The sequence below is a fragment of the Protomyctophum parallelum genome (genome assembly GCF_964188405.1).
Source record: "Protomyctophum parallelum genome assembly, chromosome: 1".
NCBI lineage: Eukaryota > Metazoa > Chordata > Actinopteri > Myctophiformes > Myctophidae > Protomyctophum > Protomyctophum parallelum.
Window position 1 is genome coordinate 99,108,852 of NC_139697.1, and position 72,089 is coordinate 99,180,940.

The 72,089-nt window shown below is 44.6% G+C and overlaps 5 protein-coding genes across 6 annotated transcripts in view; 4 read left to right on the forward strand and 1 right to left on the reverse strand.

Annotated features, from left to right (window-relative positions):
• Positions 1–1,004: 1,004 nt before the first annotated feature.
• Positions 1,005–21,120, forward strand: LOC310855894 (choline-phosphate cytidylyltransferase B-like; the record flags this gene model as incomplete). Its single annotated transcript, XM_083761065.1, has 8 exons — positions 1,005–1,109; positions 4,822–4,921; positions 7,160–7,276; positions 11,646–11,797; positions 15,415–15,493; positions 17,874–18,016; positions 18,873–19,061; positions 20,692–21,120. 8 exons carry the CDS (start codon positions 1,005–1,007, stop codon positions 21,118–21,120), a joined length of 1,314 nt encoding a protein of 437 aa, XP_083617191.1.
• A 4,036-nt stretch (positions 21,121–25,156) lies between these two features.
• On the reverse strand, positions 25,157–27,296 carry LOC310855901 (uncharacterized protein; the record flags this gene model as incomplete). Its single annotated transcript, XM_083761078.1, is given in 2 exon segments — positions 25,157–26,215; positions 26,217–27,296. Coding segments are annotated over 2 exon segments (2,139 nt in total).
• A 5,511-nt stretch (positions 27,297–32,807) lies between these two features.
• Positions 32,808–46,981, forward strand: tiprl (TIP41, TOR signaling pathway regulator-like). Its single transcript, XM_083776585.1, has 9 exons — positions 32,808–32,826; positions 34,562–34,692; positions 38,385–38,564; positions 40,051–40,150; positions 41,320–41,451; positions 44,452–44,547; positions 45,966–46,028; positions 46,556–46,673; positions 46,789–46,981. Exons 2-9 carry the CDS (start codon positions 34,565–34,567, stop codon positions 46,818–46,820), a joined length of 849 nt encoding a protein of 282 aa, XP_083632711.1. The 5' UTR covers positions 32,808–32,826; positions 34,562–34,564; the 3' UTR covers positions 46,821–46,981.
• A 4,682-nt stretch (positions 46,982–51,663) lies between these two features.
• Positions 51,664–64,340, forward strand: ccdc15 (coiled-coil domain containing 15). Its single transcript, XM_083776526.1, has 10 exons — positions 51,664–52,001; positions 52,065–52,230; positions 54,211–54,465; positions 55,716–55,832; positions 56,577–56,759; positions 59,640–59,759; positions 60,727–60,833; positions 61,803–62,036; positions 62,461–62,612; positions 64,133–64,340. Exons 1-10 carry the CDS (start codon positions 51,943–51,945, stop codon positions 64,219–64,221), a joined length of 1,482 nt encoding a protein of 493 aa, XP_083632652.1. The 5' UTR covers positions 51,664–51,942; the 3' UTR covers positions 64,222–64,340.
• A 3,445-nt stretch (positions 64,341–67,785) lies between these two features.
• slc37a2 (solute carrier family 37 member 2) overlaps positions 67,786–72,089 on the forward strand; it is a 37,127-nt gene continuing 32,823 nt past the window's right edge. For both annotated transcript variants that reach the window (XM_083776508.1, XM_083776507.1), the window contains exons 1-3: positions 67,786–68,405; positions 71,205–71,286; positions 72,049–72,089. The exon at positions 72,049–72,089 is cut by the window's right edge and continues 50 nt beyond it. In XM_083776508.1, the coding sequence (XP_083632634.1) occupies positions 68,347–68,405; positions 71,205–71,286; positions 72,049–72,089 (182 nt within the window). In that variant the 5' untranslated portion in view covers positions 67,786–68,346. The remainder of the gene's footprint in view (positions 68,406–71,204; positions 71,287–72,048) is intronic.

Below are 72,089 nucleotides of genomic sequence, written 5' to 3' on the forward strand. Positions count from 1 at the left end.
GCAGCCTTGTGTTCATAAAACAGAAAGATTGGGTATTGGGAAATTACGTATCTTTCAGGACCCTTCACTGCTTTGTCTCAACCATTACTCAATGGCTCTGGTCTCCGCCACCGAGGTGGATATTAGACATTCCGTTTTTTTTTTTTTTTTTTATGTTGCCACTACTGTTGGAGCAGCCATAAACTACACAGGTTCATCTCGATGTTCTGGGCATTTTTGTAATGTTAGTGTTAGTAAAAAAGCAGGTAAAGGAGTAAAGTTTGAGGCAAACTAAAATCAGTCACTCTGCCGTTCACTGTAGTGGAAGAGGTGCGCCTGGTGAGGGTTTTACTCCCGCAGCTATGTCGAGTCCGCCTACAGGAAATACGTAGGCTGCGACCATGAGACCGGTACGGAATCGGTCTATAGCAGTGACATGCAGTGACACGTAGTTTGATCACATGACTCACTTGAGTCACTTCTCTATTCTCCAGTCCATGCGGTGTGGAAGTGCATGATCTCTCTCTCTCTCTCTCTCTCTCTCTCTCTCTCTCTCTCTCTCTCTCCCTCTCTCCCTCCCTCTCCCCCCTCTCTCCCCCTCTCTCTCTCCCCCCCTCTCTCTCCCTCCCTCTCTCTGGCTGTATGACTATGGCTTGAACTTTGCCCAGCCAGCTAGTTTCCCCCCGTCAGCAGCAGCACAGGGTCAGTCAGTCAGCCAGCATGGTGTGATGTGCACACTGACTGAAGACACACACACACACACACACACACACACACACACACACACACACACACACACACACACACACACACACACACACACACACACACACCCACACACACGCTGCACTGTGACACATTACAGACACAGACACGTTGTGCCCTGTGCAACAACAGGGCAGTGCGTTCACTTGGTTATAGTATAGGCTAGTTTAGTGTGGAGTCAAGTGGACAGGTGGACACACACAGTGAGTGAACAGCTTCATTGTAAACAAACAAGAAGACGATCAGATCATTCATCCATCATGGTCGGTAGGAGACGCGGTGGTCGCGGCCAACAAGGGGGTTCAAACAACGCGTCTGCACAGACAGGAGGAGCGGCTCAGACCAGCAGGAGAACACCGAGGAAGGTGAGAGAGAGAGAGAGAGCATGCTTTTAATTGTCCACAAACTTAATTCCCCAACATAACATCACACTTCAACTGTCAACACGCCTGTAGATCTGATCTGCTGAGTGAGTGTTGAGATGATAGTCTTGTTATATAACTGTCATTTTGTACATTTTGTGTTGTGTTTTCACTGAAAGTAGCCTATTGACTGACTGCATGGGACGACTATAGCTCTTTTACTGCTATGGACCAGAGCTAATCAAAGAAAACACAACATGATTGAACTACTGAATTTTATAATTATTGATTTATTGTTATGATTATTATTACACACACACACACACACACACACACACACACACACACACACACACACACACACACACACACACACACACACACACACACACACTGTTCTTATCTTGTTCAACTACCGGTAGTTATACAGTTTGATGTTCACAAACAATTTGATGTACAACAGGAGATAAACTAAGTGTGGGACCCATTGATTTAAACACGTTTATGTTGTCAACGGTGCTTCTCAAAGTGGGGTCCGGAGTGTGGACCCCCCAGGCGTCATTTCCAGTGGGACCCCAGCTAAATGATTGATTGTTTAGGAAAGAAATTAACCCTTCTTAGACCAATTCTCAACCCTTTCAGGCCATGACCCCCAAAATGATCATGTTTGATCTGGGGACCCTTTTTTTGTAACAACGTTTCGACCACCGTGGGTCTTCGTCAGGTAGCTGACGTAGACCCACCGTGGGTCTTCATCAGGTAGCTGACGTAGACCCACCGTGGGTCTTCGTCAGGTAGCTGACGTAGACCCACAGTGGCCCAAACGTTGGCCCAAACGTTGAAACGTTGTTACAAATAAAGAATCTTCCTGGGAGCTTCAATTCAGTGTGCGGACGTCCCTTCCTTTTTCATTGCACGTATTTTTGACCAGCAACCTGTAGAATTCCTGGAGATGTGCCTGCTTCCTGTCGTGAACTGGGAGTGGGGACCCCTCACACTGACAAGGATTTGGAATTCGGTTTGTAAATATTGTGGAAAATAGCAGATCTTCAAGCTCGCAACGCCTCGCAGTGTGAGCTTGTAGATCTGCTATTTTCACAATAGTATAGTTTGTTCATTACGCTACTTTTGATGCAGTAATGGACCATTACTAATGGTCTTTCTCTATTCTCAATTTTTTGGTCGAGGTATATGAAAAGCCCTTTAATTGCCACTTCACTGTTAATCTGAGGACCCCTCCAAAATCATGTGGGCATTGTGGGGGGGTCCCTGGGGGTCCCGACCCACAGGTTAAGAGTCTTAGACAGAGTGACTCTAACAGTGTAGAAGCACCAAATGGACCCATACAGGTCCATTTGGTCCTTGAAATGAAGAGAAGAACTGTACTAGAGGAATGACTGACTGTGGGAGGTTTTAACATGGTGGTGTGGTGATGTCATATCAGCATGGGTCTTTCCCAACATGTCTTTTACATAACCCTCATGTTTATGGTTATATGGACCTGTGTAATCTCCTCTGGGGAAAGGTCACGACACGTTAAGCAAACTAAACATAAATACATTTTATATATTCATTATTTACAATTCAAGGGGTTGGTTCTTGTTGGTTGGGGTTGGTTGGCAACCTCTTTGACATGATGTGCCATGTTTTTATTTTCTTGATGTGCCATGTCAACGTTACATTTCATTATATGACACAAATAATATATCTCCATATACATAACCGTAACTTTTCCTTTTAAATATTTTCTTCGGGACGTAATGGTCGACTCAAAAGCAATAACCCTCCCTATCTCCCAGACTCCCTCCCCAGTCAAGAGTTCAGAGTTTAAATGCATGTAGAATTATGTGCAGGTTGTAATTTGCATACAGAATGTAAATCGTGAAACTGAATCAAATTGACTAAATTATTTTGTTTAAACATATTTTATTTTCAAGGAAAAATCCTATCTCACACACTTACAGTATGCCTGTGTGCCAGACAGTGATCCCCTGTGCCAATGCTGGGGGTCGGTAGCGCTGTCGCTTCACAGCTAGAAAGAAGGTCCTGGGTTCGATTCCTGTTGTGGGCGCTGGGGGCGTGTTCTCTCCTCCACGTCATCAGTGCCCATACCCGAGGCGGGGTTGGCGAAAGACCCTTTTCTGTGTGGAGTTTGCATGTTCTCCCCGTGTGTCCTAGGTACCCTCACAAAAAGCATGCAGTAATCCTGGTCTCTATAAACTGCCTCCCCCTGGCCAGCCGGGGCGCCTGATGGAGGGGAAAGGCACTGGCTGGAATAACGTGTTCCTTCCACGCGCTACGTCCAACCCGGGGAAACTCCCCCCTGTCAGGTGAAAATAACTCCTTGGACTCCTCATGCATAGAAGGAAGCATGAGGTCAGTCCGCTGCTCTCCCCAGGTTGGCAGAGGAAGTGTATAGCGCCCAGGATTACATTAGATAATTGACACTGGGTGAAAAAAAGGGTTGCGAAATCGTTGGGATAAAAATGTATAAAAAGAAAAAGAAACACCTGTGCCTATCAAAGTCGTACGCTTAGTCACACACTGTGAAATTTGTTCTCTGCATTCGACCCATCTCTTGGAGCGGTGAGCCGCCCACAGTGTGCGACGCGCTCGGGAATCAGTCTTTGGTATGACCAGGATCGAACCCCCGACCTCCCAGTTTCAGGGCGGACACTCTAACCCACAAGGCCACTGTCTGGTTGCCGATACCTGATTTACATATTGGGAGAGTGGTGATTAATGGTGAAATCTGGAGTGTTGTCCTTGTCTTCTTAAATTGTAGGCTCACTATAGGCTGCTGTTTTCTACTTTACTGCTTTGGACACTGGCATCCCTGTTCTGGGGGCGAAATTTGACGATCTACAGTACAAGCTCACAGTTGCAATGCGTTGTACTACTGGGGGCCTGAGAGTCGGTGTACAAATGGAACCAAATGGACCGATTGGGGTTCCTTTGGTCTAAGGCTATGCTTATAGGAGAATTCCATGCTAGAATGCTTTCTTATCTTTCTTTGTAGTTGTTACGTCCCCACCAAAAAGGTCCAGGTGTTTTCTTGTGCAAAAACTCCTTATTGGCTATTTTCCCTACCATAAGCCCTCAATGAATTGCATTGCATTGAATGGGAATTGATGGGGTGTTATGCTAATTTGCTTATTTCCATCGAAAGAAGTAGTAAAGTGTGCCACTTGGGATATTATTTACATTATGAAGAGAGGATATATACAAAGAAATTATAATTTTGAGCGATGGAAATAACCGAATTAGCACAACACCCCATAGCCCCATTCAATTCAATGCAATTCATGTAGGGCTTATGGTAGGGGAAATAGCCAATAAGGAGCTTTTGCACAAAATAACACCTGAACCTCTTTGGTGGGGACGTAACAACTACAAAGAAAGGTAAGAAAGCCTTTTAGTATGGAATTCTCCTTTAAGCAATATTACACGAGAGGGTGTGGGTTAACGTGATTATTGCCACAACAGGGATGCGGTCAGGAACGAGACGAAGTCGAGTTCCGCAAGCATCACTAGTACCCAGGTCTGTACCCAGGGCTGTGTTATTTAGTGCTTTCATCACTAGTACCCAGGTCTGTACCCAGGTCTGTACCCAGGGCTGTTATTTAGTGCTTTCAGCCCTCAGATGTTTATGACTGTACATGACGCTTTCATTTCTTCTCCCCCCCCCCCCCCCCCCCACCCCATCTCCTCTCAGACTCTAAGCCAGCCAGCCGCCTTCGCGAAGGCTACGGGCTACGAGACAGATGTCCCGCACGACAAGCTGACCGTTGGCCAGGCACGTAGAGGCACGCCAGGTAGGGCAAAGCCTTCTCCATCTCTGTCTTCCACCATTATCTCTGAGAACTCATCTCTGATAAGATAAACGTCTATTATGCACAGTAAAGTTCTGTGTGTTCAAGTCGTACATTAATTTTTTTTTTACTCTTGAGAGTGTCGAAATGTAACCATTTCGTTGCAGTCCCTTTGCTTGTATTTGTGCACTCTCTCAGAGCTAAATGAACACTGGATTTTACAGTGAAAATACCCATAAATATACACGTATCGCCAATGACTCTGTGAATGGATATTCTTTATACAAACTATCAACAGTGAATATGTAAGTAAGTAGCATATCGTTGCTGTCGGGCAGAAACCCCCATATCTCCATCTTCAAACCTTTTGTGTTTTTTGCGTAAATGAATGCCCTACTGTATACTACTACACTAACTACAGACATTTAAACCATTCTGACCTGAGATCAGATTCATACGAGGTTTCCACTGGGACACACACTGGTCTGATTAACCCATTCTGACCTGAGATCAGATTCTAAAAAATGTCAGTCGTTCTTCGATTTAAAAAAAAATAGCAGACCTACAAGCTTGTATCGCGCCACTCGGTGGCGCGATATGAGCTTGTAGATCTGCTATTTTTCAATAGCTAAAGCATGACATGATGCTAACACCAAAATTGGTTCCCGTTCAGAATGGGTTAAACAATAATTATGCAAGACATCATCGACAGCTTTTGTACAGCAATTGTAGTAGACCTGCTACTTTTCCTGAAAAGTAACATTTCCACCCGACAGAGACAATATGAAGAACTTCACTGTTCTCTACCATTATCTTTAGTGTACACACCTTGTGTTCTTGTGCCATTATCTTTATACTCTGTAGTCAGTGTAGTGTACACTTGTGTTCTTATACTCTGTAGTACACACCTTGTGTTCTTATACTCTGTAGTGTACACACCTTGTGCTCTTATACTCTGTAGTGTACACACCTTGTGTTCTTATACTCTGTAGTGTACACACCTTGTGTTCTTATACTCTGTAGTACACACCTTGTGTTCTTATACTCTGTAGTGTACACACCTTGTGTTCTTATACTCTGTAGTGTACACACCTTGTGTTCTTATACTCTGTAGTGTACACACCTTGTGTTCTTATACTCTGTAGTGTACACACCTTGTGTTCTTATACTCTGTAGTGTACACACCTTGTGTTCTTATACTCTGTAGTGTACACACCTTGTGTTCTTATACTCTGTAGTGTACACACCTTGTGTTCTTATACTCTGTAGTGTACACACCTTGTGTTCTTATACTCTGTAGTGTACACACCTTGTGTTCTTATACTCTGTAGTGTACACACCTTGTGTTCTTATACTCTGTAGTGTACACACCTTGTGTTCTTATACTCTGTAGTGTACACACCTTGTGTTCTTATACTCTGTAGTGTACACACCTTGTGTTCTTATACTCTGTAGTGTACACACCTTGTGTTCTTATACTCTGTAGTGTACACACCTTGTGTTCTTGTGGAACATTTCCAGTCAAGTTCATCTGGAAAGACTGAAGTCTGAACACTATAAAACCGATAACTTTTGTTTCTGTGCCCTGTGTAAACTGTTTTATATAACCACACGCCCATTCGAACTTTGCACAGGGTTTGTAATGTATGTATTGAGGCACAATAATTGTGTCAAGGAAACGAAGAGATTCATTATCAATTTCTTTTATGTGTACTGTAGATTTTATGATTTGTTGATTGAGCCAAACTAACTGTTATATGTGACCAAAGTTGACTGAGGGACTGCCATTGGATTTGTGTGAATTTTCTCATGTCATGTGAAAGCAGGGAATCATAGCTTGAAATTGACATATTGGTTCAGTTTAGCCCACCAGTTTTGGAGATATGGCTTGCAGGAAACAGCGAGTTGAGAAAACAGGCTTTAAAGGTTCACTTCTGTGGTCTCTAACATTATACCTAGCTACATGTTTAAACATTTATTTCATATTTACATGTTGATTTCAGTTATTTCAGACACTTATTTCAGACATGCTCTAGTATGTGAACAGTCTGCCTGTGCTATTAACCCATTTTGAAAAAAGAAAAAAATAAAGTTAACTCCTCTGGTGAAAAGCTGGAATTTGCACACTGGTCTGGTCACATATTTATTGGCGACCAATCCCTTCATTTAGAACAGGACATTAATGTATCATGTCATTATTGTCCTATTTACGTACAGTATGTGGTCTCTTCTCTTGTATAGCTCACCGGCCGGTGCGGGTGTACGCGGATGGGATCTTCGACCTGTTCCACTCGGGACATGCCCTCGCTCTGATGCAGGCCAAGAACCTGTTCCCTAACACACACCTGATCGTAGGAGGTATGTAAAGTATGTCATTTCACCCATATCAACTATTAGCCCGGCAGCCGACAGGCTTGTTTTGTTTAACCCATTCTGACCTGAGATCAGATTCATACGAGGTTTCCACTGGACACACACTGGTCTGATTAACCCATTCTGACCTGAGATCAGATTCTAAAAATGTCAGTCGTTCTTCGATTAAAAAAAAAAATAGCAGACCTACAAGCTCGTATCGCGCCACTCGGTGGCGCGATATGAGCTTGTAGATCTGCTGTTTTTCAATAGCTAAAGCATAACATGATGCCGACACCAAAATGGGTGCCCGTTCAGAATGGGTTAAAGTGGGACATTCGGCATATAGTCTTTTTTTATTGGCGTAAAATGTGCGCGTGCCGTGCGCACGAACACGCGTCGGTTACAAACTACTGTCCCCCTGCGTGACTCCATTCAACAAGTCGCTGCCTGTATGCAATGCAACGCATGTGCTGCGTATAGTATACAGTACATACATGTGCATGTGCACGATGCATGGCCCGCGCGTCAGGGCCGAAAGTGGCCCGCGGACCATTACCGCCGTTCTCGCTACATCAAATATTATGTGGCGCCTCGCCGTGCTAAATGGCTTCAACAGGTCACAACGTTACAACAGGTCACAACGTTACAACAGGTCACAACGTTACAACAGGTCACAACGTCACAACAGGTCACAACGTTACAACAGGTCACAACGTTACAACAGGTCACAGCGTTACAACAGGTCACAGCGTTACAACAGGTCACAACGTTACAACAGGTCACAGCGTTACAACAGGTCACAACGTTACAACAGGTCACAGCGTTACAACAGGTCACAGCGTTACAACAGGTCACAACGTTACAACAGGTCACAGCGTTACAACAGGTCACAACGTTACAACAGGTCACAGCGTTACAACAGGTCACAGCGTTACAACAGGTCACAGCGTTACAACAGGTCACAGCGTTACAACAGGTCACAACGTTACAACAGGTCACAGCGTTACAACAGGTCACAACGTTACAACAGGTCACAGCGTTACAACAGGTCACAGCGTTACAACAGGTCACAACGTTACAACAGGTCACAACGTTACAACAGGTCACAACGTTACAACAGGTCACAGCGTTACAACAGGTCACAACGTTACAACAGGTCACAACGTTACAACAGGTCACAGCGTTACAACAGGTCACAGCGTTACAACAGGTCACAGCGTTACAACAGGTCACAACGTTACAACAGGTCACAACGTTACAACAGGTCACAGCGTTACAACAGGTCACAGCGTTACAACAGGTCACAACGTTACAACAGGTCACAACGTTACAACAGGTCACAGCGTTACAACAGGTCACAACGTTACAACAGGTCACAACGTTACAACAGGTCACAACGTTACAACAGGTCACAACGTTACAACAGGTCACAACGTTACAACAGGTCACAACGTTACAACAGGTCACAACGTTACAACAGGTCACAGCGTTACAACAGGTCACAGTGTTACAACAGGTCACAGCGTTACAACAGGTCACAGCGTTACAACAGGTCACAGCGTTACAACAGGTCACAGCGTTACAACAGGTCACAACGTTACAACAGGTCACAGCGTTACAACAGGTCACAACGTTACAACAGGTCACAACGTTACAACAGGTCACAGCGTTACAACAGGTCACAGCGTTACAACAGGTCACAGCGTTACAACAGGTCACAGCGTTACAACAGGTCACAGCGTTACAACAGGTCACAACGTTACAACAGGTCACAGCGTTACAACAGGTCACAGCGTTACAACAGGTCACAACGTTACAACAGGTCACAGCGTTACAACAGGTCACAACGTTACAACAGGTCACAGCGTTACAACAGGTCACAGCGTTACAACAGGTCACAGCGTTACAACAGGTCACAGCGTTACAACAGGTCACAACGTTACAACAGGTCACAGCGTTACAACAGGTCACAGCGTTACAACAGGTCACAACGTTACAACAGGTCACAACGTCACAACAGGTCACAACGTCACAACAGGTCACAACGTTACAACAGGTCACAACGTTACAACAGGTCACAGCGTTACAACAGGTCACAGCGTTACAACAGGTCACAACATTACAACAGGTCACAACGTTACAACAGGTCACAACGTTACAACAGGTCACAACGTTACAACAGGTCACAACGTTACAACAGGTCACAACGTTACAACAGGTCACAACGTTACAACAGGTCACAACGTTACAACAGGTCACAGCGTTACAACAGGTCACAGCGTTACAACAGGTCACAACGTTACAACAGGTCACAACGTTACAACAGGTCACAGCGTTACAACAGGTCACAACGTTACAACAGGTCACAACGTTACAACAGGTCACAACGTTACAACAGGTCACAACAGGTCACAACGTTACAACAGGTCACAACGTTACAACAGGTCACAACGTTACAACAGGTCACAGCGTTACAACAGGTCACAACGTTACAACAGGTCACAACGTTACAACAGGTCACAACGTTACAACAGGTCACAGCGTTACAACAGGTCACAACGTTACAACAGGTCACAACGTTACAACAGGTCACAACGTTACAACAGGTCACAACGTTACAACAGGTCACAACGTTACAACAGGTCACAACGTTACAACAGGTCACAGCGTTACAACAGGTCACAGCGTTACAACAGGTCACAGCGTTACAACAGGTCACAGCGTTACAACAGGTCACAGCGTTACAACAGGTCACAGCGTTACAACAGGTCACAACGTTACAACAGGTCACAACGTTACAACAGGTCACAGCGTTACAACAGGTCACAGCGTTACAACAGGTCACAACGTTACAACAGGTCACAACGTTACAACAGGTCACAACGTTACAACAGGTCACAACGTTACAACAGGTCACAGCGTTACAACAGGTCACAGCGTTACAACAGGTCACAACGTTACAACAGGTCACAACGTTACAACAGGTCACAGCGTTACAACAGGTCACAGCGTTACAACAGGTCACAACGTTACAACAGGTCACAACGTTACAACAGGTCACAACGTTACAACAGGTCACAGCGTTACAACAGGTCACAGCGTTACAACAGGTCACAACGTTACAACAGGTCACAACGTTACAACAGGTCACAACGTTACAACAGGTCACAACGTTACAACAGGTCACAACGTTACAACAGGTCACAGCGTTACAACAGGTCACAGCGTTACAACAGGTCACAACGTTACAACAGGTCACAACGTTACAACAGGTCACAACGTTACAACAGGTCACAACGTTACAACAGGTCACAACGTTACAACAGGTCACAGCGTTACAACAGGTCACAACGTTACAACAGGTCACAACGTTACAACAGGTCACAACGTTACAACAGGTCACAACGTTACAACAGGTCACAGCGTTACAACAGGTCACAGCGTTACAACAGGTCACAGCGTTACAACAGGTCACAGCGTTACAACAGGTCACAACGTTACAACAGGTCACAACGTTACAACAGGTCACAGCGTTACAACAGGTCACAGCGTTACAACAGGTCACAACGTTACAACAGGTCACAACGTTACAACAGGTCACAACGTTACAACAGGTCACAACGTTACAACAGGTCACAGCGTTACAACAGGTCACAACGTTACAACAGGTCACAACGTTACAACAGGTCACAACGTTACAACAGGTCACAGCGTTACAACAGGTCACAACGTTACAACAGGTCACAACGTTACAACAGGTCACAACGTTACAACAGGTCACAACGTTACAACAGGTCACAACGTTACAACAGGTCACAACGTTACAACAGGTCACAACGTTACAACAGGTCACAACGTTACAACAGGTCACAGCGTTACAACAGGTCACAACGTTACAACAGGTCACAGCGTTACAACAGGTCACAACGTTACAACAGGTCACAACGTTACAACAGGTCACAGCGTTACAACAGGTCACAGCGTTACAACAGGTCACAACGTTACAACAGTGTGGCGCTGACCTCTTATCGCCGCCAAGGGTGTTTTCCTTTCCCTCAAACATTCATTTCACCAGTATTTCTTTTCGCTTCTATATTTCATATACCGGTATGTACATTTACTTTACAAATGAGGGCCTAAATACATATACGGTAGCCTAATATCCCCGTAGTATAATTGTCATAATCGTGACAGCCCTGTTCTTCGCACGTCAACGCATCGTCTGTGTGTGTGTGTGTGTGTGTGTGTGTGTGTGTGTGTGTGTGTGTGTGTGTGTGTGTGTGTGTGTGTGTGTGTGTGTGTGTGTGTGTGTGTGTGTGTGTGTGTGTGTGTGTGCGTGTGCGCGTGTGCGTGTGTGTGCGTATCTCTCCAGTCTGCAGCGACGAACTCACCCACAAGTACAAAGGCTTCACGGTGATGACGGAAGACGAGCGCTACGAGGCTCTGAGACACTGCCGCTACGTGGACGAGGTGGTGCGGGACGCTCCCTGGACGCTCAGCCCCGACTTCCTCAAGAAGCACAAGGTAACGCTCCCTGACTTCCTCAAGAAGAACAAGGTAACGCTCCCTGACTTCCTCAAGAAACACAAGGTAACACTCCCCGACTTCCTCAAGAAGAACAAGGTAACGCTCCCTGACTTCCTCAAGAAGAACAAGGTAACGCTCCCCGACTTCCTCAAGAAGAACAAGGTAACGCTCCCCGACTTCCTCAAGAAGCACAAGGTAACGCTCCCCGTCTTCCTCAAGAAGCACAAGGTAACGCTCCCCGACTTCCTCAAGAAGCACAAGGTAACGCTCCCCGACTTCCTCAAGAAGAACAAGGTAACGCTCCCCGTCTTCCTCAAGAAGCACAAGGTAACGCTCCCCGACTTCCTCAAGAAGAACAAGGTAACGCTCCCCGACTTCCTCAAGAAGAACAAGGTAACGCTCCCTGACTTCCTCAAGAAGAACAAGGTAACGCTCCCTGACTTCCTCAAGAAACACAAGGTAACACTCCCCGACTTCCTCAAGAAGAACAAGGTAACGCTCCCTGACTTCCTCAAGAAGAACAAGGTAACGCTCCCCGACTTCCTCAAGAAGAACAAGGTAACGCTCCCCGACTTCCTCAAGAAGCACAAGGTAACGCTCCCCGTCTTCCTCAAGAAGCACAAGGTAACGCTCCCCGACTTCCTCAAGAAGAACAAGGTAACGCTCCCTGACTTCCTCAAGAAGAACAAGGTAACGCTCCCTGACTTCCTCAAGAAACACAAGGTAACACTCCCCGACTTCCTCAAGAAGAACAAGGTAACGCTCCCTGACTTCCTCAAGAAGAACAAGGTAACGCTCCCCGACTTCCTCAAGAAGAACAAGGTAACGCTCCCCGACTTCCTCAAGAAGCACAAGGTAACGCTCCCCGTCTTCCTCAAGAAGCACAAGGTAACGCTCCCCGACTTCCTCAAGAAGCACAAGGTAACGCTCCCCGACTTCCTCAAGAAGAACAAGGTAACGCTCCCCGTCTTCCTCAAGAAGCACAAGGTAACGCTCCCCGACTTCCTCAAGAAGAACAAGGTAACGCTCCCCGACTTCCTCAAGAAGAACAAGGTAACGCTCCCCGACTTCCTCAAGAAGCACAAGGTAACGCTCCCTGACTTCCTCAAGAAGAACAAGGTAACGCTCCCTGACTTCCTCAAGAAACACAAGGTAACACTCCCCGACTTCCTCAAGAAGAACAAGGTAACGCTCCCTGACTTCCTCAAGAAGAACAAGGTAACGCTCCCCGACTTCCTCAAGAAGAACAAGGTAACGCTCCCCGACTTCCTCAAGAAGCACAAGGTAACGCTCCCCGTCTTCCTCAAGAAGCACAAGGTAACGCTCCCCGACTTCCTCAAGAAGCACAAGGTAACGCTCCCCGACTTCCTCAAGAAGAACAAGGTAACGCTCCCCGTCTTCCTCAAGAAGCACAAGGTAACGCTCCCCGACTTCCTCAAGAAGAACAAGGTAACGCTCCCCGACTTCCTCAAGAAGAACAAGGTAACGCTCCCCGACTTCCTCAAGAAGAACAAGGTAACGCTCCCCGACTTCCTCAAGAAGAACAAGGTAACGCTCCCCGACTTCCTCAAGAAGAACAAGGTAACGCTCCCTGACTTCCTCAAGAAGCACAAGGTAACGCTCCCCGACTTCCTCAAGAAGAACAAGGTAACGCTCCCCGTCTTCCTCAAGAAGCACAAGGTAACGCTCCCCGACTTCCTCAAGAAGAACAAGGTAACGCTCCCCGACTTCCTCAAGAAGCACAAGGTAACGCTCCCCGACTTCCTCAAGAAGAACAAGGTAACGCTCCCCGTCTTCCTCAAGAAGCACAAGGTAACGCTCCCTGACTTCCTCAAGAAGAACAAGGTAACGCTCCCTGACTTCCTCAAGAAGAACAAGGTAACGCTCCCTGACTTCCTCAAGAAGAACAAGGTAACGCTCCCCGACTTCCTCAAGAAGCACAAGGTAACGCTCCCTGACTTCCTCAAGAAGAACAAGGTAACGCTCCCCGTCTTCCTCAAGAAGCACAAGGTAACGCTCCCCGACTTCCTCAAGAAGCACAAGGTAATGCTCCCTGACTTCCTCAAGAACATGATGCTAACACCAAAATGGGTTCCCGTTCAGAATGGGTTAAGAAGCACAAGGTAACGCTCCCCGGACCCCCAGTGTTGATTACGTCGCCTAAAACTAAATATACTGACAATTTCGTCGACAAATTAAAAACTAGACTGAGGTGTTAGGAAGGGACTAGTGGACAAGAGGTCCAGTATAAGTCATTTTACAATTAGTTGCATGCTGAAAATAGCCGATCTACAAGCCCACAACGCGTTGCGCTGCGATCTGACGCGTCTGTCAGATTAGATGTGGATGGGGAGAACTAATCATACATTAACAAGGTGGGAGCCCCACTCTGAAAAGCAATGGTAGGCATTGCATTTAGTGTGGTAGTTCCATAGATAAATATAGTGAAAATAGCCAAACTTTGTGAGCTTGTAGTTCGGCTATTTTCACAATGTTTGCCTCTTTCTTACGTACTATTTGACTATTTGGTCTTAAAGGTCTATAAATTGTAACTTTAGAAATGTGCAGAAACCTTGTACACTAAGGCTAAGTATACTGTATGCTGATACACTTTCCTTAATGATTATATCTGGTTTCAGTATTTATTTATGATGTGTTTTCTCTATTATTAAGGTTATTGTAGCGGTCAATTTGTATTGGTTGGTGGGGAGGGGGGTGGGGCGGGGGTCGCGAGACATGGCCGAAGCATTTCCGGGTGGTCCCCGGCCAGCCAAAGACGATGAGAACCCCTGGACTAGATGATACAAAAGCATGCATAAGTGTTTCAGCATCAGTCAGACAAGTTGCAGCCTCACTCCCAATCTTCCGCCGTACGTAGTCTGAAAACCCAGCTCTTCATCATAACTCCATCATGGCCCGTACCACTCACCCTAGCCCAGACGACCTTACAGGCATATGCAAAGGCTCAACTTATGTAATTTACTGTAGATAGCACTTTATGTAGACTTGATAGCATTTCCATGCAGACTTATAGCATTTTATGTAGACAGCACTACAATAGCAATTTATGTAGACATAGCACAATAAAGTATATATGCATAGTTTCATTATATAGATATTCCACTGTTACGTTCTTATCTTATATGCATGTTTCATGATAACTACTTTTTACGTATGTGATGTATTGCCATGCTTTTTGTTCTTGCTTAATGTAAATCGCTCTGGATTAAGAGCGTCTGCTAAATGCCTAAATTGTAATTGTACAAAATGTGGCAGATCGGATCTTAGATGGAAATATGCAGTCTTTATAATTGCGTTGATGCGGTTCTTAATGTAAATCGCTCTGGATTAAGAGCGTCTGCTAAATGCCTAAATTGTAATTGTACAAAATGTGGCAGATCGGATCTTAGATGGAAATATGCAGTCTTTATAATTGCGTTGATGCGGTTCTTAATGTAAATCGCTCTGGATTAAGAGCGTCTGCTAAATGCCTAAATTGTAATTGTACAAAATGTGGCAGATCAGATCTTACATGGAAATATGCAGTCTTTATAATTGCGTTGATGCGGTTCTTCAATTGTGAAATGTGTCATATGTATCTTCCCCTCACACAGATTGACTTTGTGGCTCATGATGACATTCCTTACACGTCTGCTGGATCAGAGGATGTTTACAAGCACATCAAGGAAGCAGGTGAACTCACGTCTCCTTACTGTATGTTAATAATTACATCAAGGAAGCAGGTGAACTCACGTCTCCTTACTGTACGTTAATAATTACATCAAGGAAGCAGGTGAACTCACGTCTCCTTACTGTACGTTAATAATTACATCAAGGAAGCAGGTGAACTCACGTCTCCTTATTGTACGTTAATAATTACATCAAGGAAGCAGGTGAACTCACGTCTCCTTATCGTACGTTAATAATGACATCAAGGAAGCAGGTGAACTCACGTCTCCTTATCATACGTTAATAATTACATCAAGGAAGCAGGTGAACTCACGTCTCCTTATCGTACGTTAATAATTACATCAAGGAAGCAGGTGAGCTCACGTCTCCTTACGTTAAATCTCATCTAAAGGTAGCTCAGCTCTGCACCTCGCCGATGACTGAAATCTGCCGTTAAGTTACGTTAACCCATTTAAACCCGAGACGATTCTACAAAATGTCTGTGACAGTTTTCTGCAAAAACCCTGTGTTTCTATGTCAGTGGTTCGCAAACATTTTCATGTCAAGGACCCCCAGAATGATCTGTATTTGGCCGCGGACCCTCATCTGAAAATATGTTGTTCCAGGGACCCTCCCAGAAGCAAATATATCAGTTAAAAAAAACGTTCGCTCTGAAAGAATACATACACATTTTCACGATAAAAAAAAAGCTACAAGCTCATAGCGCGGCACTTTCAATAGCTAAAGCATAACATGATGCTTAGAACTCCGAAAAGGGTTCCCGCCCAAAATGTGTTAAATGGGCGGTTTTTGGGAAGCTCAGTGGGCTTTCCACCGTAGGATAGCAGCAGGCCTTGTTATTGAAAAAACACATCAAGCCAGAGGCTATTTTTAGCACCATTGTAGCCGTCTGTCTGTGTCGGCTCTCTGGGGGCATTCAGAAACTTTCCCCCCTCCCCACCGTTCATCCCGACTTCATTCAAGGGCCAGTTTGTAGTAATCTGTTGGTGGAGAGCATGTCGCGCACAGAAAATAGCCCATCTACAAGCTCGTGAGATTGGCTATTTTCAGTTTGGGGCTATTTTAAATTGTTTTAAGATTAAAGAGCATTTGAATCGTTCAAACTAGCAATAGAATTCATGTATTGTATGTTCAGAAACATCTTCCATAAATGTGAATGCCTGGTCTCAGGTATTTCATTAAAGCAAAAGTTTAACTTAAAGCCTCACACAGCCCTCCAGCACAGCGGGAACATATGGATTTAGAATGATAATAACTGAATATAATTACATTTTCAGTAATGATATTTTATGTTTGATCATGTGATTGCTGTCATTTGTGCGTCATAGTGAAATGGCTGTGGCTCAGGAGGTAGAGCAATGATCCGTGGGTCGGCGGTTCGAATCCCGGCTCCTTCTGTCTACATGTCGAGGTGTCCTCGGGCAAGACACTGAACCCTACATTGCCTCCAGTGGTTGCCACCATTCGTGTGGGAAGTAGTTAGGGAATAATTAGCAAAAGTTGTGGCAAATCTGTAAAACAAAAGAAGCTTACCACTAGCTTTCTTCACAGATGTGTTCATAAAGGTGTCTACTATCACAGAAAGAAATGAGGGCCTATAGGCTAAAAGCAGGCCATTTTAAAATTGGCCAATATGAGCTTGTGAGATGTGTAAATAGTTGTTTTTTTCTGGGGTGCTGAATCCGTTCCAACCATTACCTTTCAGTGACAAATGACTCCTGGCCATGAATTCGGCCATGTCTGCTTTTGTAAGTCATGCGTTTATTAGGTTATTAGGACATGAATAATAACTAATAATCCATGTTATGCTCATCTCAATGGATGTCTATGGTGTTTTCTTGTTTTATTTTAATGTAATTTATTTATTTTATTTTATTAATATATCACAAATGCATCCTAATTGAAACTAACTGTTGAAACAGAAGTAGATGGACAATCTTTAATGGATTTAACTGATTTATTCTTTTCAGAATGAGTCTTTCTTTTCATTCTGAGAAGAATAAATCAGTTAAAGATTGTTCTTTTGTCCATCTACTTCCATCTTTCAACAGTTGGTTTCTGTTGTGATATACTAAGGATTTTTCTACATACAGCTTTTGTCCCCATACGTCTCAATACTGTTCGCCGCTTCACCTCCCAATGTATGAATGAATGGACCATCGTAAAGCGCTTTGAGTAGGCATATAGTGCATAGAAAACAAGTGCTATAAAAATGCAATCCATCCGTCCATCCATCCATCTTCAACCGCTTATCCGTAGTCGGGTCGCGGGGGCAACCGCTCCACCAGAGAGCTCCAGACTTCCCTCTCCAGAGCAACAAAATGCAATCAGTTTTTTTTTATCATCATCATGATTGGTTCTGTGTGTGTTCTCGGTCTCACAGGAATGTTTGTGGCCACTCAGAGGACCGAGGGCATCTCCACGTCGGACCTGATCACTCGTATCGTCAGGGACTACGATGTCTACGCGCGCCGCAATCTGCAGCGAGGCTACACGGCGCGGGAACTGAACGTCGGATTCATTTACGTAAGACCGAGGCAAATATCGCTCATTATATTGTGCTGTTGTTTTAGACCATTTAGACCTAGACCTAGATGTTTCTGTCAGTGATTTCCATGTCAAGGACTCCCGGAATGATCTGTATTTGGCCACGGACCTCCATCTGAAAATATGTTGTTCCAGGGACCCCCTCCCAGAAGCAAAGATTTGAGTTAAAAACATTCGCTCTGAAAGTATATATATTCGAAGATTTTCTAAACATGGGAACTAAAAACTAACTGTAATGACGCGCCATCAAACAATGATAAAATGATTCATGTCCAAACGAGCTCATAAGTTTAAAATGTTTATAGTTATTCAGTGCACCAAATATCACAATACAATTTCAATAAATATATATATGCAAAGAATCCAAACAGTCAAACTGTGAGCAAACCAAACATGAATTAATCAATATACTAAATAAAGTCAACAAAATGTATCGCTCCCAGCTCACCCTGCCTCCAAGTTCAAACAGCCTTAGAGTGAGCTGGTACAGATACCTGTATTTGTCAACTACCAGTGGCCATTGAGGCAGCGGTGGCCGAACGGTTTGCGGAGCGGTCTTGATATCGGAAGGTCGCTATAGTTCGTATCCCCGGACCGGCACGTTAAAATTACCACCACTGAAGTGCCCTTGGACAAGGCATTGAACCACTACCATGAAATGTTCTATGAGTTCTTGAGCTTAGTCCAGTTACCCTGGGTAAACATAGTACCTTTCCTTTCCTTTCACCCACAGAGACGCTCCCACCAATAATGGAAGTATAATAAAGTAACTGTAACTAAGCACTCTTTGGCTCTTCTTGGGAGACTTTGACTTCTAGATAACGTCTGTTCACAGGAGAATAAATACCGGCTGCAGAACCAGGTGGACAAGATGAAGGAGACGGTCCACCGGGTGGAGGAGAAGTCCAAGGATCTGGTGCACCGCGTGGAGGAGAAGAGCCACGACCTCATCCACAAGTGGGAGGAGAAGTCCAGGGAGTTCATCGGCAACTTCCTGGAGCTCTTTGGCCCAGACGGAGCATGGGTAGGTCTGCCTTCCCTATAGAGCGTCGCAGTCCCGCCCCCTTTCAGAACAACGAGTGGCCCAGGAAATGAATCCCAATGCATTTTTCCCATAGGCATTTCTTAAATTTTATTTAAAGACCTTTTAAGCGTCGTACGAAGCCAACTCTTGTCGTGACAAATCATGACAACAAAAACAATTTTTCGGGCCAAACAAAGAATTAGAAAGTAGAAAAGAATGGCAGGTTACAACCCTTTTTTTGTTGTTTTTCTTATTTGTAATTATTTGTATGGTCCAAAATATTGTGTGTTGTCATGATTTGTCAAGACAAGAGTTGGCTTCGTACGACGCTTAAAAGGTATTTAAATGGCCCAGGCCGTAGCGTAACGGTCTGGGCACCGGACTGGTGATCCAGTCGCGGTGTGCCGCGGGTTCGACTCCCGGACCCGACACGGCCTTTACCGCATGTCATCCCCCCATCTCTCTCCCGTTTCCTGTCAGCCTACTTTCTATCCCTTAAAAAATCAATAAAGGCGTAAGCCGCAAAAAAATATCTTTAAAAGGTCTTTAAATAAATACTGCTGGGCAACTTTGACGATGGAGAGGGCTACTATATTTCCACTATATTACTGTCGTAGCAAAAAATAGCCGAGCTACAAGCTCAAAACGCGTCGCGTTTTAATTATTTGATCAGCCCAAAACATTGTGTTTATTGTCATGATTTGTCACAACTCGAGTTGGCCTTGTCCGCATGAGCGTCTTTAAATAAATACTTTTTGAAAAGTCTATGAGGAAAATGAACGGGAATTATTTTCCGGGTCTCTCGAGGGGGGGGGGGGGGGCGGCACCTCACCATAGTAGACAGAAAGGTAGACGCCTCCTTCGGCTCTCTGGGGCGTGGGACGGTATCTCGAGAGGAGGCAAGCTTTTGTGACGCACGCATCACAGGAGCGGAGTAGGCCAATCAGAGGCTGGTGGGTTTTTATGTCTTTATGTCTTCTTTATATTGGGTTCCATTGGGTTCTTTCTATAGAGCGCCGAAGTCCTGACGTCACTCGCTCATCCCCTCGATTCCCCTCCTGGTTCACGGAAGTAATTTCTCTATGGAGAATAACATGGGCTCATCTTAAAATTGTCTCATATAAGCATTGTGGTCCAAAAATAAACAAGCTGTCTCTGCGTTATTGTCAGGGAGGTGTCTCTGTGTCATTTGCGACAGTCAGTCACTCATATATGATACAGTCTGTTTCTAGCGAAAATATTACTGATTCAGTAGCAGTAACATTAGCGTTAGTCAGTTGACTCTTCATATCCATATGAGTGAAACGGCCGGGGTGACATGTTTATTTTTCAAACACAGTTCTTATATGAGTAATATAGTAAGAGAGTGGCGACACTAGCGTTGACTCCCATTGTAACAATGGAATGCAGAAGTGCTCATTCTATCTCAATGGGATAGTTCCAGCCATAGGAGCAATGTTTGGAACTATAGGCACCCGCTTTGCGGCGAGATCAAAGCGTGTCGCCACTCTCCTATACTCTACACACTGGTGGGAACTACAGTATGCACAAAATTGAATTTCACCCACTTTTTTTTGTTTTACTTGTAAAACTGTGATGTGACAATGAAGTCCACGTCTGCACGTTTCAGCACGTGATCCAGGAGCAGAGTGGCCGCATGCTCCAGGCTCTGTCGCCCTACTCCTCTCCCCGGGGCTCGCCCAGCAGCAGTCCCACCAGAAGACGACGCTCCTCCGCCTCGCCCAGCACGCCCCCTGCCAGCCCCCCGACCTCCCCCCACAGGAAGGGCCCCCCGACCTCCCCCCGCCGGAAGGGCCCCCCGACCTCCCCCCGCCGGAAGGGGCCTCCTCCTCCTGCTTCTCCTTCCAGCGCCCCGAACTCCCCTCGGACACGGGGGGGGCCTCCTCCTCCTCCTCCTCCTTCCAGTCCCCCCCCGACCTCCCCTCGGAGGCAGGGGCGCTCGTCCCGCAAAGACGGCGGCGGCGCAGCAACGCATCACATGAACGGCAGCTTGAGGAGGAAGAAGGAGGAGGAGGAGGAGGAGGAGTTGCAAGAGTAATTATAATGTTTTTTAGCGTAACATGTTGATCATTGTGTTCAAGGGGAGCTCCGTTTTGGAGAACTTCACGTCACGTCATGTCCTGCCATTGGAAATTCTAGTAGGAAACCTACTTCAGAAACCGAACGTTGTCAGTGTTGATTTCGTCGACGAAAAATGTTCGTGGACTGCCTTTTTTTTCACTGACGAAAACTAAATGAAAGCTACGATGACTAAAACTGAGACTAAATATATTGACAATATCATCAACAAAATACAAACTAGACTAGAATGTTAGGAAGGGACTATAGTGGACAAGAGATTCTGTAATAAATAAAAGACAAGTCATTTTACACTTGGTTTCATGTCTGTTGTGAGCTTGTAGATCGGCTATTTTCAGCAAGTGTAAAATCAGCCATTACGACGGCATCAAGGCCCGACAAAATACATTTTAGTCGACTAAATGAACTGTAGATTTAGTCGACTAAAATCTTATGATATTTAGTCGACTAAATGAGGTTTCATTCCAAAGACTATGACTAAACTAAAATAGAAATTGGCTGCCAAAAACAACACAGGAAGGGGGGGGGGGGGGGGGGGGTATTTGCCAAGGGTGTTTAAATGTTAATTCTATTCAGATTCCCTGAATAAATAACCTTCAGGAAAGTTGGAATGCCACATCCGTATGACATCAGTACCAATGCTTACAGTAAATATACAGTATCCGCTTTGGAATAAATAACTTAAATTACCTTTTTGAGTTCATTGCTCAAAACAAAACAACATTTTAGCCCCTGGGAAGTGCAATAGTTTAAACAACAAAGGCTTTAATTTGCCAACTATGTTGTCAAAAGTACAATAACTTGATTTCGATTCATGTTATTAAACTGGTGGCGCATGGGGGGAGGAGATGGGTGTATGTAAGGACACAACATTTTAAACACAGGTTTGAGGGATGTGTGTGTCCTGGTGCTCAAATGAAACAAAAATAAGGAGAATCTGAACTTGTACGACGGAAACATTAAGCAAGTTTCTGATTTATGGAAAAAAAAATCAAAAACCTCAAAAATGGAGTTATGAGGTGCACTACGATGAGAGTGCAATTAATCATTCCTTTCCACGTGGAAAGACTTATTACTAAAGACTAGACTTGCCAGTCTAAGCTTTAAAAACTGTATCCTGGAACTCATTTTAATGAATAAAACGTTTTAACCAATCTGTTGGTATGGTACAGTATTTTAACCCATTCTGGGCGGGAACCCCTTTTGGTGTTTTAAGCATTATGCTATACTTTAGCTATTGAAAAATAGCAGATCTACAAGCTCATAGCGCAGCACCGAGTCCCGCGCTATGAGCTTGTAGATCTGCTATTCTTTTTTTTTAATCGTGAACATGTGCGAATCTTTGAATATTCTTTCAGAGCGACCGTTTTTAACTCAAATGTTTGCAACCAGGGGGTCCCTAGAACAACATTTTCAGATGGGGGTCGACAGCCAAATACAAATAATTCTGGGGGTCCTTGACATGAAAATGGTTGAGAACAACTGACATAGAAACATTTAGGTTTAGAAGACATTTGTAGAATCATCCTGACAATAGAATACTGGATAGAACACAAACCGTCTCGGCTCAGGGCACCGCTGTAAATAACTTTCATCCACGCCACGGCTAACCTGACGCTGCCAGATCCAAGAAGCTTGCTACACAAATTTGTTTCACAGCTTATTGGGATCTGGGATCGCGGAAGCAAATTCGATGACGGGGCTGTTCCTTTTTTTCAAGATACTTGGTAGATGATTGGATGGGACCGTCTGTCTATCACCGTGTGGGCGTGCAAACACAACCAATCATATTGACGTGTCTATATAGCTTCACGTCCGGTTTCGCACATATCCCGCCATTAGCTCACGCTGATTGGTCCGGTACGGAACGGATTTTTGTCAGCTCAACTGCCTGAGAGATCCCAGATGAGTGCTGTGTTGGGGAACATGGTTACCCAATACCGCCCTCATCTGGCAGCGTCAGGTTACGCCACGGCACCCCTGAATTATATCTTACATTCATGTCATATATATTACAGTAAGTCAGTCTTTTAGGTAGATTTGTCCAGTGTCCACACATGCAGGACACCTGGGTTTGACTCCCAGGTGTTAAAAGTTGCAATTACCCTTCTCTGCCAGATGACTGTGAATGTACATATTAGTTTAATAATGGCATTCACACATGGAAAAAAACTATTTCATTCACAGGCCGTTTAATTAAATCCTGCTTGTATTCATTGGCTTCAAATCCAAATGCATCGCAGTGTGTTCATTCTGTTAAAGGCAGTGTTCATTTTGACATTTTGATCGTCTTAGTCTTTTGAACACCGTTTAGTTTGTCCTATTTTAGTGATCTGAAGTGGTTTAGTCTTACTAGTCTAGTCTTGGCCAACTAAACATCAAAATCAAATGCCAATGTTCATGTTGACAGCAACTTCTGATTACCGGTAGTCTAACACACCATTTACTTTTAGTCCTAATAGTGATCTGAAATTGTTTAGTCTAGTTTTAGCCGATTAAATATCAAAATCTGTCATAGTCAACAAAATGAACACTTGACTTGAGATCCATTGGTAAATCTGCAACAAGCCGGTCATTAATAGGCTTACAGTGCATCTCTAATGTTGCTAGTAATGGGTATCATTCCTTGGTGGGCATGTGTCCTTCTGGGGAACATACGTATACAGGTATTATCTATATTTACACCTAAATAATCTGCTTAGATATGACTTTTCCTGCTCATTTCATTTGTTGAATGTATTGTAATAGCAACTCACTGAACGTGAAGAACTGTGGCTATCTAGCCCCCTCTAGTGGCAAATCTCCATATCATGTTCACATTATAGAGAAACGTCATGCTATACATACAGAATAGAACATTATTGCTTTTCTTCTTTTGTAGATTGATTGATTGAAATATTTATTAACAGTTTGCAGAATTTACAGTACATTTCAAGCACAAACTCAATACAAAGACTGTTAACTGTGAGTGGACGACCCAATTAAGCATTACACTAGACCCATAGTATACACTCTAATTAATAACTGACACATACAACTATTTAGACAAAAGGGACTAATATTATTTAAGGCTTTGTTAACCTGGTGAAGGTTGTATACAATCACAAAAACAAACTCTTAAATATGTGTTGCTAGTACTACGTATGTGCATGTTATGAAGGTTTAGGCCTGCAGGATATATAGAAAAAGTATTCTTTTTTTTTTTTTGCCTGGCCTGACAGTTGCAACTTCTAGCCTCGGATCAAGACTAGCATAGATGTATTTTATCGAGTCGTATTGATCCCTTGGTATTGATCCCGCACACTGTCTTCACTTCAGTTAGATGTATTGAGCAACGTTTCGATGAAGGTCTGACGACCGAAACGTTGCTCAATAAAATCTAAACTCAAGTGAAGCCAGTGTGCGGGATTCTTTTTTCTCTACTTCTCAGTTCCAGTTATCCGACACACCTGTCCTGTCCATTGTAGGTGTGCAGAAGGACCTTTTCTTTTACTTTCGTATCGATAAAATACATGATAATAAGAGATAAAATCATTCCAAGGCTACAGATGGCCTCTGTCAGCTTCTGTGAGGTTTGATGCAGGTGAAAAAGACACTTTTTACCTGTGAAGATTGCATAGTTAGTTCTCCAAAAGCACAAAAGTACATACTTATGATTTATTTACCCAAGGTTTTAATGAAGACAATGTTTTTGTTTATTTAGTTTTCTCTTCAGAAATTAAACAGGTTTTTTTCCCCACCACATTATCTTTAATTTGTCGACAGAAAAGTTAACCAAGTGACTCCTATTGGAAATGCATTGAGGCGGCCATGACACACAGAAGACAACAGGACACAAGTGTGTGAGTGAGGCCCTAGTCAACACAGAAGGAGGGGAGACTTTGTTCTTATTTCCACACAAGGTGAATTAACGACACAGTTCCATGTTGACAGTGAAAGGTACAGTATATTCCCCATCCGTTTGTGGACTCTCTGGACTGTTCCTACACTGTAGACTACACACTGAGCCAGCAGGACAGATGGAGGATCCGGGAGTCGGGCAAGTCCAGGACCGGAACCAGGGCCACGGACGGCCCGGACCGGCTTCTCAGACACTCCTCCAGACCCGTAGCGATGTGCAGTGCAGAGGAGTGGTCACCCTTATAGAAGACCCTGGCGCACAGCGGCGACAGCCCACTCCCCATCCTCTTCACGGTGCTATTGAACGTCGCGCCGATCGCCTCCAGCGCATCCTTCACGTCTATTGAGACCTCTAGGGCGGAGGCGAGTGTGGCGGCATGGGCCAGGGCCAGGGACAGCGTGGCGCTCCGGCCGTCACTGGACACCACCGCTCGGCATTCTATCGACCCGCACCCCGACTGCGCAGTTGCGAAACAGGAAGTCCTTTCCCCGGGGTCGTCTCGGACGGCGATGACGTGCAGCTCGACGGACGCGGCCTCGGGCAAGGCGGGCACCACGGCGACCACCAGCGGCGTCCGGTGGCTCCGGTTCTCCGAGCCCTCGGAGTCTCGGGCGGCGGCCGCTCTCAGGCGGCTCTCCCAGACGGCCCTGACGACGGGAACGTCTCGACGCCTCGTGGCGTAGACGTGGGCCTGGAGGATGTGAGCCAGGGTCAGGCCGCCGATCGCGGCGTCCAGCACTTTCTCCGCGTGGCCGAAGCACAGGCGAGCCTGCGTCCCGACGCCGCCCTCCACCAGGCGCATGGTGCAGGGGACCAGAGCGATCTGACCCGCACAGAACACCCGCTCGTCCACCCAGAGGGCCTGGCTGTAGGGCCCGATGCTGGCCGGCGCCCAGTGGGAGACGCTCTGGACGTGCAGGGCCTCTCTCCGGCGGGAGGAGCCGTCGTCGTCGTCCTCCGGGGGCCGCGGGGCCCAGTCGTGGAGCAGACAGTCCAGCTGCAGCAGCTGACCGGCCGGCAGAGAGGCCTGGACGCACACCCTGGCGGGAGGGTTGACGCCAAAGTGTTTCCCGTAGGTGGCGTTGAGGGGACCGAAGTCCTCCATGGCGCGCACGTAGAGGTGAACCAGGACGATGTTCTCCATCCGCCAGCCCCCTGCTGTCCAGCTGGGCTCGCAGCAGCGTGAACGCCGCCGTGGTTTGACCCTCTATCCCGAGGTCCGTGCTCTGGAGCCCACCGATGCCCGACATCCACTGGAAGCCCCCGGAGCTTCTGGGTGAGCAGGACGGCGGCGGGAGCTCGTCGCCGCGGCCCCGTCGCCGACGACTAAGGTCGCAATTTGACGGGGATTCTTCTTGCCGGTCGTCTTCGGCGTGATCCTCCTCGTCATCGCGGTCCGGGTCCTCCTGCGTCGTCATCTCGTCAATGGCCTTCTGGCACGGGCAGCGACCGTCCCGGGGGGGCCACGCTCCCGCCGCCACCTTGTCCTCGGTGTGCATCCGGGTGAGGCGGAGGTAGCCGACCGGAGCGAAGGCATCCGCCGAGTGGATCACCGTCTCCGCCGCGTCGATCACGATCCTCCTCCTGAAGAGAGGACAGTCCAGGGTGAGCGTCTCGTACTCGCCTCCCTCGCCGCACACGTGCACGCCGTACCGGTCGGACAGCTCCCTCAGATGTCCCTCCACGGCGGCCAGGGGCTTCCCCAGGTGCTCGCCCGGGTCCAGGCCCAACGCGGCCACCTTGACGAGGACGGCGCGGAGGCCCGACGCCGTCATCTCCGAGAGGAGGGCCCCCTGCTCGCGGCGCCACAGGTAGGCGAGGGGCACCAGGCCGAGGCGCCCGCACACGTGCTCCATGCGCGTCCTCTGGTAGTCGGAGAGGACGGCCCCCACGGAGACGGCCTCCACGTCGGCCTCCTTCTCCCGGACGTGGCGCAGCAGCTGGTAGAGGTCCTCCACCTCGTCGCCCTCCGTCCGGCTGTAGTCCCGGCCCACGGCCAGAGCGCCGCCCCGGATGGTGCGTCGGTACAGCGGCAGCCCCCCCATGGCCTCGGCGATCAGCTCCACGGCCCGGTGACCCACCGTCTGGTACATGTGGCTGTCCAGCTCGTCCGTGGTGTCGGACTCGGGGGGCCGCAGGTTGGCCAGAGCTGCGATGCTGTGGCCGGCGGCCACGCACTGCATCATGTTGTAGCAGCTGTCTTTGCCCCCGCTGATCAGCGCCACCACTTTCATTCTCTTGTTTTATGTTTTTTTGCTGCAGTGAACCTTCGACGATACGATTATGTCCCCCGTGTGTCCCCTATTTTGGTCGTTTTGCTCTCAGTTCATAGAGGAAGGGAACATCTTCGCATTAGAAACCTTAGTTCTGATTCATAATGGTTTAAGTGCTTGAACAGATGTTGATGTAGCTACAGTAGGTACAGGTATATGTTGAATAGTTCAATATCATGCCGCTCAGATAGATAGTTTTGAAGTGCCCCCGAAGCACCACACACGCTAACCAGTGCGGCACCAGTGTGGTAGCATGTCGAGTCTAGTCTATGATGCCGGTACTATGATGTCATATAGTGACAACGACAACGGCCGGAAGCTGGGCTGAACCGTCAAGTGAACCCAGAGGGGTTGCGTCGGTCACTCAGGGACGTCGATGCGTGTGGACAGACGGACACGTCCCTCCGGTCCGACCCACTTCCCACTCGGCAGGTGTCGGCACACACCCTCCAACGCCGGCGACACCAACAACGGCAGGTTTGAAGTCAATCGGTCTCTGAGTTACAGAGACGGATAGTAGACAGACAGACAGACAGACGGACAGACAGAGGGAGACAGACAGACAGACAGACGGACAGACAGACAGAGAGTCATAATAAGGATAGAATACAAGTATGTATACATGCAGATAGTGTGTGTGTGTGTCTCTGCACACAGGGTGTGTGTGATGCGCCAGTGCAGTATTACTGTGTAGAAGTGCTTGTAGTCAGTGCATGTTGCATGTGTATGTTGCATGCTGCTCCTGCTTGCTACTCTCTGCTTTCAGCTACTGCCGCCGGCTAGCCCTCCTCGCGGAGGGTGAAAAGAGGAGCAGAGTTTGTAAGTCTCCTCCTGCCGGTACACAGCCTCTCCACCACCAAGACTCCTGCAGTGCCTCCTCGTGGCCACACACGGTAACTGAGACTTTGCGGTCCCAGGCTGAACTGGAGGGGATCTCGGAGCAGCAGTGGGCCCCAGAGGCGAGGTGCGCAGGCCCACCGGTGTGTGGACACGCCCTGGCATCCGCCAACCACTGCCCCACCTATGGGTCAAATAGTCCCCCCCCCCCCCCCCCCCCCCCCCCCCCCCCGCTGCCTTGTGGGACCTTTGAGAGAAGGAAAGGATATGGGAGCAAACCCAGACAGAAAATCAGGAGTGGAGCCCCTAAGGCGGCTAGGTGTCACTGCTGACCCCTTGCTGCCAGCTCCTGCAGCCAAACTGATGCCAGATGTACTGCTTTGCTTTCCTCTGGATCACATCAGCACGGTCGAGAGGGGGTTTTTGATGATTGGGCAACCCAGGATCCCCATACACCCTGCCCAGGCTTGCGCCCTGGAGAGGTCACTCCAGCCTCCCCCTGGAGGGAGGAAAAAACACGGAAGCTGGCAGTCTAATGCGCATAAGTTTCCACCCGATTTGCGGAGAAGGCAGAGCGCCACGGACCAGTTTTGACGGTGGGAGGAATCATTGTATTCCATTGGTTCCATCCACCAGTGCTGGCGTTATCCTGTTGGGGCATTGGGTAAAGCTCAACTAGCGGACGTCAACACTAGCAAAAATAAATAGGATGAAAACGAAGAAAACGAAATCGAAGCTAGCTCTTCGAGTAGCAAGCTGGAATGTCAGAACCATGCGCACAGGGCTCTCTGACAGCCTTGACCTCATCGACGACTCACGCAAGACAGCCATCATTGACCGCGAGCTCCACCGACTTAATGTTGACATCACTGCTCTCCAAGAGACACGTCTCGCTGACTGTGGCTCTCTGAAGGAAAAACACTACACCTTCTTCTGGCAGGGCAAGAGTGCAGAGGAGACCCGGGAGTATGGGGTGGGATTCGCAGTGAAGAACACTCTGCTTCCCATGATAACCCCACCGACAGGAGGCTCTGAGAGGATCCTTACAATCCGCCTTTCCACCAGTAGCGGGCCAGCCAACCTGTTGAGTGCCTATGCCCCGACTCTCTGCTCACCACCAGAGTCAAAAGATAGGTTTTACGAGGAACTCGATGCGGTTGTCAAGACCTTCCCTAAGACTGAGCATTTGCTCCTCCTGGGAGATTTCAATGCCAGGGTAGGTGCTGACCATGAATCCTGGCCTGACTGCCTTGGTCACTTTGGAGTGGGGAACATGAATGAAAATGGACAACGTCTGCTAGAATTGTGCTGCTACCACAAGCTTTGCATCACCAACACCTTCTTTCCAACGCTGATGTCACACATCGCTTCCTCACCTCCCTCGACCAAGCGCTCTCCACATCTAACCAGCGGAGTGCTGTTGACAAGTGGAACTGCCTACGAGACACCATCTATGACCAAGCCATTGCAGCATATGGAAAGAGAACAAGAAGAAACGCAGACTGGTTTGAGGCAAATGCAGCAGTGATGGAGCCAGTCATAGAGGCTAAGCGTACTGCTTTCCTCAAGCACAAGGAAAACCCCTCCCAAAGGAACCTTGATGCCTTGAGAGAAGCTAAGAGCAAAGCCCAGCGATTGGCTCGATGCTGTGCTAACAACTACTGGCTTGAGCTCTCCTCAAATATACAGGTTGCCTCAGACACAGGAGATATTAGGGGCATGTATGAGGGGATAAAACAAGCTACCGGCCCGTCCATCAAGAAAACGGCGCCACTCAAATCTAAGTCTGGTGAAGTCATCACAGATCGCGATAAGCAGATGGAAAGATGGGCTGAACATTACATGGAGCTATACGCTACAGAGAACACAGTGTCAGAGGAGGCTCTGAATAGAGTTCCAAATCTGCCCGTCATGGAGGATCTTGACAAGGAACCCACGCAGGAGGAGCTCAGCAAAGCCATCGACAGACTTGCTTGCGGCAAGGCCCCAGGTGCAGATGGGATAACACCTGACATCATGAAACTTGGGAAACCTTCCTTGCTTCCTCATCTTCACGACCTCCTCTGCCTCTGTTGGAATGATGGTGCTGTCCCCCAAGACCTGCGTGACTCCAAGATCGTCACACTGTACAAAAACAAGGGAGACCGCAGTGACTGCAATAATTACCGTGGCATCTCTCTGCTCAACATCGTGGGGAAGATCTTTGCCCGTGTTGCCCTCACTAGACTCCACCTCCTTGCAGAGCGCGTCTACCCTGAGTCACAATGTGGCTTTCGGGCAGAAAGGTCCACAGTGGATATGATCTTCACCCTTCGACAGCTACAGGAGAAATGTCGGGAACAGAGGAGACCCCTGTATCTCACTTTCGTCGACCTCACAAAGGCCTTCGACCTTGTCAGCAGAGATGGTCTCTTCAAGCTGCTTGAAAAGATCGGATGCCCTCCAAAACTCCTTGCCGTCATAAAATCATTTCATGACAACACGCAAGGTTCAGTCTGTTGGGAAGGTGAAACATCAAAGTCCTTTCCAATCCGCAGTGGCGTGAAACAGGGTTGCGTTCTTGCACCAACCCTCTTCGGAATCTTCTTCTCCCTAGTACTGTCAGCTGCTTTTGGCTCATGTCCTGAAGGTGTCTACCTACACACCAGAGCTGATGGCAAACTCTTCAACCTTGCGCGTCTGCGCTCTAAGACCAAGGTGACCAGTGTCCTCCTGAGGGAAATGCTTTTTGCTGATGATGCAGCACTAGCATCCCACACCGAGTCTGGACTCCAGGGGCTGATGGACAGGCTTTCATCTGCTTGTAAGGAGTTCTGTCTTACCATCAGTATAAAGAAGACCAATGTCATGGGACAGGATGTTGGAACTCCACTCTCCATTGACATCGAGGGTCAGACTCTGGAATGTGTTAACACCTTCACATACCTCGGATCTGCAATCTCCAGCGATCTTTCCCTTGACACAGAACTGGGCACCCGTCTTGCAAGAGCCGCCACAGTGATGGCCAGGCTGTCACAAAGAGTGTGGTCAAACAACCACCTAGCTACGCGCACAAAACTCCAGGTCTACCAAGCCTGCGTCGTCAGCACCCTGATGTATGGCAGCGAGGCCTGGACCACATACACCAGACATGAGAAACGACTCAACAGCTTCCACCTGCGTTGTCTACGTCGCATCCTGGGAATCTCTTGGCAGGACAAAATTCCCAACACAGAAGTCCTGGAACGTGCTCACTCCACCAGCATGTTCACCATGCTGAGCCAGCGCCGCCTCAGGTGGCTTGGCCATGTCCACAGGATGGACCCCAGCCGGCTCCCCAGGGCCGTCCTGTATGGAGAGCTGTCAACAGGCTCCAGACCTCTTGGTCGCCCACGCCTGCGCTTCAGGGACGTTTGCAAACGTGACATGAAGCAGGCAGGCATTGACCACAACAGCTGGGAGGAAGCTGCAAAGGACCGTGGCGTATGGAGGCGGACTGTCGCTGCAGGAACTCGCCGTGCCGAGGAGAGACACATCTCTTTGCTGCAGGCGAAGAGACAGAAGAGGAAACTGCGTGAAGCAGCCCCCACTCCTGTACCAGTCCCCTCTCGTTTTGTCTGCACCAACTGCGCTAAAGACTGTCACTCCGGAGCGGGGCTGTCCAGCCACAGCCGTCGCTGCAAGAAATCATGACCACCCAGGCGCAATCCATCGTCATCACTGACGGACGGATGCCTATGACATGCAGATACATACATACATACATACATAACATAGGGGCTATATATATATATATATATATAGGCTACATACCTACATAGTAATAGGCTACTATACACATAATACAAACTTACATTTGTTAATGGTGTGTGTCATGTGTGTGTGTGTGTGTGTGTGTGTGTGTGTGTGTGTGTGTGTGTGTGTGTGTGTGTACGAACAAGGATAATGACAGATAATGACCTGTTCTTTAACTACATAGAAGTGTCTATTTGTATGTCTCTAAATGTTTTGTTGAATTGAACAATGTGGACCCTGTTGTAAACAAGTGTAATGCTTAATTGGGTCGTCCACTCACAGTTAACAGTCTTTGTATTGAGTTTGTGCTTAAAATGTACTGTAAATTCTACAAACTGTTAATAAATATTTCAATCAATCAATCAATCGATCAATTTCCCCTCAGTGAAACATCTCAGTGTGGACTATGGAGAGAGAGAGACAGAGAGAGAGAGAGAGAGAGAGAGAGAGGGACAGAGAGAGACTAGACAGAGAGAGAGAGAGAGATAGAGGGACTTTGCATGCTGTTTGTCTGAAGAACTCTCACCTGTGAGTGACCACTTCCAGTCCAGTGTGGGATGGTCTCTATAGTGAGTCTAAAGTCTCCACTCCACTTGCGAACGAAAATAAAAGCCTGGCTACCAACAGTTACTAGGCTATAAACCCGCACCAGCATCGCTCTCAGGGTGCATTATTACTGTTTATATTGCCATGTTATAGCTGCATGGCTACAGAATCAAGCAGGCTTAACTAAACTAACGGTAACTCATTATCATTCTACGCCCTAACCTAACTGAACGTGCGGAACCAAAAAGTAGAGCGGAAGTACAAGTTCCGGGGGGACGTATTTGAGCGACGTGCTTGAATACAATAGGGCTGGTTGACAACAGCTTTTTTTGAGGTAAGTTGCTTCATTAAATAATTGCTCTGTTTTAACGCTCCAGGGCACTAACAAAGACACTTAGCGGCATGTGTTGGAAGTGGGCTCCCAGTTGACGAGCATGACGTTCAGAACAGACACTAGCATGGTCTCAATCACACTGCTTTTCTGCTCATATTATTATTATTATTTCGGTATCGCTGCTCATTGTAACGGTCGGTCGGGGACTGCACACATTTGGATGATCATTACCAGACAAATATCAGTTTAAAGTGTCTGTAGTTTAGGCCTACATTCCATTTGCTGTGAGTAATGTTTCCCTCGGTAAATAAAAAAACACCCTTTATGATTTAACTCTGGGGAGTGTAACAATGTTGGACCCGTAGCCATACATGATGGGCGCTCGGATCAGGATTTATTTTGGTGGTCGATAGATGCCGATCACAGATGGAGGAGAAGATGTTAAGGTTAATCTTCTTCTATATGTACAGTATCTGTAGCTGTTGTCTCTTCTTGGAATGGTTTTACCCATATATTATTAATTATTGTACCCATAATATGAGGACGCTGCCTCTGTTAACTTATGACTAGAGATTGTTGTGGTTTGATTAAGGTTGTCCATCCGATCACTATACGCTCATTAAACTTAAACATTACTAAGTTGTAGAGCTACTTGTTTCAATAAATTTAATATACAGTATAGCAGACAATAGCCCCATGTGTGCCCTCTCCCTACGCTCATTGCGTAGGGAGAGGGCACATATGGGTCTAAGCAGACAAGTGCTAAGTGACTGGTGACACATTCATTTAACCACTTGATTGATTGATTGATTTATTAACAGTTTGCAGAATTACAGTACATTTCAAGCACAAACTCAATACAAAGACTGTTAACTGTGACGACCCAATTAAGCATTACACTTGTTTACAAGAGGGTCCACATTGTTCAATTCATCAACACATTTAGAGACGTACAAATAGACACTTCCATATAGTCAAAGAACAGAACAGGAATTCATCAGCAAAAAGGGAAAAGAAACATAATAACAACTTAATACCATATACTTTAATGATTGACCCTGTGCTGTAGTAGGCCCTCAACTTCTTGAGGGGCGCTAATTAACCCCTCCTATGTCCAGCTTTGAGGGTGCGTGTAAACACAAACTTTGTCCTAACACAAACATTAAATGCCATTGATAATGAATGGCCATTCTTACGTCATAGTGTAAAACACAAACATTAAAAGCCGGACAATAGGATGTGAATGGCCAGAACGAGATGATACGATAAGAGCAGTGATGTAAATAGTCTTTTAGATGAGTCCCAGGGACATTTTATGAGTCCCACTTCAACGACGTTAGGATTCATATTTGGCCATTTTTACAAATTGCAGCATTTACCTCCCATTTCATTTGATATGGTTATAATGTGGTTATATTCATGTAGAAAACAGAAGAAGAAATGATAATTATAACTAAAGCTATAGCAGAATAAACTAGAGAACAGTACAGTAGTGCATCCCGTGGATGCAGAGGTCGTTGTTTTATTGCGCCCCTTAACTATGAACTGCGTTTTGGGATGCAAAATGCACCCTATTTTAATCTCTGTAAGAGCGCCCCTCACTTCACACATTCTTCTGTACCACCATTCTTCTGTGCGTTAGAATCTGATCTCAGGTCAGAATGGGTTAGGTAAAAGAAATGTCTGTTCCATACTACTCCACACACAACTGCAATCACTTGTGTCTCCTTTTCAGTTGATGTTGTCCAACCTTTCAAACATGATGTTGCATCATGGATTCAAGAGCAGCAAACAGGACTTCACGTTTGGACCGTGGAAAGTGACCGCTGCCAAAACCCACATCATGAAATCTAAAGACATCGAGCGGTGAGCGAGTCCCTCCCCTGTTTGTTAACCACAGGAACCCTAGGCTCTCTATTCTGGGTATATGTCGTAGTACTAGTAGTCGTTATCAGTGATGCACTGAATATTCGTCCGCAGAAATTATTCTGCAGAAAATGGCTAAAAATGCTTTTTTGGACTCTTCGGTTTCGGCCCGAATAGGCAGAAAATATATCACGAATAGTGTATGCAATTAATGCATTCAAAAGAGCTGAATAAATAAAACTTTTATGTACCCATAAAAGTTTTAACCATTTATTTTGCCATAAGTCAGGTAGCTTTAAGGTACAGCAATGGCATATTTGCATTATTTGGATATTCGGTATTCGGTTTCGGCCAAGAATTTCCCTTTCGGTGCATCCCTAACTAGTAGTCCAACATTCTGCAGAAATAGCTGATCTACAAGCTCACAACGCGTCACAACAACATCCATTGTGATCTCGTAGATCAACTATTTTCGCTATTCGACGTTCAACACAATGTATACTCGTATAGAAGCCTAGGTTCAAGTCATTATGCCAAATGCAGCCTGGCTATGGCTTAGTGTGTCTCATTTATTTTAGTCCTTGCAAAGCACCAACAATATTTTCTAAACACTTAATACATGCACTCAATGCCCCTGGGTGCGATAGGTGGCGACTGGCACTCTGCACAATTTGGGCAAATATGGAGATTTCAGATTTGTATCTGTGGACAACACACTGCATATTTTGGCATAGGCTATTTTATATTTGGATATAAGAGGTGTAAGGTGGAATAGCAGTGAGTAACATGAAATGACAAAAAGGTTGGTTGGTTGGTTAACAAGCTTAAAGCTATTGGTTTTGATAGCACATCAGTGAGCTGGATGCAATCCTACCTAGAGGGGAGAGAACAGATGGTGGAGGTGAACGGAACACTGTCCCCTCCCCTCCCAGTGAGCTGTGGCGTCCCACAAGGAAGCATACTAGGGCCTTTACTGTTCCTAATATATGTTAACGACATGACTTCAGCTTGTGACTGCAACTTGTTCCTGTTCGCAGATGACTCAGCACTGCTGGTCTCGGACAGGAACAAACTGCAGGTTGAAAAGACCCTCAGCTCTGAACTCGGTAGAATCTGCACCTGGCTCGCTGATAACAAACTATCCTTACACCTGGGAAAAACTGAATCCATCCTCTTCGGATCAAATAGTAATCTCAGCAAGGCAGATGGCTTCTTGGTTAGAGTGGGTGACAATATTATCACACGAAAAGATCAAATTACCTACCTAGGTTCCATCCTGGAGGCCAATCTTTCCGGTGATAAGATGGCCACCAACGTAATCAAAAAAGTAAATCAAAGAACAAGATTCCTTTACAGGATCTCCTCACTGGTCAGCAAAAACACCTTGAAGACCTTAACAGGAGCCCTCGTACAAGGTTTCTTTGACTATGCATCCACCTCTTGGTACCACAGCACCTCAAAGGCCCTTAAAACAAGGCTCCAGACCTCCCAAACCAAACTGGTCAGGCTCCTACTTGGCCTCACCTGCCCACTTTGACAGGCTGGGATGGCTTAGGGTCGACGACAGAGTACAGCATCTTGCAATGGGTCTGGTCCACAAGATTCGATACACCACCAAGATACCCATGGACCTGTCTAAATACTTCCTTAATGTAAGCGAAGTCCACACCCACAACACCAGAGGGAGTGCAACAAACCATGTACAACCCAGATTCGGCACAAACAAGGGACTAAATTATTTTCGCTCCTATGCCACCAAAATGTGGAACGCCCTACCAACAGTCATTAAGACATGTGAATCCCTTGACTCCTTCAAAACCGCTCTCAAAGGGCACCTACGGATGGCTGCAATTCGAAACTGGCCTCTGTAAAATCTGAATCCCCCCCCCCACCCCATTTCCCCTCACTGTATATGTATCTTTTCCCTTTTTGCTTCCTATATGATGAATTCCTGTTTCTGTTCTTTAGCTACATAGAAGTGTCTATTTGTATGTCTCTAAATGTTTTGATGAATTGAACAATGTGGACCCTGTTGTAAACAAGTGTAATGCTTAATTGGGTCGTCCACTCACAGTTAACAGTCTTTGTATTGAGTTTGTGCTTAAAATGTACTGTAAATTCTACAAACTGTTAAGGTATTGAGGAGTATGAACATGAACAGAGAGGTAGGTAGTTATCAGCAGTAATTGGGAGCAATGTAATGTGCAGCGGGACAATGGTTTCAAAGAACACAAAGTTCCCCAAGATCCAGGCTCCAGTCCAGCTGTTTACATCTGACTGTCACTTTAGATGTTACCTACCTAATCCCTTACGTTTTCCCATCCATCAGTGTGTGTGGTTGTCATGACAACGCAGAGCGTTTGTCAGGAAGTAAGTAGCCTGAAGGCCTATTCATAGTCTGGATTTTCGGTGGTGAGGTGACCACCCCTCCGGTGGTGAGCTGACCACCGGAGCTGAAATAACATTGAGCGGTGGTGAGTAAAAACAGAGAGAAGGGCTGGAGCGGTGGCGGTGGTTTGCTCTTCACCGCGGCTCGTGACATCATGTTGTAGTTCGGTGGTCACCTAACCACCGAAAATCTAGACTATGTATGAGCCTTTACAAAACGTACAGGCAAAGGGTTTTATTCCAGTACAAATAAAAAAATAATGAAAATGGGGTGCATACTTAGTTTAGACTAGTCATTGGTTAGACATGGGTTAAGGTTAGGTTTAGGGTGCATACTTAGTTTAGACTAGTCATTGGTTAGACATGGGTTAAGGTTAGGTTTAGGTGTGCTGCCCCGTGGGAGGTTAGGTTTAGGGTGAGGGTTTGAGATAGGTTGTACTTGTAGGACTAATGACTGGTCTAACCAATGACTAGTCTAAACCAAAAACTGTCTAAACTAAGTACTGCACCCGGATTTTTATGAAACAAAAACTTTGTAGAAAGAGGGTAATTCAAGCTTTTCGTACAGCTGCAACGTTGGTGAGTTTAACATTGTTTTAATGTAATCAGACAGGACTTTTTTCTGTTTGGATGAACGGGCTGTCGAGGCCAGAAAGTAGTTTTTCGCCACTCAGTGGGCGTTCCCTGCATAACTTCCAGGTACGATGATGTCACGTGCATACCCTCTATTGTATCTCCGTGTAGGTTGGCAGAGGAGATGGACATCCCCGCCCTCCTTCATACCCTCTATTGTATCTCTGTGCAGGTTGGCAGAGGAGATGGGCATGCCCGCCCTCCCAGAGATGTATTATTATAGATCTGTTGTATCTCCGTGCAGGTTGGCAGAGGAGATGGACATCCCCGCCCTCCTTCATACCCTCTGTTGTATCTCCGTGCAGGTTGGCAGAGGAGATGGGCATGCCCGCCCTCCTTCATACCCTCTGTTGTATCTCTGTGCAGGTTGGCAGAGGAGATGGGCATGTCCGCCCTCCTTCATACCCTCTGTTGTATCTCTGTGCAGGTTGGCAGAGGAGATGGGCATGCCCGCCCTCCTTCATACCCTCTGTTGTATCTCTGTGCAGGTTGGCAGAGGAGATGGGCATGCCCGCCCTCCTTCATACCCTCTGTTGTATCTCTGTGCAGGTTGGCAGAGGAGATGGGCATGCCCGCCCTCCTTCATACCCTCTGTTGTATCTCTGTGCAGGTTGGCAGAGGAGATGGACATCCCCGCCCTCCTTCATACCCTCTGTTGTATCTCTGTGCAGGTTGGCAGAGGAGATGGGCATGCCCGCCCTCCCAGAGATGCTGTTTGGGGACAACGTGCTGCGGATCCAGCACACGGACGGCTACGGCATCGAGTTCAACGCCATCGATGCCCTGAAGAGAGTCAACAACCTGGCGGACAACGTGAAGGTGGCCTGCTCACAGGAGTGGCTGGAGAGCAGGCAAGATGAGGATGATCTAGCACCGCCTGTAGTAGGGCATTGACCCATTCTGACCTGAGATCAGATTGATCTAGCACAGCCTGTAGTAGGGCATTGACCCATTCTGACCTGAGATCAGATTGATCTAGCACAGCCTGTATTAATAATAATAATAATAAAACTTTATTTGTATAGCACCTTTCATGACATGAAATGCAGCTCAAAGTGCTTTACAAAGCAATGGGAAAAAAAAGAAAAGCAAGGCATAAACATTAAAAAACAAGAGCAGTAATGCAATACAGTGAGGACATGAATAACACAAAATATCAATTAAAAGCAAGGGTGTAGAAGTGGGTCTTGAGCTGTGCTTTAAAAATGTCTACAGAGTCTGCCTGAAGGTACAGTTTGTTCCATGCCGTCGGCCCGTAGAAGCAAAAAGCTGCTTCCCCGTATTTTTTAGTTGCCATTTCTTTAGGCAAAGCGAGCAGGCCAGCAGTGGAAGACCTTAGGGGGCGATTTATGACATATTTAGGCAGGCATGTGAATAATTTAGTGGTAATCGTCAGGCATATTGTTTTGAACTATTTTAAAATGTTTTTCAAAATGGTAAAAAAAAACGGAAAGCAAATAAGGTAAGAGGTAAGGCAAGATATAGCATGATAGAGCGCCGAAGTCCTGACGTCACTCACTCATCCCGTGGTGATGTCACTCGCTCATCCCGTGGTTCATGGAAGATGTTCTCTATGGAGAATAACATAGAGTCATCTTAAAACCGTCTCATATAAGCATTGTGCTCCAAAAATATACAAACTGCCCTGGCGATATTGTCGGGGATGTGTCTCGTTGTGTATCGTTTATGACAGTCAGTCACTCATATTTGATGGATGGTTTGAAGTCATGAGACACACAGCACTTGATGTGTTTTTCGTTTTTCGTTTTTTTTAAACTAAGACTTGAATGAATTTAGGGTGGTTTCAACTTAAAGGGACACTTCACCCTTTTTGCTAAAAAATATATGTTAATGACGTTTAGAAGCTTTAGATCACTTTCCTGGGGGTATTTATGTGTGTAATATGTTATATGTTAGGTTTTAGTTATTTTAGATTGTAGCAGTGAGCCTGTTGTCTCTGATGTCATGGACACTGTTCTCACTACCTTCCTGGAATACAATTCCCATAATTATTTGGTGCACTGCTCCTCCTTGTGGATAGGGGGAGAGCTGTCTTACTGAGACAACATGTAGTCCAGGAAGGAAGTGAGCCCAGTGTCCATGACATCAGAGACAACAGGCTCACTGCTACAATCTAAAATATCTAAAACCACATATTACACACATAAAGATCTCCAGGAAAGTGTTCTAAAGCTTCTAAACGTCATTAACATATATTTATTTGCAAAAAGGGTGAAGTGTCCCTTTAAGTCATGACTCATGAGACGTACGGAACTTGATCTCCGTTCGTTAATGCGAATAAACAAGCTCATTGTGTGACATTGTCTCTCTCTTTAGGGCCGATTCTGAGCACTCCAAGGAGGTGGTGAAACCCTACGACTGGACCTACACCACGGACTACAGAGGCACCATGATCCAGGCGGACATGCAGATGAGAGTGGGTGACTTCATTTGATCAACTGTCCTCATATAAAACCCATTTAGGCCCCAGGACCATTCCACAAATTCTACATTTTTAGCATGGGTTTTCTGAAAAGAAAACTCATGTTTTTCTATGTCGGTCGTTCTCAAACATTTTCATGTCAAGGACCCCCACAGTTATATGTACATATGTTTTTCCAGGGACCCCCTACCCGGAAGCAAAGATTTTAGTTAAAAACGTTCGCTCTGAAATAATATAATTTTCATTTTAACCCATTTAGATCTGAGGCCGATTCTAAAAGAATTGCTTCTAAATCCTAAAGGTTTTCTGAAAAACCTACGTTTCTGTCAGTGGTGCTCAACTTTTTTCATGTCAAGGACCCCCAGAATGATCTGTATTTGGCCATACAATTTAGGCATTTAGCAGACGCTCTTAATCCAGAGCGATTTACAATAAGCAAGAACAAAAGCATGGGAATACATCACAAAAAAGCATTTATCATAAAACATGCGTAAGCTAAGAAAGTAACAGTGGAATATCTATATTATGAGACTATACATATAAACTATATATATATACTACTATGCTATACATATGTACTATGGCGTGCTATGACTATATACAATGCAATTATAGTGCTGTCTACATAACTGTATGTATCAGATGCTATCTAAGTCTACAGAAATGCTATCTAAGGGGGTAGGGTAAGTGCCATGGACCCCCATCTGAAAATATGTTGTTCCAGGGACCCCCAGAAGCAAAGATTTGAGTTAAAAATGTTCTGAAAGAATATATATTCAAAGATTTGCGTCACAATCTCTACAAGCACTCGGTGCCGCACTACGAGCTTGTAGATGAAAAATCGTGAAAATGTGGCGCAAATCTTTGAATATATATATTCTTTCAGAGTGTTCGTTTTTAACTCATATCTTTGCTTCTGGTGCAGGGTCTCTGGAACAACATCTTTTCAGATGGGGTTCGGCGGCCAATTACATATAAATATTTGGGGGTCCTTGACACGAAAATGTTTGAGAACGACTGACATAGAAACATGGGGTTTTCTGACAACTGTCAGGATTTAGATGGCATTTGTAGAATCGTTAATGGGTCTAAATGGGTTATGGGATTATAACGACGTTCTATGGACAACGTGACGATCTGGTTTCCCTTCCTTCCTTCCGCAGGTGGCGGAGACGACGGAGCGCATCGACCTGGAGAAACTAAAAGCTCGAGAACAGATCATGTTCTTCGACGACGTGCTGCTCTTTGAGGACGAGCTGCACGACCACGGCGTCTCCACAATAAGCGTTAAAATCGTCAGTAAACTAGCTTTTATTTTTGTTGTTGCAAGAAGTGACCCGAATGACCAAGCTTCCTTCCAGCCCCTTTGATAGTGTGCTAGAGCATTCACTTCTAGTCTTTTTTTTTCTTTTTTTGTGGCTTTCGCCTTTATTTTATATTTTTTATGGAGGGACAGACAGTAGGCTGACAGGAAATGTGGAGAGAGATGAGAAAAAACAGTACAGAGGTCATTGTTTTATTTCGTATAAACTGCACCCCATCTTTAATCTCTGCTGTGTTCCACAGAGAGTGATGCAGCCCATTCTAATCTCTGCTGTGTTCCACAGAGAGTGATACAGCCCATTCTAATCCCTGCTGTGTTCCACAGAGAGTGATACAGCCCATTCTAATCTCTGCTGTGTTCCACACAGAGTGATACAGCCCATTCTAATCTCTGCTGTGTTCCACAGACAGTGATACAGCCCATTCTAATCTCTGCTGTGTTCCACAGAGAGTGATGCAGCCCATTCTAATCTCTGCTGTGTTCCACAGAGAGTGATACAGCCCATTCTAATCTCTGCTGTGTTCCACACAGAGTGATACAGCCCATTCTAATCCCTGCTGTGTTCCACAGAGAGTGATACAGCCCATTCTAATCTCTGCTGTGTTCCACAGAGAGTGATGCAGCCCATTCTAATCCCTGCTGTGTTCCACAGAGAGTGATGCAGCCCATTCTAATCTCTGCTGTGTTCCACAGAGAGTGATACAGCCCATTCTAATCTCTGCTGTGTTCCACAGAGAGTGATACAGCCCATTCTAATCCCTGCTGTGTTCCACAGAGAGTGATACACCCCATTCTAATCCCTGCTGTGTTCCACAGAGTGATGCACCCCATTCTAATCTCTGCTGTGTTCCACAGAGAGTGATACAGCCCATTCTAATCTCTGCTGTGTTCCACAGAGAGTGATGCAGCCCATTCTAATCTCTGCTGTGTTCCACAGAGAGTGATGCAGCCCATTCTAATCTCTGCTGTGTTCCACAGAGTGATACAGCCCATTCTAATCCCTGCTGTGTTCCACAGAGTGATGCAGCCCATTCTAATCTCTGCTGTGTTCCACAGAGAGTGATACAGCCCATTCTAATCTCTGCTGTGTTCCACAGAGAGTGATACAGCCCATTCTAATCTCTGCTGTGTTCCACAGAGAGTGATGCAGCCCATTCTAATCCCTGCTGTGTTCCACAGAGAGTGATACAGCCCATTCTAATCCCTGCTGTGTTCCACAGAGAGTGATGCAGCCCATTCTAATCTCTGCTGTGTTCCACAGAGAGTGATACAGCCCATTCTAATCCCTGCTGTGTTCCACAGAGTGATACAGCCCATTCTAATCCCTGCTGTGTTCCACAGAGTGATGCAGCCCATTCTAATCCCTGCTGTGTTCCACAGAGAGTGATGCAGCCCATTCTAATCTCTGCTGTGTTCCACAGAGAGTGATGCAGCCCATTCTAATCTCTGCTGTGTTCCACAGAGTGATACAGCCCATTCTAATCCCTGCTGTGTTCCACAGAGAGTGATGCAGCCCATTCTAATCTCTGCTGTGTTCCACAGAGAGTGATACAGCCCATTCTAATCCCTGCTGTGTTCCACAGAGTGATACAGCCCATTCTAATCCCTGCTGTGTTCCACAGAGAGTGATGCAGCCCATTCTAATCTCTGCTGTGTTCCACAGAGAGTGATACAGCCCATTCTAATCCCTGCTGTGTTCCACAGAGAGTGATACAGCCCATTCTAATCCCTGCTGTGTTCCACAGAGAGTGATACAGCCCATTCTAATCTCTGCTGTGTTCCACAGAGTGATGCAGCCCATTCTAATCCCTGCTGTGTTCCACAGAGAGTGATACAGCCCATTCTAATCCCTGCTGTGTTCCACAGAGAGTGATGCAGCCCATTCTAATCTCTGCTGTGTTCCACAGAGAGTGATACAGCCCATTCTAATCCCTGCTGTGTTCCACAGAGTGATACAGCCCATTCTAATCCCTGCTGTGTTCCACAGAGAGTGATGCAGCCCATTCTAATCTCTGCTGTGTTCCACAGAGAGTGATACAGCCCATTCTAATCCCTGCTGTGTTCCACAGAGAGTGATACAGCCCATTCTAATCCCTGCTGTGTTCCACAGAGAGTGATACAGCCCATTCTAATCTCTGCTGTGTTCCACAGAGAGTGATACAGCCCATTCTAATCTCTGCTGTGTTCCACAGAGAGTGATACACCCCATTCTAATCTCTGCTGTGTTCCACAGAGAGTGATACACCCCATTATAATCTCTGCTGTGTTCCACAGAGAGTGATACAGCCCATTCTAATCTCTGCTGTGTTCCACAGAGAGTGATACAGCCCATTCTAATCTCTGCTGTGTTCCACAGAGAGTGATACAGCCCATTCTAATCCCTGCTGTGTTCCACAGAGAGTGATACAGCCCATTCTAATCTCTGCTGTGTTCCACAGAGAGTGATACAGCCCATTCTAATCTCTGCTGTGTTCCACAGAGAGTGATACAGCCCATTCTAATCTCTGCTGTGTTCCACAGAGAGTGATGCAGCCCATTCTAATCTCTGCTGTGTTCCACAGAGAGTGATACAGCCCATTCTAATCTCTGCTGTGTTCCACAGAGAGTGATACAGCCCATTCTAATCTCTGCTGTGTTCCACAGAGAGTGATACAGCCCATTCTAATCCCTGCTGTGTTCCACAGAGAGTGATACAGCCCATTCTAATCTCTGCTGTGTTCCACAGAGAGTGATACAGCCCATTCTAATCTCTGCTGTGTTCCACAGAGAGTGATGCAGCCCATTCTAATCTCTGCTGTGTTCCACAGAGAGTGATACAGCCCATTCTAATCCCTGCTGTGTTCCACAGAGAGTGATGCACCCCATTCTAATCTCTGCTGTGTTCCACAGAGAGTGATGCAGCCCATTATAATCTCTGCTGTGTTCCACAGAGAGTGATGCAGCCCATTCTAATCTCTGCTGTGTTCCACAGAGAGTGATGCCTACCAGCTTCTTCCTGCTGCTGCGTTTCTTCCTACGAGTCGACGGAGTGATGATCAGGATAAACGACACGCGGCTGTTCCACGAGGCAAGTTATTCCTTAAACCCATTCTGACCTGAGATCAGATTCTACAAATGTCTTCTACATCCTGACAGTTTTCCATTCTGACCTGAGATCAGATTCTACAAATGTCTTCTACATCCTGACAGTGTTCTGAAAAAGTTATGTTTCTATGTCAGTCGTTCTTCGATATTTCAAAAATAGCAGACCTACAAGCTCGTAGCGCGCCACTCGGTGGCGCACTAATGCAAAGACTCAACGTATGTAACTTTAGTCAGGATTTCATGTAGACATAGCACTATATAGTATATATGCATAGTTTCATTATATAGATATATTCCACTAGTCTTGTATACGATGTATCGCCATGTTTTTAGTTCTTCCTCAAAGCTGCTATAAGCAATAATATGCCAACATTTTAATGACTTTGTTTTTTATTTATTTTATTGGTATTCAGACAGCCAGCAATGAGTAAAACGCTCCCAAAACAATGTAGTCTCTAGAGACTACATCGTGGCCCCTGGACACATCTAGGGGCCACAATCTGCATTCAAAGATGTTCCTAGAAGCTTTGTCATTGGTCGAAAAAAAAAAAACCTGGTCGAAATGACTAACCAATCAGGAGGTAGACAGGCAAATCAACCAATGACAAAGCTTCTAGGAAAGTCTTTGAATGCAGATTGTGGCCCCTAGATGTGTCACAGAGACTACTTTCTTTTGGGAGCGTTTTACCCATTGCTGGCTGAATGTCTGAAAACCAAAAAATAAAAAGGTCATTAAAATTTGACATATTATTTCTTATAGCAGCTTTACTGTACATTGCTCTGGATTAAGAGCGTCTGCTAAATGCCTAAATTGTAAATATCATCTAATTAATACAAGGCGAAATATCACTTGTTGCCAACTTACAAAAATGTCCAGTCACATTTTCAATAGTCCCTGTTTTGTTAGAGAGAGGTGACAATCTGACAGTCTGACAGTCATGATCATCACATATCACAACAATTTATCACGATCTTCAATTATTACCCTGGTGTGACCTGGTATTTTGGCAGATCTACAAGCTCATAGTGCGGCACCGAGTTCTATCTATTTTTTGAAAAATCGTGAAAATGCGGCGCAAATCTTTGAATATATATTCTTTCAGAGCGAACGTTTTTTAACTCAAATCTTTGCAATCTATTGTTTGGGGCCATAATGCCTGACTCTGAATAGCGAACAATTAGGACATTATCTTGTCCATCTGCTATTTGTAGACTGTAAAAATGTTCTCATGGGTATTTTCTTGGTGACCAAATCGAGAGTTAGAATGAATTCTAGTAATAACTATTTCATAAGTACTGGCGTTTGGAGTGCAGCCCTGGTCTGCCTGCACTGATGAAAGAACATTTAGGGGAACATTTAAAAAAAACAGTTTTTTTTTTGTCCTGTCAATTTCCTTATAGGCTGGAAGCAACTACCTTCTCAGAGAATTCAGCACAAGAGAAAGCAAAATAGCTGATCTGAAGGTGAGCTATTTAATCGGAGACTATATATGCAATCACTGCACCACACAATAATGTCCTAGTGATGGATGTTTTTTATTTGAGAATTTGAGATTCATAAGCGATCAAGAAATCTCGTGCAATCAAGAAATAGAAAAGTAAGAAAGTAGTAAAGTACGCACATCTCTATAAAAACATTATACAGGTGCTGAACAAAACGATACATACAGGAGGAAAAAAAAGGATTGCAGTCCGAATTCTTCCTCCTTATATAACAATAAAACCTGATGATCATGTTTTAGGGCCGAATAAAAGTCGGTTCGGTTCTGTAGAGCCTACAATGTGACGTAATTTGAGGTTTGGGTACCGTCCTAAAGAAGTCGGCTCTTCGGTGCAACTGAAAATGTCTGACGAGCCGAAATCATTTCGGCACTACAGCGCCGAGACAGCGGTAAAATAAGGAGTATGAATCGTCCCTTAGCGTGGGGAAAAAAATCATGGCACTCCATCTTCAACGAAACTATTGGGTTTCTTCCGTCTTCTCCTTCTAGAACGTCCCGGCGTCTCTGCACACCGACCCCAACGAGATCGCCCAGTACTTAGACCTGAAGTTGACCGAGTGCGAGAAGCTGGAGCTGCCCTCGATGGACAACAACGGTTCGGCCGCCGGTAACCAAGAGACGAGCGCACAATAAACCCCCCCCCCCCCCCCCCCCCCTTGGTTCGTCACCCTGTCCCGTCTTCTAGCACTCGTCCAATATCTGTTTACTCTCTTTTGTTTTAGCACCGACCGCACCCAGTGGTTTAGCCCATTGACTGTGACTCGTAAGTATACTTTACGTTACTGCGCGTCTCTGCGGCCACTGGTTTCCAAAGCATTACTGCCGATTCTTACATTTTGAAATGATTACACCTTTATTATTATTATTATTATTACTAATATTATTATTATTCAAACGGTGCAGGTTATAAACCCATCTTAACCCATTCTGACCGGGCACCCATTTTGGTGTCAGCATCATGTTATGCTTTAGCTATTTAAAAATAGCAGATCTACAAGCTCATATCGCGCCACCGAGTGGCGTGATACGAGCTTGTAGGTCTGCTATTTTTGAAAAATCGAACGACTGACGTATGTAGAAGATGTAGGATGTAGAAGACGTTTATAGAATCTGATCTCAGGTCAGAATGGGTTAAACATCTGTGCCCTCTCTGGCTGGTATTAGTGCCTGGTAACAATTCATGGCCATTTTAATTTAATTTGTAAATGAACATTGTCTGGATCGAGGAACCCTTTATCTAAACGCAATTTTCAAGTCTTAAAAAGTTGATTTTCTTACTGTTGATTTAAGAGTTGATTTTCTTACTGTACCAAAATGATTGGAATCCAATGGCTTCCTCTTGGGGGGAACATGTTTAGCTAAATGGACAGCAATAATGTAAAGTGTGCCATATATGAGTCATGGTCAGCAGCAGCACTGGCACGGTCACTTTGAAGCATCAGAATAAGAACACATCGCACCCTGCTGTACTTTGGAAAAAACGTCTCTGTTCATTTTAATAATACTCGGGACATCCTCAAAGGGACCTCAGTTGTTAAGAGTTGTGCTAAAACCTTCCTTGACGGATGCTGTTTTTGTTTTTCTTTGGGGGGGGGGGGGTTGGATTGTGTAAATGTTTGATGGTTTTATATGGGGGTTTTCTACATAAGTCTGGAATCATTGGGGATGATGAGTGCATGGTTATCTGGATGATGAGTGCATGGTTATCTGGATGATGGATGATGAGTGCATGGTTATCTGGATGATGGATGATGAATGATGAATGCATGGTTATTTGGATGATGGATGATGAATACATGGTTATCTGGATGATGAGTGCATGGTTATCTGGATGATGAATGCATGGTTATCTGGATGATGGATGATGAATACATGGTTATCTGGATGATGAGTGCATGGTTATCTGGATGATGAATGCATGGTTATCTGGATGATGAATGCATGGTTATCTGGATGATGAATGCATGGTTATCTGGATGATGAATGCATGGTTATCTGGATGATGAATGCATGGTTATCTGGATGATGAATGCATGGTTATCTGGATGATGAATGCATGGTTATCTGGATGATGCAAACTGGTGGAGTCGGTGTGCTTCCGGCCTGTATCGGGGCCCCTCTCCATTTCTGACTGAAGGTGAAAAATGTAATTAAAATAAATGTATGTCTTAAAAATCTAAAATCATTACACTTTCCAGCAGCTTGCATAGCCGTCTGTCTGGATAAGCTTATTAATGGAAATAAAATAAATAAGAAATCTTGCCAAATGTGTAATTTTGAGCTATGAATGAGTGATTCTCAATGATGCCAGACTTGTCAAGACCCTACTGTATTTTTTATTTAACACTATATTCTATTATGGTGTATTCTATGATGGTGTACTATTCCAAACGGAATGTTCTAGGGATGGGACGATTATTGTGGCAAATTTAATTGTGATATTTGTCGCGATAATAAAAATATGCTTAGAAATTAAAAATGGTACCATCGTTTAACCGCCTGAACCCCCAGCATCCCTATTCTTCACGGGGGGAACAAAAAATAGCCGATCTACAAGCTCAAGCTTGTTGCAACGCGTTGTGAGCTTGTAGACCTGCTATGTTTGTATACAGTAGATGGCGTTTATATTTATTATTGTTGTTGATTATGTTCTTCGTATGTCAGTGGATACTATCAATGATAAGGGCTACCAACTAAACCCTAGGAGAAGCTCTCGTCATCCTGCTGAATACCTAAGCGACACTGACTTCGCTGATGACATCGCACTTATCAGTCAATGGTTGGAATACTCTCCTTCAGTCTCTTGAGCAGGTCATTAGCCCAACGAGACGAAAACTGAATACGTAAATATATGCAAATCCAACAATAACCACATTATAAAAACACTTAACAACACTCCTCTGAAACAGGTTGATGACTATAAAGTATTTGGGTTCATATATATCTTCTTCCCAAAAGTAAAACTAGGAAGGGTATGGCCTGGTCAGCCTGCAATGACATAAGATCTGGTCATCCCAGTTTAGTAAGATGTTCAAAGTAAAAAAAAAATAGGACGACCGTTGAGCAGATTCTACTCTATGGCTCTGAGACCTGGACACTTTCAAAGAAATTAGAGAAACGGTTGGATGGCACTTACACCCACCCGCCTTCTAATGAGAGCGCAAAATCTGTCTTGCAAGAGCCACCCATCGACTAATCTAATATACCGCAACCTTCCCCGTGTTTCTTCACTGGTCCGATCCAGAAGAACACAGTTTTCCGGCCACTGCTACAGAGCTGACAATGAGGTTATATCTTCCCTTCTTCTCTGGAGTCCTGCCTCAAAGCAGTCCAGAGGTAGAAAACTGTCGTTCCCTGATGTCATCGCTATAGGGACACATCATGCATCAGTAAGCAGGAACTGGGGATGGCAATGAAGGACCGGAAAGTCTGGCGTGGCATTGTGAAATCCATGAGTGTACCAAATGCCTTCTTTAAAGTCGGACTGAATTTGCATCTCAACAAAAGCTAATTCATCTTGGTGTACAATGGAGGACAATGTTACGATAAATTGAAAATCTCTGCGATACGATTATTATTATTGGGAGCAGTTTTTTATCGCGATAAACGATAATGGTGGATATCGTCCCAATCCCTAGTGTGTTCCTACCGCTACTAGATTAATCCAGGACCGGTGTCAACTAGATTAATCCAGGACCGGTGTCATAACTAGATTAATCCAGGACCGGTGTCATAACTAGATTAATCCAGGACCGGTGTCAACTAGATTAATCCAGTTTGTCATACAAACTACTTCAGATGGTAAATTGCAGCATGTGCTACATGTGCTACTTTTGTCATAGAACCTTTTTTTTTCTCCAATATGTTGAGTTTTTAAATGTCTGTATTTGACTGGAAGACATTTTGCACTGTCATATCGATTAGCAAATGTTTTTGATACAAAGTAATGACATCAAGTTACACCACGTATGATTTTTTTAATTGTGTTTCTGAGGCTTGTTGCTTATCGTCTGTAAATGCCTGTAAAAAAAATACTAGCCTTATACAATAATTGATGTTCTTTTTGTCATATAATAAAGAACTAAATAACCCCATTTTCACCCAGTTTGTGGTCTAATTTTAATAATCTGGATTCTTTCTCGTCTCATTTGGGAGATTGAATGTATTGTCTAAACCAGGGGTTTTCAACTGATTATGAACCAGGGACCACCACGCTGACTGATAATCAACCTGGGGACCACCACCCTGACTAAGAATCAACCTGGGGACCACTGTTGAGTTGGGTGAGGGGATATTAAATTGAATATCAAATTTGTTAATTTGAGGTGAATTAAATCAAGACCTTAACAGTCAGTATAATTTAACTGGCATATGCTAGTCGTCCGGAGCTATTCCTTTCCTATGGTTGCCCTTACTCTGTTCTCTTAACCTTCCATATTAAACTCATAGATGGCAGACTCATGCGATTGCATGATTATATTATGGGCACATTTGACATTTCCTAATAGACTCAACCAGTCATTCCGGTTCACTTTCCCTTGAACTTCAAACTCCCTTTCTGTGGAAGTTCTTGACATCCGACTTCCCTGCAGTAACTGACATTGATGTCATCATACATCACCAGGTCACTTAATGAACTAGTTAATTTCCCAACTAGCGGTCGATAAAAAACATACTAAATGCATGGCCAGGGACCACATGCAATACCTTACCTTCACGGACCACCAGTGGTCCACGGACCACCAGTTGAAAACCTCTGGTCTAAACTCATCATGCACCTGTGCATAGTCTGTACTGTTCTGTGCTGGTGTTAAAAACTCAGCTTCCCATCATCCACCTGTGCACAGTGTGAAGCTCAACAGCGCCACCTTGTCACCTGTTGGAACTCTAAACGGACATAGTGACAGACAGACAGACACACATTGCTGTTCCATGGAGTGGCTGCACCACTCAAAAAGAAAGGAAAAACAAATGAAGGAAAATAAAAAGAATACAGTAAATAGCAGTGGTGTAAACTTTACAGCACCTCAAAGGCCCTTAAAACAAGATTCCAGACGTCCCAAAACAAACTGGTCAGGCTACTACTTGGCCTCACTCACTGAACCCACCTCACCCCTGCCCATTTTGACCGTGTACGGTATATAGGCCTACTGTGCGACCCCTTTAACTGGAGATTTACAATGCTAGCACTTTTGAATCTCTGATATATTATTAGTACATTGTGGGTTGTATATTCAGATGTAGAAGTAAAAGTACTGGAAATTGGAAATACTAAAGTACAAATACCTAAAAATTGTACTTAAGTACAGTACTTAAGTAAAAGTACTTAATTACTTTCCACCACTGGTTTCGAAACCGGTCTTCATCAGGGCCATTCATCATTAGAATAGGGTTTTCAATGTTTAAACTGTTTTGTCGTTTTTGCATGGCATCCCCTCAAAGACCACTGGGGGTCCCCAGATTCCACGTTTTCTTTTTTTAGAACAAGTGGCGTCTGTTGTACTGTAGTTGCTAGGCAACCGGCGTCGCACTAGTAGTAGCAGTCGCACATTAACGACGTCACGTACGTTTGTGTTGGAGGCGGTGGACGGTTGGAACTTTCGGATGCAACAAACAAAGTAAACGAACGGTAAAACAAAACAACAAAGTCTGTTACAGACAACTATAAAGTTGTCTTTTTTTAAAGAGATCTCATGTGCCGCCGAGTCCACTCTTTATCAGCAACAGTAGGCTTACAATACATTTAATATGATGGCATTAATAAGATAACTAGAAAGATAAGTAGCTGCGAGCTTTCAAGCAGCAGTGAAATAAATCCATATTAAACGATTAATCCAGACGTGGTGGACGGTGAGGCTTGTTGTTGTTTTGTTGCGATGATGATGAACCGGAGAGGCGTCACGAAGAGAACCGGCGGCGGGGTCAGCAGCACCAGCGCCCCGGGCGGGCGGAGCGGCGCCCCGGGCGGGCGGAGCGGCGCCCCGGGCGGGCGGAGCGTCGCCCCGGGCGGGCGGAGCGTCGCCCCGGGCGGGCGGAGCGGCGCCGCCACCCCGGTGGGCTGTCGTCCTGGAAGTGGAACCCTGGTGTTGGCCGAGAGGAACCAGGCTGTGGCCGCCGTGGGAGCCTGGGTGGAGGACGGACACGAGCTGCAGCAACACCCCTTTGTGAGTGCCGTGCACATAGAGCTGTGGTTCCCAAACCTTTTCATGTCAAGGACCCCTAAATTGACAAATTGACACCAATTAGCCCGCGGACCCCCGTTTGAAGAGATATGCCAGGGACCCCCATAAGAGTTTGACATGCATTATTAGTCTGTTGACATGCATTCAGTTTGACATTATTAGTCACCCAGTGGTTCCCACTCGGGAAAAAAATGTCATCAGATAGTGGTCCGTGTGGCTCAAATGCCGAATAAATAATTAACCTTGACATGGAAAAAGGTTGAAAACCACTGCTCCGCCTCAACACCACGACAGCTCCATATGCATTCATGTTTAGTTGGTTAGCTTATTGACACAATAATTACACAACACAAAATCCCTTGACTCATACAACAGGAGCTTGCCTTTCTGTTGCTCCAAAAGTGACAGCAACGCTACTATCAGCATGTACACAAAGTTCCTCTGTCAGTGCACTGCCCACAAAGAGTGAGCTCAGATCAGTGAAGAAGTCGATGTGTGTGTGCTGTTCCTTTTTCATGCCAGTCTTACAAGTAGGCCTACAGGTGGCATGCGACTCCACCTCCCCATTTCCAGAGCCTTTACATATAGACAGAGTTACGCAAACTGCGTTCACTTCATGGGGCTTCAGTCCAATGGCGGCTCTCCAGTCTCTCCTACAAAGACTTCTATTGAGAATGGGGACAACCAACTGGGACAAGTCCTGGACTCAGGCAACAGCCCAGCTTTAATGATCTTAAATCCCTTTATTTTAAATTGTTTTATAGCAATAGTACAAGTACAACATAAACATTAAAGAGACTTCAGCTGTTACTGTACAATACTTTAAAACAGTTGTCATGTTGCTCACATGCTTAAAATAGCTCTTATTTGTGCTCCCCTCGTTGCATTCTTTTTATTTCCAACTCCAGCTTGTCTCTTGGCTGCATGAACAGTGCTCGAGCGCCCCCCTCAATATCGTAACTCTTCTTATTAGATGGCTCTGCCCATTTCATGCATGTGTGTGTCTGTCACACATTTATACAGTGGACTTTATTGGATTATTAGTTTAAAAAAAAGAAACCCTATATCCGTGTCATTCGGGCCTGAACTGCAGGCTTGTGAGCTGGATGCATTCATGCATTCATTTTTTTGAACATCACCATTTTAAGGTTCGAGCGTTGCTTCATGTATTTTGTACCAGCACCAGCAGTGTTGTTTTCGTCGACTAAAACTAAGATGAAAAATGTTCTTCGACTACCCTTTTCCACTGATGAAAACTAAATGGAAACTAAGCTATAATCCATCCATCCATCTTCAACCGCTTATCCGTAGTCGGGTCGCGGAGGCAACAGCTCCACCAGAGTGCTCCAGACTTCCCTCTCCAGAGCAACATTAGTGACTTCCTCCTGTGGGATTCCGAGACCTTCCAAGGCCAGTGAGTCGATGTATTTCCTCCAACTGCGCCTTGGTCTGCCCCGGGGTCTCCTCCCAGTGGGACGTGTGTCGAGGACCTCCCTAGGGAGGCGCCCGAGAGGCATCCTAACCAGATGCCCGAACCACCTCAGCTGACTCCTTTCCAGGCGAATCAAGCTCTGATGACTAAAACTAATAGTACATATACTGACAATTTCGTCAACAAATAAAAACTAGACTAAAATGCTAGGAAGGGACTAGTGGACAAGAGATCCAGTATAAGTCTTTTTACACTTGGTTGCATGCTGAAAATAGCAGATCTACAACGTGGGCATGTAGTCTATAGTCTTGTCACTATATAGTCCAAGTGTAAAAACAGCCATTACGACGGCATCGAGGCGCGCCAAAATACAGTTTAGTCGACTAAATCAACTGTAGATTTAGTCGACTAAAACTAGACTAACACTAAAAACATTCCAGGTGACTAGTAAAATGCGACTGGAACTAAATGAATGAACTATATTGACGAGACTAATACGACTAAAACTAAAACGCAACACTGATCGCCAGGTCCTAGCCTTGCTGACGGAGGAGCAGCAGTTGGAAGTGAGAAGGCAGAGGGAGCAGAGGCTGCTGCAGTTCCAACAGGACGTCCTCCGACGGGTGCAGCAAGCCCAAGACCTCAGGAAGAGGAGGAGACACCAGCTGCTGCAGAACACACCCCAGCAGGGTGCCCAGCAGCGCCACTCCCCTGCCAAGCAGCAGGGGGCGCTGATGTACGCTGATGAAGAGCACAGGACAGCAGAGCAGCACCTCTCCCGGCAGGTCAGATTCTGACTCTGTAAAAAAAAAAATGCATTTGATTGAGACAGCATAATGTAGTGTGTTTATTGTTTGCGCACACACACACACACACACACACACACACACACACACACACACACACACACACACACACACAGAGTTAATCCATGTAGACCTGAGCTCGATTCTACAAATGTTTTCTAAATCATTACAGTTTTCTGAAAAAAACCTGTGTTTTTTGATTGATTGAAATATTTATTAACAGTTTGTAGAATTTACAGTACATTTGAACAGTACCTCCTGTATCAGTGGTTCTCAAACTATTACATGTCAAGGACCCCCAGAATTATCTGTATTTGGCTGCGGACCCCCCCATCTGAAAATATGTTGTTCCAGCTTGCGGATGAAATATGTTTGCGTTGGTGTCGAAGTGTCCCTGAGCAAGACTCTGAACCCCTAGTTGCTCTCTGTGAGAAGGTTGGTGCCTTGCATGGTTTTGACATGGAGTGTGTCATTTTAGATGGATGTTTTAGATTAGAACTGGTAGTTTTTTTCTCCACATTTTATGAATATAAATGGTGCATTTATATAGCGCCTTTATCCAAGGCGCTTTACATAGATTGTGCATAAGTTCACCCATTCACACACACATTCACACACCGATGGCGGCAGAAACCATGCAAGGCACCCAACCTGCACATCAGGAGCAATTAGGGGTTCAGAGTCTTGCTCAAGGACACTTTGACAGTAACTCTGGGGGAGCCCAGGTTGGAACTGGCAACCTTGCGGTTACCATCCAGGCCAATCTACCCCTGAGCCACCGCCGCTCATTTTTCTGAAGGTTTTTAAGACCGGCCTCGGGCCTAACTGGGTAGTTAAGTGGTCAGCACTCACAGATTTCAGACACTGCAGCTCTTAACGTGCAGGAACTAACAATGATACACACATTTGTCCCTGTATGAGGAGTTCAATGTTATGAGAGTGATTAATCCATTCTGAACAGGCACCCATTTTGGTGTTAGCATCATGTTATGCTTTAGCTATTGAAAAATAGCAGATCTACAAGCTCATATCGCGCCACCGAGTGGCGCGATACGAGCTTGTAGGTCTGCTATTTTTGAAAAATCGAAGCGCGACTGACATTTTTAGAATCTGATCTCAGGTCAGAATGGGTTCATCAGACCAGTGTGTGTCCAGTGGAAAACCTCGTATGAATCTGATCTCAGGTCAGAATGGGTTAATGGTGACTTGTTTTGTCCTCTCTTCTCCAGCCCAGTCAGGCCATGAGCCATGTCAGACGCAGACTGGCCAAATGTCAGATCCTCACCGACGGAGAAATGATGCCGGAGCTCCCTGGAGGCGTGTGGCACGTCTCTCCAACCAGAGATGTGAGTGGTTGACTTTAGGGATGGGTCCCATTCATTGTCTGTTGCAAAGGCTATATTGTCATCCAAACCCTGCCCATAGCCCATTCTGACCTGAGATCAGATTCATACGAGGTTTCCGCTGGACACACACTGGTCTGATTGACCCATTCTGACCTGAGATCAGATTCTAAAAAATGTCAGTCGTTCTTCGATTTTTCAAAAATAGCAGACCTACAAGCTCGTATCGCGCCACTCGGTGGCGCGATATGAGCTTGTAGATCTGCTATCTTTCAATAGCTAAAGCATAACATGATGCTAACACCAAAATGGGTGCCCGGTCAGAATGTGATAGTAGTAACTACATTTTAGACAGAGGATACCATTTATTGTGTTAGCTTAGGCCTACTGCAGGTGACCTGAATGCTTTATGGTGCAATGTTGACTAGTACAGGCCTACCAAAGTGTACCTGCATTATTGGAATTGATGGTAATGGTATATCTGTTATCATTAGCCTGATTGAGGTGACATATATGTGCATGGATAACAGAAAACATATATTTCCCCCCACGATTGATGCTTCTTTATGGTTTAAATGTCTAAAATCTAAAATGACACGGAAAAAGACAAAAAAAGCGTGTGTGTGTGTGTGTGTGTGTGTGTGTGTCTCGACGAAACCCGTGGTTTCTATAATTGTTCTCTATTGCTGAGTCAGACTTTAATATAATATATTTAAAATAAAACATTTTTCCACTGTTCCCAAACAGAAGCCTATTTCTAAAACGCTACGAGTAGAAGTGGAAACAAACGAGGAAGAGGAAGAACTGGACAGCGAGGCAGAGGACGAAGATGTCCCCTTGCCCCCCGATGGACACGAGTGTCCTCTGGTCCGGCAGAGTGTTTACGTCTACGCCGGAGGACGGAAGAGCGTGACCTTTGACACCGACCCGGTCAGTGTTCCGCCCATATAGAGATGTAATAGTCCGGCAGAATCATGAAACCCCCTAGTTTGACATGTCACATGCTACATAAAGCTGTTAAAGGTATATTCAGTGATTTCACTTAATTCAAATATCACTTATTTTTTTGTTTTGTTGTGATAATCCTCCCTACTATAGAGTGTGCTGGCCATATAAGGAGTTCCTCCCTGTCCCCAGTTAACCCCTGGGGGTCAAAAAACCTTAGGTTTCGTTTTTGACTCTCTATCCTGATTGGACGAAAGGCTGGGTCCCACAGCCAAAAACGAAACCTAAGGTTTTTTGAGTGAAATCACTGAATATACCTTTAATGGTCACATATACAAATATTGACATCCGGTCAGTAAGTGGATTCATGATTGATTGATTGTACGTATATAGACTATTTTAGGCCAATAAAAAAAGACTATACCAAATTGCGCACTTTAAAGGACAACTTTAGTTTTCTTTCCAACCAAGGTTCATGTCTTAGGTTGTTGTTAGAGGAAGTAAAAGATGAGTGTTATTTATTTATTTTCATTTGCTGCTTTCTTTCGTTTTAGGGATTTTAGCTGTTTTTGAGAGGGGGACGGGGGCATTCGAACATGGGGCTAAATATGTGACCAGTGCCAACAAAACATGCCTCATGTCGCCTTTTCCATTTTTCAGATTTTTACAGATTATTAACCGTCTTCCTGCCATTGCCGAAGCCCTTCGGCAATCAAAGCCTCAATTTGATAATACACCTTGCTGCCATTGCCGTAGCCCTTCGGCAATTATACTTTTATAGTGCATATGATCGATCGAGCCATAATGCTACTCACGTTAGCCGGTTAGCTAGCAATGTTGTTAGCACTGCACTGGATCGTTCAGATTAGATCGCGGTCGCCATAAGAATCCATTCTATCCGTTTCTTTCAATCGCCTGTATCTCCTATTCCTTGTCCCAGATGGCATTTTTGGTCAAACCAGCGTTTCTTTGACGGCACAGAGCCGACGTTGTGCAGTGCTATATGTACCGGCATTGATTCGATTATGTAAACAAAGGTTGTCTTGGCAACGTAAAGCTGGCAGGGATAAGCTCACTTCCGGTTGAGGCAAAATGTGGCTTTTCAAAATAAGAGCTCAAATTAAAAAAATGCTGGCATGAATTAGGTCCTAATTTCTCAATAAATGGCAGCAGTAAAAGGGTTAAAGTACAGCATGTAAGCTTTCATATGATGTATCATTCAATGAAATTGGACAATAATTGAAGGAGATATAACCATTTTAAAATGACTGGGGCCTTTCACCCAAAGCTGAGAAAAGCCCTTTTCAATATTCACAACATTTTATCACCTTAGAGCTGGACAGAAGTGGGTGTGACAATGGGAGGGACAAGAGACAATAGGACGTTTTAGCTGTCAACAGTGCAACACTAGAAACACTGACATGTTTAAGCCAGTAGAACAAACAATGCAATTTGTAAGGTGCCCCAATAAACCCTTTTGAAAGTACTAAGTATTAAATACTAAGTATAAGTATTCAAGTATTAAATATTAAGTTAAGTGTTCAATTTAACTTATACACTACCTGGTTGTAAATAGCTGCAGTACACCATTTTATGCAGGTCTACTTTAAGCAATCAAAGTCAGACAATTGACCCAGTATTTTAAATAAATAAAATCGACGCATCAGGCTATGATGTTGTGCGCTTGTAGATTTGCTATTTTAATAAACAGATCTGTCCACATGCAGTCACAATGCCTGGTTTCATTTATAGTAATTCCTGTGCATTCGATGGGTGGATTCATACTACATCGGGTGTCTATTTAGTGTGCAAGGCTTACATCCGGTCTAAAGCCCACCCACTGTATGCCCTGATTTATATACACAATACATACACGATCCGTATCCTCCCCTCACCGGATGTTGAATTAACAGTACTAACAGCCGTATTTGAAAAGACGTAGCTCTTTGCTGGGTGCGCGAGGAAAAAAATTAAGCGATTTCCTTTTCAATTGATACCGTTTCTTAGAGACGGCCTACACAAACGTTCTATATACCAAATGAAAGCCTGCATTTCATAGTTTACATAGTATATAACCTTTTTTTAAATGAGCAAGAAATGAGCGAGTTGTGATTAAAAGAAAAGACGTGTGATCTCTTTGCTCTTTAACACACGACACAAACGGCTAACTAGGCTAGCTAGCTTCTAGCCTGTTGTTTGTTGGTGAAAGACTCCAAGCTGGGAAGTGTATTTCAGCGAGTAGCTATACGTGGTTTTGTTTATTTTCTGTAAAGTCTAACCCAAATGCCCAGAATACTTCTGTGTTTACAAACACAAGCACGCTAATGGGCGGTGATCAGAGCGTGAAACCTGAGGACAAAGAGATTACAGGACCAATCGTAACCAACATGCAAATCTCGGAACTGCGCTCTTCTGCCTCCAGAAACTTGTTAAAAAACAAGCCCACTTTGACGTATAAATGTATACATTTCATTTGCCCAAATGAACAATCTGTTTGAATGAAAACCTTCTTCAACATTCAAACTGTATTAATATGAAAAAAAAAGAAAATCACATAAAAAAAAAACGAGTTTATTTATTGATTTAAGGCATGTTCATTCTGGCGACATGAGGCATATTCTGCTGGCACTGGTCACATATGTATAAAATTTTATAGCGAGTTTATTATTCTTATTATTTACTATAGTCCTACTAGACCTCAAGAAATTACATCTGGCCACAAAAGATCACAGGATCTACTGAATGTGAAGGTAGCCACACTATGTGTCATAGGCTCAATATGTCAGTTTGACCACTTTTTTTTTTTTGCAATTGTATCCACCGGGCTGACCATGCTGTTGAATGGTGTGTGTGTGTATGTTTCAGGTGAATGATCATCATAGAACAGGTTCTGGTGATGCTTTGAGGTCCAGTACCATGAAGTCCAGTACCAGAGTCCCTGAGGTGCTGTGGCCTCTGGACGATCCACAGGACATCAAAAGACAGGTGACCGTTTTAAACATCCAACGTCTGCACGCAATATTACACAGGATAATCACTGGGGAGCAGGTCATTATTGAGAAATTAACCCATTTAGACCTGAGGACCATTCTACAAATGTTTTCTAAATCTTGACAGTTTTCTGAAAAACCCCATGTTAGTGGTTCTCAAACATTTTCATGTGAAGGACCCCCAAAATTACATGAAATTGGCCGCCGACCCCCATCTGAAAATATGTTGTTCCAGGGACCTCCCCAGAAGCAAAGATTTTAGTTAAAAACGTTCGCTCTGAAAAAATATATTCAAACATTTGGGCCACATTTTCACGATTTTTCAAAGATAGCAGACAAGCTCCTTGTAGGTCATAGCACGGCACCGAGTTGCTATTTTTCAATAGCTAAAGAATAACATAATAATTAATAACATATTCCACTGATATCAATCAATAACCGATTGACCCAAAAGTAACAACAAAACTATGGATTTAATTTTCATCGCTTGCGGTATAATTTAATTAATTAATTTTTAATTTAATTTATGCCAAGTCACGGTTAGGGATTCTGCCGATTAATCGATTTTCCGATTAATCGTTGGAAGTCTCCGATTTCATAATCGAAAATCTAATTTTGAATAGCCAACATATAGGCTAATAAGTAAGGCTGCATGATATATCGAACATGTACCTTCATCAGAGTGGAGAATATAAGTATAAATCAAGTTGAGCAAAGCCACTCTTCTCTGCCCCTCTCTCTAACAGACACAGTTAAGGATCGCTTGTTAAGTGCCTGCCAGACAGACAATCGGATGAAATGAAGGCAGTTGTAGAGTAGAGTGTAGACTAGTGAACTGAACGTTTTCTGTTCATATCAAGTACATCATACCAGCTCCTTATGAAACTACTTCTCCCCAAATTTAGAAGACCATTTTTTTTAATGTCGACGTTAACTCAGATTCTCCCGTATCTCCTCTGCAGCAGCACCAGTCCTGCCTGGTGAGGCACCGTCGGCTCTACATGGACCTGGAGAGAGAGCAGGTGAAGGAGCGCCGACGACAACGCAAGCACCTGAAACGCATCGCAAGGTGGCCTTAACCGCTTACTCTTAGTCCATTCAAACTGGGAAAGCACCTGTGTCATTTTAGATTCTAACCATGTATATTTGGGCTTTCACTTCTAGTGATTTAAAAAAAAAAGTGGTTTTTTTTTTGGTTAATATTTGTACATTTTAAAAACTGTACTGTACATTGGTGAATAAAGCTATAATCTACTTGATCTTGAGGGTTAGGGTTTAAAAAAAGTTTAATTTTTATTTTTTATCAACGAGGTCAACTAGTGGATTTACTAGTCGACTAGTTGAATTGTTGACTAGTTGCTTAAAGCCCTAATGTGTATATATAGCTTGTACAGCAGACATGATCATAGATCAATGTTCCCCAGCCTGGGGCCATTCACTGGGGTGGCGTGACTCCATGCCTTGCGGAAATTGGTTTTCTTTTTTATATTATACATTTCATGACCTTTTGTTTATCTGTAGAAGAACCGCTTCAGTCCGCTCTCACGCTGCTGTCTCTCTCTCTCTCTATCTCTCTCCTTTACAAAATAACAGGTGTTAACACAACCCATTGTGCGCGACACCTCCTACCTATTCGTATGCGCGGCCGGCCACTCTCCGTCAAGTTTAGCGCACTGGAAGAGGGCTATTATCATATGGATGGAATGAAAGCCTTGCATGCATGCCAGAGGTGACATTTTACTGATCCCCCCCCATTGATCAGTAAAGGTTTCTGTCTGTGCATGTCGCGCGATTAATGAATTTCACATTATTAATTTGGTGATGCCTCACTCGTAGCTACAGGTTGATGGGGGGTCCTTACTTTTCACAATTGTCCTGAGATATACATGATTACATGATTTTTTTCCCTCTAAAGTTTAATCCCACAATTTTTGTAAGCCAGAACATGCAAACTCCACACAGAAAAGCACGTTTTTTTTTTGTCTAGTCATTTAAATGCCACTGTTGTTCTGCTGGTACAACATGTTCCCCCTTCAAGGATCAAAGCGGAACACGAACAGCTGCGTCAGGAGGAGGAGAGGAGCCTGGACGACCGGGAGAGGCAGAGAGCCGCCCGGGGTCGGATGGAGGAGAGAGAGCTGCTCATCCTGCAGAGGCTACGGCAGGAGGAGGAGGAGAGGAGAGGGCAGCAGAGTGCCCGCACGGCCACCGAGAAGAGTGCCTGCGCGGGCGCCGAGAAGAGCAGCAAACCTCAAGACAAAGACAGAACCAGGTACATTTTCCCCCCAAACTACGGTATTTAACCCATTCTGACCTGAGATCAGATTCTAAAAATGTCTTCTACATCCTGACAGTTTTCTGATAAAGCTATGTTTCTATGTCAGTCGTCCTTCGATTTTTCAAAAATAGCAGACCTGTAGATCTGCTATTTTTCAATAGCTAAAGCATAACATGATGCCGACACCAAAATGGGTGCCCGGTCAGAATGGGTTAAAATAGTATGCAAAAAGCCTCAGAATCCAAATGTGCAGTATAGGTCTATGTCAGAGTAAAGCCTAGATACAGGTATGTGACACATGATTTTATCTCATGATCAATAAAGACATCAATCATTCAATCAATCAATCAAAAAAATATGAACGATCCACTCGGCACACAATGGTTTCACACATACCCCTCCCCCCCCGCCTCCTCAGGTTTGTCGAGGCCTTCCGTGCTCGGCTGAAGGAACGCCTGCCCCAGGAGAAGCTGTTGGACCTTCCCCCTCTCTGCTGCTGTGGAGAGACCTTCTGGGACTCACACCCTGACACCTGTGCAAACAACTGTGTCTTCTACAACAACCCCAAAGGTACACCAGTGACTAATACAACAGGTCAAGATTCAAGATTGCTTTATTTCGTCATTCTTTCCAACTGTAGCAGCAGAAAAAAAAAACGAAATTACGTTTCTCCTATAGTTAAAAAGACAACACAGGCTCATACAATAATAAATATGCATAAGGAGAAGAGACTGGAGCAGCACGGACATTTAGAGCCTTTTATTTAGGTGCTGAGTATACAAAACGACTAACGTTTCGACCTTGCGGTCTTCATCAGAGTCATGACTCTGATGAAGACCGCAAGGTCGAAACGTTAGTCGAACGTTAGTCGAAACGTTAGCACCTAAATAAAAGGCTCTAAATGTCCGTGCTGCTCCAGTCTCTTCTCCTTATGCAACTTTGATGTCCCTGCACCTGTGAAGCACCGGATCAGCCGTTTCAGGCTTGAGGCGCGTTGGTAGACTCCCTTTCTAACAATAATAAATATATCAGTGCAAGACAATACTCTGAGTATAAATAAGTCCTAAGAAAAACTACAGGAATCCATAAAAAAAGATAAATAGAATAAAAACATTTAAAACTGAACATAGATCATCAGTTCATGTCCTATCTAATGAACTGATCTGGTCGTTTCGAGGAAGCAATTTGATTGGTTGAAACCAGCCTTCTAGCCAAGGTTCAAACGAGCGCCACTCCACACCTGAATCAAAACAAAGAATTCAGCTGCTCTGTTCTCCCAGAGCGCAGCAAAGTCGGTGGCTAGGCTATAGCTAGTTTCTTGGGACATTTGTGGTCGTAGTGACTGCATCCGTCATTAAAAAGAAACATGTTTTTTCAGCGGTTTTCATAGTTTTAAGGGTAACTGTTGTATAATTGCTGTGAGGCAGAAACCTCTTATCTCCATGTTATAACTTTGTCTTGTCACTTGTGTGTTTTCTCATAAATGAGTGCCCTACTTTATCATACTACAGCGTTACACAAAGCTAGCAGATCTACACAGGCTTGAAATGCTAGCACAAAGCGACACGTTTTGAGCTTGTAGATCTACTACTTTTGCAAGTCTGAAAAGGAGGTTTTGGGACATATTGGGTTTCCACCCCCGCGACGGAGACGATATTGTATGCCTGCTTCCTCAGTCGAGAGGGTTTCAAACAGTGTTTTTGTCGACTAAAACTATGACGAAGAATGTTCGTCGACTACCTTTTTTCGCTGACAAACTACATACAAACGAATTAAAAACTAAGCTATGATGACTAAAACTATGACTAAATATACTGACAATTCTGTCAACAAATAAAAACTAGACTAAAATGTTAGGAAGGGACTAGTGGACAAGAGATCCAGTATAAGTCATTTTACACTTTGCTGCATGCTGAAAATAGCCGATCTTGTGACTTCCGTTGGAAAAGCATTGGGGTGGCCATCAAACACAAGGCAGAGTGCAGAGCATTCGTTCTTTATGTGTGTACGAAGCCTAATACCACAGCAGGGAAAGGACAAGACAAATGAAAATGGGTTAATGTACACGGTTCCATCTCCTCTTTCCACAGCCTATGTGAGGGCTCTGCAGTCTGCCGTGTTCAGCCTGGACCTGCTGGAAGGCAGCAACGGGGCTCCTCACTGGATGCCCACCCACTAGAGGGCGTCCTTGCACAATGTTTCACCTTGGGAAGTAAACACTGCAGGCATTGACTGAATACTTTATGAACAGTTTGCACAGGAAAGTAAGTACAGTTCAATACAAGGTCCGCCAAGAGGATTTTAAGATCCCCAAGAAAGCCTATGGCTTGTTTTCATCGGGGTCCAAATATATGTATTCGATTCATCGACACCTGCATTTCTGTTTACCAGATTTATTTAGTTAATATTGGTTCAATAATAAATGGATCCCGGGCACCAACTCAGCCTTTGAATAGCACTGGCTTGGGTGCGGCATTGTAATGTGGACAGACTCCATCTCCCAGGGGTCTATAGCGCATTGTAACAGGGACAGACTCCATCTCCCAGGGGTCTATAGCTCATTGTAACAGGGACAGACTCCATCTCCCAGGGGTCTATAGCGCATTGTAACAGGGACAGACTCCATCTCCCAGGGGTCTATAGCGCATTGTAACAGGGACAGACTCCATCTCCCAGGGGTCTATAGCGCATTGTAACAGGGACAGACTCCATCTCCCAGGGGTCTATAGCGCATTGTAACAGGGACAGACTCCATCTCCCAGGGGTCTATAGCTCATTGTAACAGGGACAGAGTCCATCTCCCAGGGGTCTATAGCGCATTGTAACATGGACAGACTCCATCTCCCAGGGGTCTATAGCGCATTGTAACAGGGACAGACTCCATCTCCCAGGGGTCTATAGCGCATTGTAACAGGGACAGACTCCATCTCCCAGGGGTCTATAGCGCATTGTAACGGGCGTCGCCTGATACCCACAATAATCCTCTCCGACCTATACTTACTTATGGTTGCCCTTGGCTTGGCCGGGCGTGCCAACAGAAGAGACACAGCACAGGGATGTGGAAGCCTGGTGGTGAGAGAGATCTTTCACTGAAATAGTGACTCCCTCCAGTTTTAGCGAACAACATTGGGAGGTATATAGCGTGTTCCTCTGCAATATGACTTCCCGAAAAAAGTCCTCACTGTCGGGTAAAAAGAATAGAAAAGTATATCATAAGAGATGTGGTTGTCTACACACACACCCTCCCCAAGATCAACAATAGGGCTTGGCAGTGAGAGGAAACAAAAGGGGATAATGACTAAATTGGGTATAATAAAATGACAAAAACCAGTTTGAAGCTTGTAAATGACTGTAGGCCGGGTCGGGTGACTTGTTGACAACGTGAGGCATAGACTGCGAGCCAGTTCAGACAGACGGTTCTACTCGAGTAGTGGCTCATGGACATGTCATGTCACTGACTACACTAGCAGCTGACCAACGTGGCGGTCTGTTTGAGCTTTCTGCTGTGCTGTTCATTCCATTGTTGCTTCTCTTATATACTGGTGCGTGCGTGCGTGCGTGCATTACTGCTGAAATGTCTTTCTTCGCTCCCAACTCCACATGTAGGCTTGTGTGTTTTTGAGTGCAACAGATGACTGTATTACACACACATACAAACTGTACTCACATACAAAAGTGAATATCAGTTGTCTCAGTCTGAAAACAAGGTCACAATTCACATTCTTTTTCAGCTATTTCTGTGAATATCAGTCAGAAATACTCACAGTAATATTGACATTGTATGCTGGATATCTCTTTTCTCTAGTAGTGTGCATAGCTCAAGAATATTTAGTTTTCAGCAACATTCAACTATTGTGGAAGTTCACCTCAGGAATTGACGTTCTCGTGAAAAAACTCAAATTTGACCATCCTGTCAATATGTTCTCAGGGCAGATGGTTTTCACATTTTCAACCTCAAAGTTAATAAAGAACATATTATATTTCAAGCAATGCCTCGGTTTTCTATGCTGACCTATAATGTGATTAACATTTGCGATTGAGCTAGTAACTCCTGAATATGATCCTGTAATATCTGGTCTGGTCTTGGAATAGTTTTTGCTATGCAGAAGGTTTAAAACTTAAAATAATAAGTCTGTCTTCTGATGTGTTGACTCAGTCAAATGCACTAAAGCAAAAGCCAAAAGACTGATAACCTAAACTGTATAAATACCGGGTACAGTATATATGCAAAAACATCATAAAAGGTTACAGATAAAAATAAATAAAAGTGTACAGCAACAGCGTTGGCGCTTTGGCATGGGGGATCAACATATGGAATGAATTCTGTACTTGCCATATATGGAGCGTGTCTTGAGTATCCAGGGTTTGATGAGGTCAGATCAACATATGGATTGTCAGAACATGTCAGCACCATATATGGAGATCTAAGGGTGGCAGCGGGGGCAGTGTCTTGAGTGTACAGGGTCTGATTTGCGATTCCATAGTAAATGTGACTTGCGGTGGCAATAATAAAATGCAACATAAATAAAGTATGCCTATAGGCTACAAATGGGTAACACTCGCCCCTTTTCCATCTCGCCCCACTACTCTACCTAGCTGTAAATAACATACATGATTCATGTTTGTGATTATTTAAAAGGTATTATCATATTAATTCATCATTGTTAAGTTAACTCTGTATATCCACGGGCATAATAGCATGATGATGCCATTACAAAACATGGGCTACATGGAAGAAATGTGATTAATAAAACTAAATTAACTGCTAGAAAGGTCCTAAATTAACTTAATTAAGCAGTCACCGTCTCTGACTGTGACCATGATGTTCTTTCTAAATTTTACAGAGTATAGAGATCGACTACTATGCAATCAAATAAATCTGTATACAAGAGAATTTCAGATTCCAGAGAGGGAGGGAAATACTACATTAACTGTTAACTACATTAAAACAAATATTGCGGGGGTGAGTTGGTAAAGGGGCGAGCAGTCTCGTATTCCTACAAATGTACCTTTATTAATAACATTAAAGGAGAATTCCATACTAAAAGGCTTTCTTACCTTTCTTTGTAGTTGTTACGTCCCCACCAAAGAGGTCCAGGTGTTATTTTGTGCAAAAGCTCCTTATTGGCTATTTCCCCTAACATAAGCCCTAAATGAATTGCATTGAATTGAATGGGAATTGAATGGGGCTATGGGGTGTTGTGCTAATTTGCTTATTTCCATCGCTCAAAATTATAATTTATTTGTATATATCCTCTCTTCATAATGTAAATAATATCCCAAGCGGCACACTTTACTACTTCTTTCGATGGAAATAAGCGAACTAGCATAACACCCCATAGCCCCATTCAATTCCCATTCAATGCAATGCAATTCATTGAGGGCTTATGGTAGGGAAAATAGCCAATAAGGAGTTTTTGCACAAAGAAACACCTGGACCTCTTTGGTGGGGACGTAACAACTACAAAGAAAGGTAAGAAAGATAAGAAAGCATTCTAGCATGGAATTCTCCTTTAATACTTAATAGTAATATTATTATGTATCAGTTGTAGTAGTTCACTAGTCACTACTACTGTATCAGCTGTAGGGGAGAGCAGAGACTATAGTTCCCCTGTCTCGTGACGTCACATAGGAAAATCACATGGCGTTGTGTGTGTCCCGTCTCCCGACAGCCAGCCAGCCAGCCTGGATTTCAGATCACAGGCGGTCAGAGGAGCTGTGTGTGTGTGTGTGTGTGTGTGTGTCTGTGTGGAAAAAAACCTGGAAAATAACACCATCTTTACCACAACAACTCATTATCCTGCACGTGACGATGATGGGGGTATTTATAGGGTCGATCTAGACGTCTGGATCGCGTGGATTTATTCGGGAACGCCGCCGCGGCTTTTATTATTAGTTTACATTATAAAAAGGCGACTGCAGAAAGCATGGCTCTCCAGTGGAGGAACGCTCTGTTTACTACAGCGGACTGCAGCGCAGTAGTCTCACATGATCACCAGGAAGTTCTACTGGGACTCTGACAGCGATTTGTTGTGGAATATAATCTTATTTTTTTTATATATATATATTTTTTTAAGAGGGGGGGAGGGGAAAGGCATCGCTTCTCCTCGCCGTCATTCATTGGGAAAATATGATTTTATTAGGCACCGTATTTGTTATAACCAGTGGTTGAAGTGCCTTTTATAGTTGCCACTGTGTTATTACATTTGCTGCCTTGGTTGTTAATAATGACCAAAACTGATTTCTAAGTGCTTTTTTTTTTATTACAATAAGAAGGACACACACACACACACACACATAAACCATGAAGTCTTCTCTGGCTCCAGGCATACGGCTTATGACTTCTTTCTCCAGAGAAAGTCGGTAAGTTGCAACTTCCATTGTTCCCAAGTAACAAACAAACAACACTTTTCTTTTTGTTGAGAACACCCAAAGCACAGAGTAGCTCTCATGTGCGTTACACCACTACCGACTACCTGTCGAATCCAGCGACCACGGGGGGCGCCTTGCATTGGCGGTTTGGACACATTCTCCGGTTGGGAGAGAAGGTGTTTTATGTGTCATTTTATCAGATGCTTGGATAAAGTCTCTATTTCGATTTTAAACCAACTGTGCATTTCCCGTAAATCGATAAAATACGCCTTTTACCAATTGTAAACAACGTCTGGGCGTCACAGTTCTCGATGGGTCACCGAGCCGTGTGTAACGCCACATGTACACCTCAGGCTTGTCACACTTATCACATCAACTGTAAATGATTTATTAACGTACTTTAGGTCAATTAAAGGACTATATCCTGTTGTTTGTAGCTTCTTCCTTTAGTGTTGGTTTAGTAAATAATTGATGCGCGGCGCGGCTCAAATCAAATGGCATGCTTTGATGGCATGAACAATCGATTTAAAACAAAGGTTGCAAAAATACCAGACAGTCACTGCGTGCCGCGTGCGTGTGCTACTGCGTGCCGCGTGCGTGTGCGTGTGCTACTGCGTGGACTTGTGACTTGGAGACAGTTTGTGTCCAACCGCGACCAACGAAAGAATCTACACTCTTAATTTAATTCTGAAATATTTTTTAACGTATAGAACATAATGTTGATTATATTGCTCCAAGATTAAGATACGCTTGTATTGATCTGGCCTGGAGGGAAATTCAGCATGCAGTCATAGCAACTTATAGCAACAGCACTGTGGAAATTAAACACAAATCAAGATGAATAATAAAGAATACATGGACATAACTAAAATAAAGCTGCTGGCCCTAGATATCTGCACTGGATTAAGCTATTGGTAATCATCCCTGAATGAGCATAGTAGGACCATACAGTTGAATGTTTAAACACACACACACACACACACACACACACACACACACACACACACACACACACACACACACACACTATACCATACCCAGAGGAGTTATTACCAGTCTACTAACAGTGTCTGTATAAACATACAATTATATATAAATATTAATTACATTATTATTTCTAACCCACTTCATTAAATGTATGTAATATGCACATATACCGTATATACATACAGGACAGACCTTAATTGTGGCTGAAAATGTGCCATTACAGAGTCATTATATTGTGATACAACTTACTTAACAACTACCTAAAAACATCTAACGGGTCTTAATTGCTATATGCAAAACAACGTCCTCCTTCGATGTGCACTGTCTGCCTACATGTAGCCTATTGTGAAATGCAGAGTATGTTTTATCTGCAACTCTGGGCCGTGTTATGTTGAATATGCAAAGAATGCTCACATGGTGGGTTGAGCTGCTTGAATGTGTCGTCAAGCTGCTATATGTTTAAACACATTTAGGCCTGACGTCGAAATAAATAAAGTCTTCTGAAAGAATATATATTCAAAGATTTGTGCCACATTTTCACGATTTTTCAAAAATAGCAGACCTACAAGCTCGTAGAGCAACGGCTCCCTGACACCTCTGCTTGACTGTCTAAGACAAGTGACATCAAGGCATGGATGGCTCTTAACTTTCCAAGTGTCAATGAAAGTAAAACGGAGGTTATAGTGTTTGGACCTAGCGGTCCTGGTATCGTTGACCTAGGTTCCTTGACTGACCTAGGTTCCTTGCAGCCATATGTGAAACCTGTGGTCTCAAACCTTGGCGTCAAACTAGTTACTAGACAATGCCCTTAAACTTGACAAACAGGTCAATGCGGTAGTCAGCTCTAGTTTCTATCATCCAAGGCTGCTGGCCAAATTCAAGTCTGTGCTATCTTTTAGCGATTTTGAGCGGGTTATCCATGCCTTTATTTCTACGCGGTTGGACTACTGTAATGCCTTGTATGCTGGCCTCCCTTGCTCGACTCCAGCTAGTCCAGAACTCGGCCGCTCGGCTACTCACAGGTACTCGCAGACGTGAGCATATCACACCTGTCTTGGCCTCCCTTCATTGGCTCCCTGTCCGCTTCAGAGTGGATTTTAAAATTCTTCTATTTGTCTTTAAATCTATTAATGGTCTGGCTCCTCTTTATCTGTCTGACCTTATTGAGGTTTATACTCCTCCTAGGTCACTGCGGTCTGAGGGCCAGCTAAACCTCAGGGTCACAAAGAAGACCCGCCTAAAGTCCAGAGGCGACCAAGGCTTTTCTGTTGTAGCCCCCAAACTGGAACGCACTCCACTCCCACGTCAAATTGGCCCCCTCCATCGAGACTTTTAAATCTCGCCTAAAGACCCACCTCTATACCTTGGCTTTTAACCCCGCTTGAGTTCCTTCGGTCCTTGTATATGTTTTGTCTCACTGTGATGCTGTTGCTTTTCTGTGTGGTAGCTTTAGTGCTTTAGTGCATTTGTTTTTATTTTCGCCTGTACAGCACTTTGTAAACTCTGAGTTTTGAAATGTGCTATATAAATAAAGTGGATTGGATTGGATGTTGTGCTATAAGCATCTTGTGACCCATTGGTAGGTCACATTGGACTCGGGGGAAACTGTCTGAGGTACAAATGTAGAGTAGCCGCAAGAAAACCTTTGCCCATCATAAAACTCTTGGCCTACCGAATGTTAAAACTGGATTTTGGTAATGAAGGTTTGTAATAAAAGTGTAACCTCTTGTGTTTGTAATAAAAGTGTAACCTCTTGTGTTTTATAGGTTTGTAATAAAAGTGTAACCTCTTTTTGTTTTATAGGTATCGAGGCTTCACTCTCTTCCTGACCTTCCTCTTCTACACGGCTTACCATCTCTCGCGGAAACCCATCAGCATCGTCAAGGTGACCGGCCTGGCCTGGGAGGGACTATATGGTTCCAAAGATATTTCAGGGTTTCAGCTGGTGATGCACCGAATATTCGGCCGCAGAAAATATTCGGCCGAAAATGGCAAAAAATGTATTTTCTGCCTATTCGGTTTCGGCCCGAATATGCAGAAAATATATCACCGAATAGTGTATGCAATTAATGCAGTTCCAACATGTGTCTGCTCATTTCTTTGTGTCATCACTTCCAATGTCACTTGTGTACACCCTTTGTCTGTGTGTTGGTTAAAAAAAAGAAAAGAAAATCGAACCAATTAAAAAGTGCTTCTGTGACAAAACTCCATTGGACCCTCAAACTGTCTGCTAATTAAAGCAGCTAACTCCACCACCTCTCCCCCTCTCATGCAAGTATCTGACCATATATGAAGTCACAATGCCGACTTTGATGAGGCAGTATCGCTTGTAGATCGGCTCTTTTCAATAGATTTTCTACACATTCTGCAATATGAATACTACTACTTTTAGTAGTTTAAGTACATTTTGATGCCGATACTTTTGTACTTACTCAAGTGCATTTTCAATTCCGTACTTTTACTTGTAGTTCAAAATTGCAGTATTGGTACTTTTACTTAAGTGAAACAATTGAGTACTTTTATACTATAATATATAGTGTGCTCAGTGTGGTTTCTGAGATATGATATGATTAGATATGTTTTGTTTTGTTGGGTTGTTTCACTGAAAGGTGTGTTTGACATGCGTCTGTGTTCTCTTGCTCTTCAGAGTCAGCTACACAGGAACTGTTCCAACGTCATAAGGCCGGC

What these genes read in the sequence shown, in the direction of transcription:
- tiprl (XM_083776585.1), top strand. Translation starts at nt 34,565, where the DNA reads ATGTTGTCCAACCTTTCAAACATGATGTTGCATCATGGATTCAAGAGC. An exon ending in CAGGAGTGGCTGGAGAGCAG is followed by an intron (nt 38,565 to 40,050) that starts GCAAGATGAGGA and finishes CTCTCTCTTTAG; the next exon opens with GGCCGATTCTGAGCACTCCA. An exon ending in AGGCGGACATGCAGATGAGA is followed by an intron (nt 40,151 to 41,319) that starts GTGGGTGACTTC and finishes TTCCTTCCGCAG; the next exon opens with GTGGCGGAGACGACGGAGCG.
- ccdc15 (XM_083776526.1), top strand. Translation starts at nt 51,943, where the DNA reads ATGATGATGAACCGGAGAGGCGTCACGAAGAGAACCGGCGGCGGGGTC. An exon ending in GGCGGGGTCAGCAGCACCAG is followed by an intron (nt 52,002 to 52,064) that starts CGCCCCGGGCGG and finishes CGGGCGGAGCGT; the next exon opens with CGCCCCGGGCGGGCGGAGCG. An exon ending in ACGTCTCTCCAACCAGAGAT is followed by an intron (nt 55,833 to 56,576) that starts GTGAGTGGTTGA and finishes GTTCCCAAACAG; the next exon opens with AAGCCTATTTCTAAAACGCT.